Genomic DNA, 71,179 nt, shown 5'->3' on the forward strand with positions numbered 1-71,179 from the left:
CAGGAACCACTTGTTGCCAAGTTGGGGTGGTTTGATAGTACCAAGTGGCTCCTGCAATCTGCCATCAAAAAGTTGGCAAGCGAGTTTTGTTTTCCAGGGAAAAGCGCCGTTGTTTGTGTTTGGGGGCATGTGGCTGGGAGTGGCCAGCTGTCTCCTTAGAATCCACGATACGCAGGATGGGTCCCAGACCAGAGGTGGCACCAGTGCCAAGTCGGGCTGGTTTGATGGTGCAAAGTGACTCCTGCAATCTGCCATCCAGAAGCGGGGTAGCTTACTTTTGTTTGCCAGGGAAACGGGTAGAGCTTTGTGTCTGGGGGCCTATGGCTGGGAGTGACCGGCTGGCTCCTGAAAAGCTACGATAGGCAGGATGGTGACCAGACCCATGGTGGCACCAGTGCCAAGTTGGGCTGGTTTGATAGTACCAAGTGGCTCCTGCAATCTGCCATCAAAAAGTTGGCAGGTGAGTTTTGTTTTCCAGGGAAAAGCGCCGTTGTTTGTGTTTGGGGGCCTGTGGCTGGGAGTGGCCAGCTGGCTCCTTAGAATCCACGATACGCAGGATGGTTCCCAGACCAGAGGTGGCACCAGTGCCATGATGGCCTGGTTTGATAGTACCATGTGGCTCCTGCAATCTGCCATCCAGAAGCGGGGCTGCTTACTTTTGTTTGCCAGGGAAACGGGCCGAGATATTTGTCTGGGGGCCTATGGCTGGGAGTGAGCGGCTGGCTCCTGAAAAGCTACGATAGGCAGGATGGTGACCAGACCCATGGTGGCACCAGTGCCAAGTTGGGCTGGTTTGATAGTACCAAGTGGCTCCTGCAATCTGCCATCAAAAAGTTGTCAGGCGACTTTTGTTTTCCAGGGAAAAGCGCCGTTGTTCTTGTTTAGAGGCCTGTGGCTGGGAGTGGCCGGCTGCCTCCTTTGAACCCAGGATACGCAGGATGGTTCCCAGACCAGAGGTGGCACCAGTGCCAAGTTGGGCTGGTTTGATAGTACCAAGTGGCTCCTGCAATCTGCCATCCAGAAGCGGGTCAGCTTACTTTTGTTTCCCAGGGAAACGGGCCGAGGTTTGTGTCTGGGGGCCTATGGCTGGGAGTGACCGGCTGGCTACTGAAAAGCTACGATAGGCAGGATGGTTACCAGACTCATGGTGGCACCAGTGCCAAGTCGGGCTGGTTTGATAATACTAAATAGCTCCTGAAATCTGCCATTCAGACGCAGGGGCAGCGGATTTTTGTTTGCTGGAGAAAAGTTCCGTGGTTTTTTTTTGGGGGCATATGGCTGGACGTGGCCGGCTGGCTCCTTAAAAAGATCGATACGCAGGATTGTTCCCTGACCCAAGGTGGCATCACTGCCAAGTCGGGCTGTTTTCGTAGTACCAAGTGCGTCCTGCAATTTGCCATCCAGAAGAGGGGCAGTTCAGTTTTGTTTGCCAGAGCAAAGGGCCGTGGTATGTGTTTGGGGGCATATGGCTGAGAGTGGCCGGCTGGCCCCTGAAAATCCACGATAGGCAGGATGGTTCCCAGAGCCAAGGTGGCACCAGTGCCATGTTGGCCTGGTTTGATAGTACCATGTGGCTGCTGTAATCTGCCATCCAGAAGCGGGGCAGCTTACTTTTGTTTGCCAGGGAAACGGGCCGAGATATTTGTCTGGGGGCCTATGGCTGGGAGTGACCGGCTGGCTCCTGAAAAGCTACGATAGGCAGGATGGTGACCAGACCCATGGTGGCACCAGTGCCAAGTTGGGCTGGTTTGATAGCACCAAGTGGCTCCTGCAATCTGCCATCCAAATGTTGGCAGGCGAGTTTTGTTTTCCAGGGAAAAGCGCCGTTGTTTGTGTTTGGGCGCCTGTGGCTCAGAGTGGCCGGCTGGCCCCTGAAAATCCACGATAGGCAGGATGGTTCCCAGACCAGAGGTGTCACCAGTGCCAAGTCGGGCTGGTTTGATAGTACTAAATAGCTCCTGCAATCTGCCATGCAGAAGCGGGGCAGCTTACTTTTGTTTGCCAGGGAAACGGGCCGAGGTTTGTGTCTCAGGGCCTATGGCTGGGAGTGACCGCCTGGCTCCTGAAAAGCTACGATAGGCAGGATGGTGACCAGACCCATGGTGGCACCAGTGCCAAGTTGGGCTGGTTTGATAGTACCAAGTGGCTCCGGCAATCTGCCATCAAAAAGTTGGCAGGCGAGTTTTGTTTTCCAGGGAAAAGCGCCGTTGTTTGTGTTTGGGGGCCTGTGGCTGGGAGTGGCCAGCTGGCTCCTTAGAACCCACGATACGCAGGATGGTTCCCAGACCAGAGGTGGCACCAGTGCCAAGTCGGGCTGGTTTGTTAGTACCAAGTGGTTCCTGCAATCTGCCATCCAGAAGCGGGGCAGCTGAATTTTGTTTGCCAGAGAAAAAGGCTGTTGTTTGTGTTTCGGGGCCTGTGGCTGGCAGTGGACGGCTGGCTCCTGAAAATCCATGATACGCAGGATGGTTCTCAGACCCAAGGTGGCACCAGTGCCAAGTCGGGCTGGTTTGATACTACCAAGTGCGTCCTGCAATCTGCCATCCAGAAGCGGGGCGGCTTAATTTTGTTTGCCAGGGAAACGGGCCGTGGGTTTTGTATGGGGGCCTATGGCTGAGAGTGGCCGGCTGGCTCCTGAAAATCCACGCTAGGCAGCATGGTTCCCAGATGCAAGGTGGCACCAGTGCCAAGTCGGGCTGGTTTGATGGTGCAAAGTGGCTCCTGCAATCTGCCATCCAGAAGCGGGGCAGCTGATTTTTGTTTGCCAGAGAAAAATTCCGTGGATTGTTTTTGGGGGCATATTGCTGGGAGTGGCCGGCTGGCTCCTTAAAATTCTCGATACGCATGATGGTTCCCAGGCCCAAGGTGTCACCACTACCAAGTCGGCCTGCGGTTTTAGTATCAAGTTCATCCTGCAATTTTCCATCCAGAAGGGGGGCAGTTGAGTTTTGTTTGCCAGAGAAACGGGCCGAGGTTTCTGTTTGGGGACATATGGCTGAGAGTGGCCGGGTGGCCCCTGAATATCCACGATACACAGCATGGTTCCCAGATCCAAGGTGGCACCAGTGCCAAGTTGGGCTGGTTTGATAGTCCCAAGTGTCTCCTGCAATCTGCCATCCAGAAGCGGGGCAGCTTACTTTTGTTTGCCAGAGAAATAGGCCTAGGTTTTTGTCTGGGGGCCTGTGGCTAGGAGTGGCCGGCTGGCTCCTTAGAATCCACGATACGCAGGATGTTTCCCAGACCCAAGGTGGCACCAGTGCCAAGTTGGGCTGGTTTGATAGTACCAAGTGGCTCCTGCAAACTCCATCAAAATGTTGGCAGACGTGTTTTGTTTTCCAGGGAACAGCGCCGTTGATTTTGTTTGGGGACCTGTGGCTGGGAGTGGCCGGCTGGCTCCTTAGAATCCACGATACGCAGGATGGTTCCCAGACCCAAGGTGGCACCAGTGCCAAGTCGGGCTGGTTTGATTACACCAAGTGGCTCCTGCAATCTGCCATCCATAAGTGAGGCAGCTAAGTTTTGTTTGCCAGAAAAAAGGGCCGTGGTTTTTGTTGGGGGCCTGTGGCTGGGAGTAGCCGGCTGGCTCCTTAAAATCCACGATAGGCTGGATGGTTCCCAGACCCAATGTGGCACCAGTGCCAAGTCGGGCTGGTTTGATAGTACCAAGTGGCTCCTGCAATCTGCCATCCAGAAGCGGTGCAGTTGAGTTTTGTTTGCCAGAGAAAAGGGCCGTGGGTTGTGTTTGGGGGCATATGGCTGGGAGTGGCCGGCTGTCTCATTAAAAAGATCGATACGCAGGATGGTTCCCAGACCCAAGGTGGCACCAGTGCCAAGTCGGGCTGTTTTTATAGTACCAAGTGCGTCCTGCAATTTGCCATCCAGAAGAGGGGCAGTGGAGTTTTGTTTGACAGAGAATAGCGCCGTTGTTTGTGTTTGGGGGCTTGTGGCTGGGAGTGGCCGACTGGCGCCGTAGAATCTGTGTTACGCAGCATGGTTCCCAGACCAGAGGTGGCACCAGTGCCAAGTTGGGCTGGTTTGATAGTACCAAGTGGCTCCTGCAATCTGCCATCCAGAAGTGGGGCAGCTTACTTTTGTTTGCCAGGGAAACGGGCCGAGGTTTGTGACTGGGGACCTATGGCTGGGAGTGACCGGCTGGCTCCTGAAAAGCTACGATAGGCAGGATGGTGACCAGACCCATGGTGGCACCAGTGCCAAGTTGGGCTGGTTTGATAGTACCAAGTGGCTCCTGCAATCTGCCATCAAAAAGTTGTCAGGCGAGTTTTGTTTTCCAGGGAAAAGCGCCGTTGTTTGTATTTGGGGGCCTGTGGCTGGGAGTGGCCGGCTGGCTCCTTTGAACCCACAATACGCAGGATGGTTCCCAGACCCAAGGTGGCACCAGTGCCAAGTCGGGCTGGTTTGATACTACCAAGTGCGTCCTGCAATCTGCCATCCAGAAGCGGGGCAGCTTAATTTTGTTTGCCAGGGAAACGGGCCGTGGGTTTTGTTTGGGGGCCTATGGCTGAGAGTGGCCGGCTGGCTCCTGAAAATCCACGCTAGGCAGCATGGTTCCCAGATGCAAGGTGGCACCAGTGCCAAGTCGGGCTGGTTTGATGGTGCAAAGTGGCTCCTGCAATCTGCCATCCAGAAGCGGGGCAGCTGATTTTTGTTTGCCAGAGAAAAATTCCGTGGATTGTTTTTGGGGGCATATTGCTGGGAGTGGCCGGCTGGCTCCTTAAAATGCTCGATACGCATGATGGTTCCCAGGTCCAAGGTGTCACCACTACCAAGTCGGCCTGCAGTTTTAGTATCAAGTTCATCCTGCAATTTGCCATCCAGAAGAGGGGCAGTTGAGTTTTGTTTGCCAGAGAAACGGGCCGAGGTTTCTGTTTGGGGACATATGGCTGAGAGTGGCCGGCTGGCCCCTGAATATCCACGATACACAGCATGGTTCCCAGATGCAAGGTGGCACCAGTGCCAAGTTGGGCTGGTTTGATAGTCCCAAGTGTCTCCTGCAATCTGCCATCCAGAAGCGGGGCAGCTTACTTTTGTTTGCCAGAGAAATAGGCCTAGGTTTTTGTCTGGGGGCCTGTGGCTAGGAGTGGCCGGCTGGCTCCTAAGAATCCACGATACGCAGGATGTTTCCCAGACCCAAGGTGGCACCAGTGCCAAGTCGGGCTGGTTTGATAGTACCAAGTGGCTCCTGCAAACTCCATCAAAAAGTTGGCAGGCGTGTTTTGTTTTCCAGGGAACAGCGCCGTTGATTTTGTTTGGGGGCCTGTGGCTGGGAGTGGCCGGCTGGCTCCTTAGAATCCACGATACGCAGGATGGTTCCCAGACCCAAGGTGGCACCAGTGCCAAGTCGGGCTGGTTTGATAGTACCAAGTGGCTCCTGCAATCTGCCATCCAGAAGCGGTGCAGTTGAGTTTTGTTTGCCAGAGAAAAGGACCGTGTGTTGTGTTTGGGGGCATATGGCTGGGAGTGGCCGGCTGTCTCATTAAAAAGATCGATACGCAGGATGGTTCCCAGACCCAAGGTGGCACCAGTGCCAAGTCGGGCTGTTTTTATAGTACCAAGTGCGTCCTGCAATTTGCCATCCAGAAGACGGGCAGTGGAGTTTTGTTTGCCAGAGAATAGCGCCGTTGTTTGTGTTTGGGAGCTTGTGGCTGGGAGTGGCCGACTGGCGCCGTAGAATCTGTGTTACGCAGCATGGTTCCCAGACCAGAGGTGGCACCAGTGCCAAGTTGGGCTGGTTTGATAGTACCAAGTGGCTCCTGCAATCTGCCATCCAGAAGCGGGGCAGCTTACTTTTGTTTGCCAGGGAAACGGGCCGAGGTTTGTGACTGGGGACCTATGGCTGGGAGTGACCGGCTGGCTCCTGAAAAGCTACGATAGGCAGGATGGTGACCAGACCCATGGTGGCACCAGTGCCAAGTTGGGCTGGTTTGATAGTACCAAGTGGCTCCTGCAATCTGCCATCAAAAAGTTGTCAGGCGAGTTTTGTTTTCCAGGGAAAAGCGCCATTGTTTGTATTTGGGGGCCTGTGGCTGGGAGTGGCCGGCTGGCTCCTTTGAACCCACAATACGCAGGATGGTTCCCAGACCCAAGGTGGCACCAGTGCCAAGTCGGGCTGGTTTGATACTACCAAGTGCGTCCTGCAATCTGCCATCCAGAAGCGGGGCAGCTTAATTTTGTTTGCCAGGGAAACGGGCCATGGGTTTTGTTTGGGGGCCTATGGCTGAGAGTGGCCGGCTGGCTCCTGAAAATCCACGCTAGGCAGCATGGTTCCCAGATGCAAGGTGGCACCAGTGCCAAGTCGGGCTGGTTTGATGGTGCAAAGTGGCTCCTGCAATCTGCCATCCAGAAGCGGGGCAGCTGATTTTTGTTTGCCAGAGAAAAATTCCGTGGATTGTTTTTGGGGGCATATTGCTGGGAGTGGCCGGCTGGCTCCTTAAAATGCTCGATACGCATGATGGTTCCCAGGTCCAAGGTGTCACCACTACCAAGTCGGCCTGCAGTTTTAGTATCAAGTTCATCCTGCAATTTGCCATCCAGAAGAGGGGCAGTTGAGTTTTGTTTGCCAGAGAAACGGGCCGAGGTTTCTGTTTGGGGACATATGGCTGAGAGTGGCCGGCTGGCCCCTGAATATCCACGATACACAGCATGGTTCCCAGATCCAAGGTGGCACCAGTGCCAAGTTGGGCTGGTTTGATAGTCCCAAGTGTCTCCTGCAATCTGCCATCCAGAAGCGGGGCAGCTTACTTTTGTTTGCCAGAGAAATAGGCCTAGGTTTTTGTCTGGGGGCCTGTGGCTAGGAGTGGCCGGCTGGCTCCTAAGAATCCACGATACGCAGGATGTTTCCCAGACCCAAGGTGGCACCAGTGCCAAGTCGGGCTGGTTTGATAGTACCAAGTGGCTCCTGCAAACTCCATCAAAAAGTTGGCAGGCGTGTTTTGTTTTCCAGGGAACAGCGCCGTTGATTTTGTTTGGGGGCCTGTGGCTGGGAGTGGCCGGCTGGCTCCTTAGAATCCACGATACGCAGGATGGTTCCCAGACCCAAGGTGGCACCAGTGCCAAGTCGGGCTGGTTTGATTACACCAAGTGCGTCCTGCAATCTGCCATCCAGAAGTGAGGCAGCTAAGTTTTGTTTGCCAGAAAAAAGGGTCGTGGTTTTTGTTGGGGGCCTGTGGCTGGGAGTGGCCGGCTGGCTCCTTAGAATCCACCATACGCAGGATGGTTCCCAGACCCAAGGTGGCACCAGTGCCAAGTCGGGCTGGTTTGATAGTACCAAGTGGCTCCTGCAATCTGCCATCCAGAAGCGGTGCAGTTGAGTTTTGTTTGCCAGAGAAAAGGACCGTGTGTTGTGTTTGGGGGCATATGGCTGGGAGTGGCCGGCTGTCTCATTAAAAAGATCGATACGCAGGATGGTTCCCAGACCCAAGGTGGCACCAGTGCCAAGTCGGGCTGTTTTTATAGTACCAAGTGCGTCCTGCAATTTGCCATCCAGAAGAGGGGCAGTGGAGTTTTGTTTGCCAGAGAATAGCGCCGTTGTTTGTGTTTGGGAGCTTGTGGCTGGGAGTGGCCGACTGGCGCCGTAGAATCTGTGTTACGCAGCATGGTTCCCAGACCAGAGGTGGCACCAGTGCCAAGTTGGGCTGGTTTGATAGTACCAAGTGGCTCCTGCAATCTGCCATCCAGAAGCGGGGCAGCTTACTTTTGTTTGCCAGGGAAACGGGCCGAGGTTTGTGACTGGGGACCTATGGCTGGGAGTGACCGGCTGGCTCCTGAAAAGCTACGATAGGCAGGATGGTGACCAGACCCATGGTGGCACCAGTGCCAAGTTGGGCTGGTTTGATAGTACCAAGTGGCTCCTGCAATCTGCCATCAAAAAGTTGTCAGGCGAGTTTTGTTTTCCAGGGAAAAGCGCCGTTGTTTGTATTTGGGGGCCTGTGGCTGGGAGTGGCCGGCTGGCTCCTTTGAACCCACAATACGCAGGATGGTTCCCAGACCCAAGGTGGCACCAGTGCCAAGTCGGGCTGGTTTGATACTACCAAGTGCGTCCTGCAATCTGCCATCCAGAAGCGGGGCAGCTTAATTTTGTTTGCCAGGGAAACGGGCCATGGGTTTTGTTTGGGGGCCTATGGCTGAGAGTGGCCGGCTGGCTCCTGAAAATCCACGCTAGGCAGCATGGTTCCCAGATGCAAGGTGGCACCAGTGCCAAGTCGGGCTGGTTTGATGGTGCAAAGTGGCTCCTGCAATCTGCCATCCAGAAGCGGGGCAGCTGATTTTTGTTTGCCAGAGAAAAATTCCGTGGATTGTTTTTGGGGGCATATTGCTGGGAGTGGCCGGCTGGCTCCTTAAAATGCTCGATACGCATGATGGTTCCCAGGTCCAAGGTGTCACCACTACCAAGTCGGCCTGCGGTTTTAGTATCAAGTTCATCCTGCAATTTGCCATCCAGAAGAGGGGCAGTTGAGTTTTGTTTGCCAGAGAAACGGGCCGAGGTTTCTGTTTGGGGACATATGGCTGAGAGTGGCCGGCTGGCCCCTGAATATCCACGATACACAGCATGGTTCCCAGATCCAAGGTGGCACCAGTGCCAAGTTGGGCTGGTTTGATAGTACCAAGTGTCTCCTGCAATCTGCCATCCAGAAGCGGGGCAGCTTACTTTTGTTTGCCAGAGAAATAGGCCTAGGTTTTTGTCTGGGGGCCTGTGGCTAGGAGTGGCCGGCTGGCTCCTAAGAATCCACGATACGCAGGATGTTTCCCAGACCCAAGGTGGCACCAGTGCCAAGTCGGGCTGGTTTGATAGTACCAAGTGGCTTCTGTAAACTCCATCAAAAAGTTGGCAGGCGTGTTTTGTTTTCCAGGGAACAGCGCCGTTGATTTTGTTTGGGGGCCTGTGGCTGGGAGTGGCCGGCTGGCTCCTTAGAATCCACGATACGCAGGATGGTTCCCAGACCCAAGGTGGCACCAGTGCCAAGTCGGGCTGGTTTGATTACACCAAGTGGCTCCTGCAATCTGCCATCCAGAAGTGAGGCAGCTAAGTTTTGTTTGCCAGAAAAAAGGGCCGTGGTTTTTGTTGGGGGCCTGTGGCTGGGAGTGGCCGGCTGGCTCCTTAGAATCCACCATACGCAGGATGGTTCCCAGACCCAAGGTGGCACCAGTGCCAAGTCGGGCTGGTTTGATAGTACCAAGTGGCTCCTGCAATCTGCCATCCAGAAGCGGTGCAGTTGAGTTTTGTTTGCCAGAGAAAAGGACCGTGTGTTGTGTTTGGGGGCATATGGCTGGGAGTGGCCGGCTGTCTCATTAAAAAGATCGATACGCAGGATGGTTCCCAGACCCAAGGTGGCACCAGTGCCAAGTCGGGCTGTTTTTATAGTACCAAGTGCGTCCTGCAATTTGCCATCCAGAAGAGGGGCAGTGGAGTTTTGTTTGCCAGAGAATAGCGCCGTTGTTTGTGTTTGGGAGCTTGTGGCTGGGAGTGGCCGACTGGCGCCGTAGAATCTGTGTTACGCAGCATGGTTCCCAGACCAGAGGTGGCACCAGTGCCAAGTTGGGCTGGTTTGATAGTACCAAGTGGCTCCTGCAATCTGCCATCCAGAAGCGGGGCAGCTTACTTTTGTTTGCCAGGGAAACGGGCCGAGGTTTGTGACTGGGGACCTATGGCTGGGAGTGACCGGCTGGCTCCTGAAAAGCTACGATAGGCAGGATGGTGACCAGACCCATGGTGGCACCAGTGCCAAGTTGGGCTGGTTTGATAGTACCAAGTGGCTCCTGCAATCTGCCATCAAAAAGTTGTCAGGCGAGTTTTGTTTTCCAGGGAAAAGCGCCGTTGTTTGTATTTGGGGGCCTGTGGCTGGGAGTGGCCGGCTGGCTCCTTTGAACCCACAATACGCAGGATGGTTCCCAGACCCAAGGTGGCACCAGTGCCAAGTCGGGCTGGTTTGATACTACCAAGTGCGTCCTGCAATCTGCCATCCAGAAGCGGGGCAGCTTAATTTTGTTTGCCAGGGAAACGGGCCATGGGTTTTGTTTGGGGGCCTATGGCTGAGAGTGGCCGGCTGGCTCCTGAAAATCCACGCTAGGCAGCATGGTTCCCAGATGCAAGGTGGCACCAGTGCCAAGTCGGGCTGGTTTGATGGTGCAAAGTGGCTCCTGCAATCTGCCATCCAGAAGCGGGGCAGCTGATTTTTGTTTGCCAGAGAAAAATTCCGTGGATTGTTTTTGGGGGCATATTGCTGGGAGTGGCCGGCTGGCTCCTTAAAATGCTCGATACGCATGATGGTTCCCAGGTCCAAGGTGTCACCACTACCAAGTCGGCCTGCAGTTTTAGTATCAAGTTCATCCTGCAATTTGCCATCCAGAAGAGGGGCAGTTGAGTTTTGTTTGCCAGAGAAACGGGCCGAGGTTTCTGTTTGGGGACATATGGCTGAGAGTGGCCGGCTGGCCCCTGAATATCCACGATACACAGCATGGTTCCCAGATCCAAGGTGGCACCAGTGCCAAGTTGGGCTGGTTTGATAGTCCCAAGTGTCTCCTGCAATCTGCCATCCAGAAGCGGGGCAGCTTACTTTTGTTTGCCAGAGAAATAGGCCTAGGTTTTTGTCTGGGGGCCTGTGGCTAGGAGTGGCCGGCTGGCTCCTAAGAATCCACGATACGCAGGATGTTTCCCAGACCCAAGGTGGCACCAGTGCCAAGTCGGGCTGGTTTGATAGTACCAAGTGGCTCCTGCAAACTCCATCAAAAAGTTGGCAGGCGTGTTTTGTTTTCCAGGGAACAGCGCCGTTGATTTTGTTTGGGGGCCTGTGGCTGGGAGTGGCCGGCTGGCTCCTTAGAATCCACGATACGCAGGATGGTTCCCAGACCCAAGGTGGCACCAGTGCCAAGTCGGGCTGGTTTGATTACACCAAGTGCGTCCTGCAATCTGCCATCCAGAAGTGAGGCAGCTAAGTTTTGTTTGCCAGAAAAAAGGGCCGTGGTTTTTGTTGGGGGCCTGTGGCTGGGAGTGGCCGGCTGGCTCCTTAGAATCCACCATACGCAGGATGGTTCCCAGACCCAAGGTGGCACCAGTGCCAAGTCGGGCTGGTTTGATAGTACCAAGTGGCTCCTGCAATCTGCCATCCAGAAGCGGTGCAGTTGAGTTTTGTTTGCCAGAGAAAAGGACCGTGTGTTGTGTTTGGGGGCATATGGCTGGGAGTGGCCGGCTGTCTCATTAAAAAGATCGATACGCAGGATGGTTCCCAGACCCAAGGTGGCACCAGTGCCAAGTCGGGCTGTTTTTATAGTACCAAGTGCGTCCTGCAATTTGCCATCCAGAAGAGGGGCAGTGGAGTTTTGTTTGCCAGAGAATAGCGCCGTTGTTTGTGTTTGGGAGCTTGTGGCTGGGAGTGGCCGACTGGCGCCGTAGAATCTGTGTTACGCAGCATGGTTCCCAGACCAGAGGTGGCACCAGTGCCAAGTTGGGCTGGTTTGATAGTACCAAGTGGCTCCTGCAATCTGCCATCCAGAAGCGGGGCAGCTTACTTTTGTTTGCCAGGGAAACGGGCCGAGGTTTGTGACTGGGGACCTATGGCTGGGAGTGACCGGCTGGCTCCTGAAAAGCTACGATAGGCAGGATGGTGACCAGACCCATGGTGGCACCAGTGCCAAGTTGGGCTGGTTTGATAGTACCAAGTGGCTCCTGCAATCTGCCATCAAAAAGTTGTCAGGCGAGTTTTGTTTTCCAGGGAAAAGCGCCGTTGTTTGTATTTGGGGGCCTGTGGCTGGGAGTGGCCGGCTGGCTCCTTTGAACCCACAATACGCAGGATGGTTCCCAGACCCAAGGTGGCACCAGTGCCAAGTCGGGCTGGTTTGATACTACCAAGTGCGTCCTGCAATCTGCCATCCAGAAGCGGGGCAGCTTAATTTTGTTTGCCAGGGAAACGGGCCGTGGGTTTTGTTTGGGGGCCTATGGCTGAGAGTGGCCGGCTGGCTCCTGAAAATCCACGCTAGGCAGCATGGTTCCCAGATGCAAGGTGGCACCAGTGCCAAGTCGGGCTGGTTTGATGGTGCAAAGTGGCTCCTGCAATCTGCCATCCAGAAGCGGGGCAGCTGATTTTTGTTTGCCAGAGAAAAATTCCGTGGATTGTTTTTGGGGGCATATTGCTGGGAGTGGCCGGCTGGCTCCTTAAAATGCTCGATACGCATGATGGTTCCCAGGTCCAAGGTGTCACCACTACCAAGTCGGCCTGCAGTTTTAGTATCAAGTTCATCCTGCAATTTGCCATCCAGAAGAGGGGCAGTTGAGTTTTGTTTGCCAGAGAAACGGGCCGAGGTTTCTGTTTGGGGACATATGGCTGAGAGTGGCCGGCTGGCCCCTGAATATCCACGATACACAGCATGGTTCCCAGATCCAAGGTGGCACCAGTGCCAAGTTGGGCTGGTTTGATAGTCCCAAGTGTCTCCTGCAATCTGCCATCCAGAAGCGGGGCAGCTTACTTTTGTTTGCCAGAGAAATAGGCCTAGGTTTTTGTCTGGGGGCCTGTGGCTAGGAGTGGCCGGCTGGCTCCTAAGAATCCACGATACGCAGGATGTTTCCCAGACCCAAGGTGGCACCAGTGCCAAGTCGGGCTGGTTTGATAGTACCAAGTGGCTCCTGCAAACTCCATCAAAAAGTTGGCAGGCGTGTTTTGTTTTCCAGGGAACAGCGCCGTTGATTTTGTTTGGGGGCCTGTGGCTGGGAGTGGCCGGCTGGCTCCTTAGAATCCACGATACGCAGGATGGTTCCCAGACCCAAGGTGGCACCAGTGCCAAGTCGGGCTGGTTTGATAGTACCAAGTGGCTCCTGCAATCTGCCATCCAGAAGCGGTGCAGTTGAGTTTTGTTTGCCAGAGAAAAGGACCGTGTGTTGTGTTTGGGGGCATATGGCTGGGAGTGGCCGGCTGTCTCATTAAAAAGATCGATACGCAGGATGGTTCCCAGACCCAAGGTGGCACCAGTGCCAAGTCGGGCTGTTTTTATAGTACCAAGTGCGTCCTGCAATTTGCCATCCAGAAGACGGGCAGTGGAGTTTTGTTTGCCAGAGAATAGCGCCGTTGTTTGTGTTTGGGAGCTTGTGGCTGGGAGTGGCCGACTGGCGCCGTAGAATCTGTGTTACGCAGCATGGTTCCCAGACCAGAGGTGGCACCAGTGCCAAGTTGGGCTGGTTTGATAGTACCAAGTGGCTCCTGCAATCTGCCATCCAGAAGCGGGGCAGCTTACTTTTGTTTGCCAGGGAAACGGGCCGAGGTTTGTGACTGGGGACCTATGGCTGGGAGTGACCGGCTGGCTCCTGAAAAGCTACGATAGGCAGGATGGTGACCAGACCCATGGTGGCACCAGTGCCAAGTTGGGCTGGTTTGATAGTACCAAGTGGCTCCTGCAATCTGCCATCAAAAAGTTGTCAGGCGAGTTTTGTTTTCCAGGGAAAAGCGCCATTGTTTGTATTTGGGGGCCTGTGGCTGGGAGTGGCCGGCTGGCTCCTTTGAACCCACAATACGCAGGATGGTTCCCAGACCCAAGGTGGCACCAGTGCCAAGTCGGGCTGGTTTGATACTACCAAGTGCGTCCTGCAATCTGCCATCCAGAAGCGGGGCAGCTTAATTTTGTTTGCCAGGGAAACGGGCCATGGGTTTTGTTTGGGGGCCTATGGCTGAGAGTGGCCGGCTGGCTCCTGAAAATCCACGCTAGGCAGCATGGTTCCCAGATGCAAGGTGGCACCAGTGCCAAGTCGGGCTGGTTTGATGGTGCAAAGTGGCTCCTGCAATCTGCCATCCAGAAGCGGGGCAGCTGATTTTTGTTTGCCAGAGAAAAATTCCGTGGATTGTTTTTGGGGGCATATTGCTGGGAGTGGCCGGCTGGCTCCTTAAAATGCTCGATACGCATGATGGTTCCCAGGTCCAAGGTGTCACCACTACCAAGTCGGCCTGCAGTTTTAGTATCAAGTTCATCCTGCAATTTGCCATCCAGAAGAGGGGCAGTTGAGTTTTGTTTGCCAGAGAAACGGGCCGAGGTTTCTGTTTGGGGACATATGGCTGAGAGTGGCCGGCTGGCCCCTGAATATCCACGATACACAGCATGGTTCCCAGATCCAAGGTGGCACCAGTGCCAAGTTGGGCTGGTTTGATAGTCCCAAGTGTCTCCTGCAATCTGCCATCCAGAAGCGGGGCAGCTTACTTTTGTTTGCCAGAGAAATAGGCCTAGGTTTTTGTCTGGGGGCCTGTGGCTAGGAGTGGCCGGCTGGCTCCTAAGAATCCACGATACGCAGGATGTTTCCCAGACCCAAGGTGGCACCAGTGCCAAGTCGGGCTGGTTTGATAGTACCAAGTGGCTCCTGCAAACTCCATCAAAAAGTTGGCAGGCGTGTTTTGTTTTCCAGGGAACAGCGCCGTTGATTTTGTTTGGGGGCCTGTGGCTGGGAGTGGCCGGCTGGCTCCTTAGAATCCACGATACGCAGGATGGTTCCCAGACCCAAGGTGGCACCAGTGCCAAGTCGGGCTGGTTTGATTACACCAAGTGCGTCCTGCAATCTGCCATCCAGAAGTGAGGCAGCTAAGTTTTGTTTGCCAGAAAAAAGGGTCGTGGTTTTTGTTGGGGGCCTGTGGCTGGGAGTGGCCGGCTGGCTCCTTAGAATCCACCATACGCAGGATGGTTCCCAGACCCAAGGTGGCACCAGTGCCAAGTCGGGCTGGTTTGATAGTACCAAGTGGCTCCTGCAATCTGCCATCCAGAAGCGGTGCAGTTGAGTTTTGTTTGCCAGAGAAAAGGACCGTGTGTTGTGTTTGGGGGCATATGGCTGGGAGTGGCCGGCTGTCTCATTAAAAAGATCGATACGCAGGATGGTTCCCAGACCCAAGGTGGCACCAGTGCCAAGTCGGGCTGTTTTTATAGTACCAAGTGCGTCCTGCAATTTGCCATCCAGAAGAGGGGCAGTGGAGTTTTGTTTGCCAGAGAATAGCGCCGTTGTTTGTGTTTGGGAGCTTGTGGCTGGGAGTGGCCGACTGGCGCCGTAGAATCTGTGTTACGCAGCATGGTTCCCAGACCAGAGGTGGCACCAGTGCCAAGTTGGGCTGGTTTGATAGTACCAAGTGGCTCCTGCAATCTGCCATCCAGAAGCGGGGCAGCTTACTTTTGTTTGCCAGGGAAACGGGCCGAGGTTTGTGACTGGGGACCTATGGCTGGGAGTGACCGGCTGGCTCCTGAAAAGCTACGATAGGCAGGATGGTGACCAGACCCATGGTGGCACCAGTGCCAAGTTGGGCTGGTTTGATAGTACCAAGTGGCTCCTGCAATCTGCCATCAAAAAGTTGTCAGGCGAGTTTTGTTTTCCAGGGAAAAGCGCCGTTGTTTGTATTTGGGGGCCTGTGGCTGGGAGTGGCCGGCTGGCTCCTTTGAACCCACAATACGCAGGATGGTTCCCAGACCCAAGGTGGCACCAGTGCCAAGTCGGGCTGGTTTGATACTACCAAGTGCGTCCTGCAATCTGCCATCCAGAAGCGGGGCAGCTTAATTTTGTTTGCCAGGGAAACGGGCCATGGGTTTTGTTTGGGGGCCTATGGCTGAGAGTGGCCGGCTGGCTCCTGAAAATCCACGCTAGGCAGCATGGTTCCCAGATGCAAGGTGGCACCAGTGCCAAGTCGGGCTGGTTTGATGGTGCAAAGTGGCTCCTGCAATCTGCCATCCAGAAGCGGGGCAGCTGATTTTTGTTTGCCAGAGAAAAATTCCGTGGATTGTTTTTGGGGGCATATTGCTGGGAGTGGCCGGCTGGCTCCTTAAAATGCTCGATACGCATGATGGTTCCCAGGTCCAAGGTGTCACCACTACCAAGTCGGCCTGCGGTTTTAGTATCAAGTTCATCCTGCAATTTGCCATCCAGAAGAGGGGCAGTTGAGTTTTGTTTGCCAGAGAAACGGGCCGAGGTTTCTGTTTGGGGACATATGGCTGAGAGTGGCCGGCTGGCCCCTGAATATCCACGATACACAGCATGGTTCCCAGATCCAAGGTGGCACCAGTGCCAAGTTGGGCTGGTTTGATAGTACCAAGTGTCTCCTGCAATCTGCCATCCAGAAGCGGGGCAGCTTACTTTTGTTTGCCAGAGAAATAGGCCTAGGTTTTTGTCTGGGGGCCTGTGGCTAGGAGTGGCCGGCTGGCTCCTAAGAATCCACGATACGCAGGATGTTTCCCAGACCCAAGGTGGCACCAGTGCCAAGTCGGGCTGGTTTGATAGTACCAAGTGGCTTCTGTAAACTCCATCAAAAAGTTGGCAGGCGTGTTTTGTTTTCCAGGGAACAGCGCCGTTGATTTTGTTTGGGGGCCTGTGGCTGGGAGTGGCCGGCTGGCTCCTTAGAATCCACGATACGCAGGATGGTTCCCAGACCCAAGGTGGCACCAGTGCCAAGTCGGGCTGGTTTGATTACACCAAGTGGCTCCTGCAATCTGCCATCCAGAAGTGAGGCAGCTAAGTTTTGTTTGCCAGAAAAAAGGGCCGTGGTTTTTGTTGGGGGCCTGTGGCTGGGAGTGGCCGGCTGGCTCCTTAGAATCCACCATACGCAGGATGGTTCCCAGACCCAAGGTGGCACCAGTGCCAAGTCGGGCTGGTTTGATAGTACCAAGTGGCTCCTGCAATCTGCCATCCAGAAGCGGTGCAGTTGAGTTTTGTTTGCCAGAGAAAAGGACCGTGTGTTGTGTTTGGGGGCATATGGCTGGGAGTGGCCGGCTGTCTCATTAAAAAGATCGATACGCAGGATGGTTCCCAGACCCAAGGTGGCACCAGTGCCAAGTCGGGCTGTTTTTATAGTACCAAGTGCGTCCTGCAATTTGCCATCCAGAAGAGGGGCAGTGGAGTTTTGTTTGCCAGAGAATAGCGCCGTTGTTTGTGTTTGGGAGCTTGTGGCTGGGAGTGGCCGACTGGCGCCGTAGAATCTGTGTTACGCAGCATGGTTCCCAGACCAGAGGTGGCACCAGTGCCAAGTTGGGCTGGTTTGATAGTACCAAGTGGCTCCTGCAATCTGCCATCCAGAAGCGGGGCAGCTTACTTTTGTTTGCCAGGGAAACGGGCCGAGGTTTGTGACTGGGGACCTATGGCTGGGAGTGACCGGCTGGCTCCTGAAAAGCTACGATAGGCAGGATGGTGACCAGACCCATGGTGGCACCAGTGCCAAGTTGGGCTGGTTTGATAGTACCAAGTGGCTCCTGCAATCTGCCATCAAAAAGTTGTCAGGCGAGTTTTGTTTTCCAGGGAAAAGCGCCGTTGTTTGTATTTGGGGGCCTGTGGCTGGGAGTGGCCGGCTGGCTCCTTTGAACCCACAATACGCAGGATGGTTCCCAGACCCAAGGTGGCACCAGTGCCAAGTCGGGCTGGTTTGATACTACCAAGTGCGTCCTGCAATCTGCCATCCAGAAGCGGGGCAGCTTAATTTTGTTTGCCAGGGAAACGGGCCATGGGTTTTGTTTGGGGGCCTATGGCTGAGAGTGGCCGGCTGGCTCCTGAAAATCCACGCTAGGCAGCATGGTTCCCAGATGCAAGGTGGCACCAGTGCCAAGTCGGGCTGGTTTGATGGTGCAAAGTGGCTCCTGCAATCTGCCATCCAGAAGCGGGGCAGCTGATTTTTGTTTGCCAGAGAAAAATTCCGTGGATTGTTTTTGGGGGCATATTGCTGGGAGTGGCCGGCTGGCTCCTTAAAATGCTCGATACGCATGATGGTTCCCAGGTCCAAGGTGTCACCACTACCAAGTCGGCCTGCAGTTTTAGTATCAAGTTCATCCTGCAATTTGCCATCCAGAAGAGGGGCAGTTGAGTTTTGTTTGCCAGAGAAACGGGCCGAGGTTTCTGTTTGGGGACATATGGCTGAGAGTGGCCGGCTGGCCCCTGAATATCCACGATACACAGCATGGTTCCCAGATCCAAGGTGGCACCAGTGCCAAGTTGGGCTGGTTTGATAGTCCCAAGTGTCTCCTGCAATCTGCCATCCAGAAGCGGGGCAGCTTACTTTTGTTTGCCAGAGAAATAGGCCTAGGTTTTTGTCTGGGGGCCTGTGGCTAGGAGTGGCCGGCTGGCTCCTAAGAATCCACGATACGCAGGATGTTTCCCAGACCCAAGGTGGCACCAGTGCCAAGTCGGGCTGGTTTGATAGTACCAAGTGGCTCCTGCAAACTCCATCAAAAAGTTGGCAGGCGTGTTTTGTTTTCCAGGGAACAGCGCCGTTGATTTTGTTTGGGGGCCTGTGGCTGGGAGTGGCCGGCTGGCTCCTTAGAATCCACGATACGCAGGATGGTTCCCAGACCCAAGGTGGCACCAGTGCCAAGTCGGGCTGGTTTGATTACACCAAGTGCGTCCTGCAATCTGCCATCCAGAAGTGAGGCAGCTAAGTTTTGTTTGCCAGAAAAAAGGGCCGTGGTTTTTGTTGGGGGCCTGTGGCTGGGAGTGGCCGGCTGGCTCCTTAGAATCCACCATACGCAGGATGGTTCCCAGACCCAAGGTGGCACCAGTGCCAAGTCGGGCTGGTTTGATAGTACCAAGTGGCTCCTGCAATCTGCCATCCAGAAGCGGTGCAGTTGAGTTTTGTTTGCCAGAGAAAAGGACCGTGTGTTGTGTTTGGGGGCATATGGCTGGGAGTGGCCGGCTGTCTCATTAAAAAGATCGATACGCAGGATGGTTCCCAGACCCAAGGTGGCACCAGTGCCAAGTCGGGCTGTTTTTATAGTACCAAGTGCGTCCTGCAATTTGCCATCCAGAAGAGGGGCAGTGGAGTTTTGTTTGCCAGAGAATAGCGCCGTTGTTTGTGTTTGGGAGCTTGTGGCTGGGAGTGGCCGACTGGCGCCGTAGAATCTGTGTTACGCAGCATGGTTCCCAGACCAGAGGTGGCACCAGTGCCAAGTTGGGCTGGTTTGATAGTACCAAGTGGCTCCTGCAATCTGCCATCCAGAAGCGGGGCAGCTTACTTTTGTTTGCCAGGGAAACGGGCCGAGGTTTGTGACTGGGGACCTATGGCTGGGAGTGACCGGCTGGCTCCTGAAAAGCTACGATAGGCAGGATGGTGACCAGACCCATGGTGGCACCAGTGCCAAGTTGGGCTGGTTTGATAGTACCAAGTGGCTCCTGCAATCTGCCATCAAAAAGTTGTCAGGCGAGTTTTGTTTTCCAGGGAAAAGCGCCGTTGTTTGTATTTGGGGGCCTGTGGCTGGGAGTGGCCGGCTGGCTCCTTTGAACCCACAATACGCAGGATGGTTCCCAGACCCAAGGTGGCACCAGTGCCAAGTCGGGCTGGTTTGATACTACCAAGTGCGTCCTGCAATCTGCCATCCAGAAGCGGGGCAGCTTAATTTTGTTTGCCAGGGAAACGGGCCATGGGTTTTGTTTGGGGGCCTATGGCTGAGAGTGGCCGGCTGGCTCCTGAAAATCCACGCTAGGCAGCATGGTTCCCAGATGCAAGGTGGCACCAGTGCCAAGTCGGGCTGGTTTGATGGTGCAAAGTGGCTCCTGCAATCTGCCATCCAGAAGCGGGGCAGCTGATTTTTGTTTGCCAGAGAAAAATTCCGTGGATTGTTTTTGGGGGCATATTGCTGGGAGTGGCCGGCTGGCTCCTTAAAATGCTCGATACGCATGATGGTTCCCAGGTCCAAGGTGTCACCACTACCAAGTCGGCCTGCGGTTTTAGTATCAAGTTCATCCTGCAATTTGCCATCCAGAAGAGGGGCAGTTGAGTTTTGTTTGCCAGAGAAACGGGCCGAGGTTTCTGTTTGGGGACATATGGCTGAGAGTGGCCGGCTGGCCCCTGAATATCCACGATACACAGCATGGTTCCCAGATCCAAGGTGGCACCAGTGCCAAGTTGGGCTGGTTTGATAGTCCCAAGTGTCTCCTGCAATCTGCCATCCAGAAGCGGGGCAGCTTACTTTTGTTTGCCAGAGAAATAGGCCTAGGTTTTTGTCTGGGGGCCTGTGGCTAGGAGTGGCCGGCTGGCTCCTAAGAATCCACGATACGCAGGATGTTTCCCAGACCCAAGGTGGCACCAGTGCCAAGTCGGGCTGGTTTGATAGTACCAAGTGGCTTCTGTAAACTCCATCAAAAAGTTGGCAGGCGTGTTTTGTTTTCCAGGGAACAGCGCCGTTGATTTTGTTTGGGGGCCTGTGGCTGGGAGTGGCCGGCTGGCTCCTTAGAATCCACGATACGCAGGATGGTTCCCAGACCCAAGGTGGCACCAGTGCCAAGTCGGGCTGGTTTGATTACACCAAGTGGCTCCTGCAATCTGCCATCCAGAAGTGAGGCAGCTAAGTTTTGTTTGCCAGAAAAAAGGGCCGTGGTTTTTGTTGGGGGCCTGTGGCTGGGAGTGGCCGGCTGGCTCCTTAGAATCCACCATACGCAGGATGGTTCCCAGACCCAAGGTGGCACCAGTGCCAAGTCGGGCTGGTTTGATAGTACCAAGTGGCTCCTGCAATCTGCCATCCAGAAGCGGTGCAGTTGAGTTTTGTTTGCCAGAGAAAAGGACCGTGTGTTGTGTTTGGGGGCATATGGCTGGGAGTGGCCGGCTGTCTCATTAAAAAGATCGATACGCAGGATGGTTCCCAGACCCAAGGTGGCACCAGTGCCAAGTCGGGCTGTTTTTATAGTACCAAGTGCGTCCTGCAATTTGCCATCCAGAAGACGGGCAGTGGAGTTTTGTTTGCCAGAGAATAGCGCCGTTGTTTGTGTTTGGGAGCTTGTGGCTGGGAGTGGCCGACTGGCGCCGTAGAATCTGTGTTACGCAGCATGGTTCCCAGACCAGAGGTGGCACCAGTGCCAAGTTGGGCTGGTTTGATAGTACCAAGTGGCTCCTGCAATCTGCCATCCAGAAGCGGGGCAGCTTACTTTTGTTTGCCAGGGAAACGGGCCGAGGTTTGTGACTGGGGACCTATGGCTGGGAGTGACCGGCTGGCTCCTGAAAAGCTACGATAGGCAGGATGGTGACCAGACCCATGGTGGCACCAGTGCCAAGTTGGGCTGGTTTGATAGTACCAAGTGGCTCCTGCAATCTGCCATCAAAAAGTTGTCAGGCGAGTTTTGTTTTCCAGGGAAAAGCGCCGTTGTTTGTATTTGGGGGCCTGTGGCTGGGAGTGGCCGGCTGGCTCCTTTGAACCCACAATACGCAGGATGGTTCCCAGACCCAAGGTGGCACCAGTGCCAAGTCGGGCTGGTTTGATACTACCAAGTGCGTCCTGCAATTTGCCATCCAGAAGCGGGGCAGCTTAATTTTGTTTGCCAGGGAAACGGGCCATGGGTTTTGTTTGGGGGCCTATGGCTGAGAGTGGCCGGCTGGCTCCTGAAAATCCACGCTAGGCAGCATGGTTCCCAGATGCAAGGTGGCACCAGTGCCAAGTCGGGCTGGTTTGATGGTGCAAAGTGGCTCCTGCAATCTGCCATCCAGAAGCGGGGCAGCTGATTTTTGTTTGCCAGAGAAAAATTCCGTGGATTGTTTTTGGGGGCATATTGCTGGGAGTGGCCGGCTGGCTCCTTAAAATGCTCGATACGCATGATGGTTCCCAGGTCCAAGGTGTCACCACTACCAAGTCGGCCTGCGGTTTTAGTATCAAGTTCATCCTGCAATTTGCCATCCAGAAGAGGGGCAGTTGAGTTTTGTTTGCCAGAGAAACGGGCCGAGGTTTCTGTTTGGGGACATATGGCTGAGAGTGGCCGGCTGGCCCCTGAATATCCACGATACACAGCATGGTTCCCAGATCCAAGGTGGCACCAGTGCCAAGTTGGGCTGGTTTGATAGTACCAAGTGTCTCCTGCAATCTGCCATCCAGAAGCGGGGCAGCTTACTTTTGTTTGCCAGAGAAATAGGCCTAGGTTTTTGTCTGGGGGCCTGTGGCTAGGAGTGGCCGGCTGGCTCCTAAGAATCCACGATACGCAGGATGTTTCCCAGACCCAAGGTGGCACCAGTGCCAAGTCGGGCTGGTTTGATAGTACCAAGTGGCTTCTGTAAACTCCATCAAAAAGTTGGCAGGCGTGTTTTGTTTTCCAGGGAACAGCGCCGTTGATTTTGTTTGGGGGCCTGTGGCTGGGAGTGGCCGGCTGGCTCCTTAGAATCCACGATACGCAGGATGGTTCCCAGACCCAAGGTGGCACCAGTGCCAAGTCGGGCTGGTTTGATTACACCAAGTGGCTCCTGCAATCTGCCATCCAGAAGTGAGGCAGCTAAGTTTTGTTTGCCAGAAAAAAGGGCCGTGGTTTTTGTTGGGGGCCTGTGGCTGGGAGTGGCCGGCTGGCTCCTTAGAATCCACCATACGCAGGATGGTTCCCAGACCCAAGGTGGCACCAGTGCCAAGTCGGGCTGGTTTGATAGTACCAAGTGGCTCCTGCAATCTGCCATCCAGAAGCGGTGCAGTTGAGTTTTGTTTGCCAGAGAAAAGGGCCGTGGGTTGTGTTTGGGGGCATATGGCTGGGAGTGGCCAGCTGTCTCATTAAAAAGATCGATACGCAGGATGGTTCCCAGACCCAAGGTGGCACCAGTGCCAAGTCGGGCTGTTTTTATAGTACCAAGTGCGTCCTGCAATCTGCCATCCAGAAGCGGGGCAGCTGATTTTTGTTTGCCAGAGAAAAATTCCGTGGATTGTTTTTGGGGGCATATTGCTGGGAGTGGCCGGCTGGCTCCTTAAAATGCTCGATACGCATGATGGTTCCCAGGTCCAAGGTGTCACCACTACCAAGTCGGCCTGCGGTTTTAGTATCAAGTTCATCCTGCAATTTGCCATCCAGAAGAGGGGCAGTTGAGTTTTGTTTGCCAGAGAAACGGGCCGAGGTTTCTGTTTGGGGACATATGGCTGAGAGTGGCCGGCTGGCCCCTGAATATCCACGATACACAGCATGGTTCCCAGATCCAAGGTGGCACCAGTGCCAAGTTGGGCTGGTTTGATAGTCCCAAGTGTCTCCTGCAATCTGCCATCCAGAAGCGGGGCAGCTTACTTTTGTTTGCCAGAGAAATAGGCCTAGGTTTTTGTCTGGGGGCCTGTGGCTAGGAGTGGCCGGCTGGCTCCTAAGAATCCACGATACGCAGGATGTTTCCCAGACCCAAGGTGGCACCAGTGCCAAGTCGGGCTGGTTTGATAGTACCAAGTGGCTCCTGCAAACTCCATCAAAAAGTTGGCAGGCGTGTTTTGTTTTCCAGGGAACAGCGCCGTTGATTTTGTTTGGGGGCCTGTGGCTGGGAGTGGCCGGCTGGCTCCTTAGAATCCACGATACGCAGGATGGTTCCCAGACCCAAGGTGGCACCAGTGCCAAGTCGGGCTGGTTTGATTACACCAAGTGCGTCCTGCAATCTGCCATCCAGAAGTGAGGCAGCTAAGTTTTGTTTGCCAGAAAAAAGGGCCGTGGTTTTTGTTGGGGGCCTGTGGCTGGGAGTGGCCGGCTGGCTCCTTAGAATCCACCATACGCAGGATGGTTCCCAGACCCAAGGTGGCACCAGTGCCAAGTCGGGCTGGTTTGATAGTCCCAAGTGGCTCCTGCAAACTGCCATCCAGAAGCGGGGCAGCTGAGTTTCGTTTGCCAGGGAAATGGGCCGTTGTTTGTGTTTGGGGGCCTGTGGCTGGGAGTGTTCGGCTGGTTCCTGAATATGTACGATACGCAGGATTGTTCCCAGACCCAAGGTGGCACCAGTGCCAAGTCGGGCTGGTTTGATGGTGCAAAGTGGCTCCTGCAATCTGCCATCCAGACGCGGGGCAGCGGATTTTTGTTTCCATGAGAAATGGTCCGTGGTTTGTTTTTGGGGGTATATGGCTGGGCCTGGCCAGCTGGCTCCTTAAAAAGCTCGATATGCAGGATGGTTCCCTGACACAAGGTGGCACCAGTGCCACGTCGGGCGGTTTTCGTAGTACAAAGTGCGTCCTAAAATTTGCCATCCAGAAGAGGGGCAGTTGAGTTTTGTTTGCCAGAGAAAAGGTCCGTGGTTTGTTTTTGGGGGCATATGGCTGAGAGTGGCTGGCTGGCCCCTGAAAATCCACGATACACAGGATGGTTCCCAGATCCAAGGTGGCACCTGTGCCAAGTCGGGCTGATTTGATAGTACTAAGTAGCTCCTGCAATCTGCCATCCAGAAGCGGGGCAGCTTACTTTTGTTTGCCAGGGAAACGGGCCGAGGTTTGTGTTTGGGGGCCTATGGCTGAGAGTGACCGGCTGGCTCCTGAAAAGCTACAATAGGCAGGATGGTGACCAGACCTATGGTGGCACCAGTGCCAAGTTGGGCTGGTTTGATAGTACCAAGTGGTTCCTGCAATCTGCCATCCAGAAGCAGGGCAGCTGAGTTTTGTTTGCCAGAGAAAAGGGCCTTGGTTTCTGTTTGGGGGCATATGGCTGGGTGTGGCCAGCTGGCTCCTTAAAATGCACGATATGCAACATGGCTCCCAGACCCAAGGTGGCACCAGTGCCAAGTTGGGCTGGTTTGATAGTACCAAGTGGCTCCTGCAATCTTCCATGATCACGTGGAGAAATACTTTCTGGTTTCAGCCTCATGGTCTTTCTTCTCTCCCTCAACTTCTCTATCACCTCTCATCTGGTTCACATGCGCTGTCTTCAAGGTCCACAGGCTACTTTTCACAGAATCTTCTGGCCTGATGAAGTAAGAATGATGAATAGAACAGAGCTGGGATCTATTTTCCAGTTTGGATAAAATGCATTCTGCACACAAATCCAAGGAGAACGGGCTGCCCCGATGCCCAGAAAATCTTTCACTCCTGCTAGTGTTCTACGTCAACCGCAACTTAGTCTGAAAGAAAAGCTTTTTCTCTGAGAGCATCTGAGAGGTTTGCATGAAGCACTGATATCTGACATATGCAATTTTGAATAGGAGAGGAAAAAGAAAATGGCAAGGAGTTTTTAATTTTAGTGGTTTCAATTTTAATTTCCGTGCACTTTTTCAAAACTTGTCAGCTCAAATGCCCATCAACATCTTTTAGTCATCTGTAAGTCAGTATTCATATAAAATGTGCTTCAAATCCAAAGAATTTCAAATTTGCACTCCAAGCTTCTATGCCTAGATTTATGATTTCCTACACATATTAGATGAAAGGAAGGCCTTTTTTACTGTGGGAGTGCTGGAACACTGGAACAGGTTGCCCAGAGAAGTTGTGGGTGTCCCATCCCTGAAAGTATTCAAGGTCACCTTGGACGGGGCTTGGAGCAGCAACAAAGGAGAAGCTTGATGGTAGAGAAACAAAGTCGGACTATAGAAGAAACTCGGATTGAAGTATAGGATCAAGTTTTCTCTCAGCTCTTGGGGTAAATTCAAAGTTGTACAAAATGACATTTATCTGTGCTATTCACTACTGTAACAGAAAGTTTCATGAAAACTGTACAGAAGATAGTAAATTTTAAAAGAGATAAGAATTACAGCATAAAATCCATGGGATAGGTTACAACATGAGACACTCTCTAAGAGAAAATCTCTTTGTTTCAGCACTTCATCGGGGTAAGATTTCATGAAGTGCCAAAGAAGGCGGCAAAATATCATTCGGGACATTATTTACTGGAATTCAGCCTGGCCATTAGTAGGAACTGCCTTTGAACATATCATGTAGATATACCACACACACTTTCCCTTCACTGAAAAATTACTGTTTACAACAAATAAGCAATTGACGATCAAAATTGATTGAAAGCATCTTAAACATGTCAAGTATTTCATTGTAGATGATCTGTGATCCAAATGCTTCTTCCACCTTCGAGAGGGACAGAAGAATTCTTCCATATCATGATGGTTTAAAATTGTATCAACCAATGTTTTCTGCTGAAAAGATATCATCTATTTTTTTCTATTTTTGGAAGAAAATATTCCTAGACATACAACAGGTGAGAACTAAGTAATTTTAAAGAAACAAATGAAATGAAAATATTCTGTAAATAGAATGAAATGAAAAGCTGTGTTTTAAATAGGAGCTAAATATTAAACAGAATTTTTGTACCAGGCATTTGAATTACTGCACCAGCTCTTTTGCCCATCAAGAGAGGCATTTAGCATTTCAGTCTTTTCCAAGGTGTTCATGATCTGCTATGCTGATCTCTGTGTGTGCCTAGGTGTGTGTGGAGGGGGGGGCATATGAAGGGGAGTGTGTATGTTTGCTTTACAATTGTTGTGGCAGATTCATGCCTCAGCTCCACATTTTGTTTTAAAAAGGTCACACCGAGTGGATATGAAGTTTACTATCAACAAGAGATCGATTCCCAAATCATCCATTTGACTCTCCCTTATAAATCATGTGCTTTGTTGCATATTTTATCAAATATACTTTCAAGCCAGATGGAGGAAGGAGGATGTGGGAATCCCTCCACCATCTTGCAACTTTTATGTAAGTAGGTTTTCAAGAAAATCATCATTTCTCTTTTAAATATGTCTGGAACAGGCATGATGGTAGTGTCAACCTGTTGGAGTTTTTGTTGCTGGAAGAAGTTGTACAAAAGGATTGGTTTTTACATTGACCAGTTACTGAATCAAGCGCAGGAATACATTGGAAATTTAGCTGGGGGTTCCTTTTCCCAGCAGACTACTTCTAGAACGAGCTTGTACACTGAAGCTGACTCTTTTGCTCTCTTTTTGTTTCTTTCCTATTTTCTTGGCTTCTTTGCCACTATCTAGACAATTTTGGAACTTTGTTCCCAACTAAAATGGTTTCAATAGTCTGATTGTGATCATACATTTTTACAAGGAATTTTTAAAATCTTTCCTCGAGTCCAGAAAGTCAAGGACTTAGATCTTTTTCTTCCCTTATTAATATTGCCATGAAATTGATAAATAAAGACCAACTCTTTATTTTTGTTTTTAACCCACGTAGATAATTCCCATCCATTAATCCATTTTGTGGACCAATAGCTGCCATTCTGATGGAAGCTGTCACTTCTTAACAATAGGCATTCTGTGACTATGTTGACTGCACTTTGGGTGAAGATCCTAACTGGTCTTAGATATACATAGGGAGAAATTTGCTCAGCCAGTGTCAGTCTTAAGCATGCGTATCAGAAGATCTTTCTAGAGCTGGGAATTTTCCCATGAAAGGGATTCAGTTAGGGAAGAGACACTTGTGCCAGAGTTTTACATTCTTCTTGAACACTGCTTAAGGAACTTAGATGCCATGTCCATTTGGATCTCTGTCTGCACAGAACTTTGTCATGCCAGTGCTTTGAAATGCATCTTGAAGAGAATTCACTAGCACAGAATGAAAGAGAGTGGAAGGGGTTGGTGGGGCTAACCAGGCCCAACCCCCCTGCCTAAACCAGGATACCTAGAGCCTCTTGCCCAGGATTCTATCTGGGTGTACTTTTAATGTCTTCAAAGATCCAGGCTCCACAATCTTTCTGGGCAGTCTGTGCCGTGGTTCAGTCACCCTGACAGTAAAGAAACATTTACTGATGTTCAAAGGCAATCTCCTGTATTTCAGTGTGTGCCCACTGCCTCTTGTCTTTTCCCTCAGCATCACTGAAAAGACACTGATTCCCTCCCCTTTGCACTATTGCTTCCATATGTATGTGTGATGCCATGTAGAGGTATGTCAAAAACCTCCCTGAAGCCCAGGCAGATAATATTCCCTTCATCTACCAGTCAAGTTGATTCATCAGAGGAGTTTAAAGTGATGTTCAGCATGAAATTCCCCTGAAAAATCATGCTAACTACATTATTTGGTCATCTGTCATGTGCCTGGCAAGGATTTCCAGGAAGAGCTGCTTCATCAACTTCCTGGGGATAAAAAAGAGGCTGGCTGGTTTGTACTATGGCGAGTCCTCTTAATTGCCTTTTTTGAAGATGGGTGTCATTTGCTAACATCCACTCTTTAGCTCCTCTTCTCATCTACACCTCGGCAAAAAGCTTTTCCACTATGTCTGGCTAGGAAAAACTGTGCCAGCACAGAAAACATCTCCCATCGTGTTCTAGAAGTTGCACGGATGTCTGCCAAGTGTTTGGCAGGAAGAAAAGAAAAGTTGTCCAAAACAGCTTCCAATCGAATGTTCCTGTGATTGGAAAAGTCAGGAGAGTGCAAAGGTACTGTTTTCTATCAGTTGGCAAGGTGCGCACACAATCCCAGTGTTGTACAGCTTGCTTCTTCACCTTCCCGAAGCTGCCGCTCTCGCCGGCTGCCGGAGCCCAAGAAGCGGCTTCTTCGCGCAAAGACGATTGTGCCGCTCACAGTGCTCTCCTTAGCGCGGCTTCTGCCGAAAGACGCCCGGCAGCGGCTCTTACCTCCGGAGAGCATCCTACCTTCGTCTTTAGCTCCTCTTCTCATCTACACCTCGGCAAAAAGCTTTTCCAATATGTCTGGCTAGGAAAAACTGTGCCAGCACAGAAAACATCTCCCATCGTGTTCTAGAAGTTGCACGGATGTCTGCCAAGTGTTTGGCAGGAAGAAAAGAAAAGTTGTCCAAAACAGCTTCCAATCGAATGTTCCTGTGATTGGAAAAGTCAGGAGAGTGCAAAGGTACTGTTTTCTATCAGTTGGCAAGGTGCGCACACAATCCCAGTGTTGTACAGCTTGCTTCTTCACCTTCCCGAAGCTGCCGCTCTCGCCGGCTGCCGGAGCCCAAGAAGCGGCTTCTTCGCGCAAAGACGATTGTGCCGCTCACAGTGCTCTCCTTAGCGCAGCTTCTGCCGAAAGACGCCCGGCAGCGGCTCTTACCTCCGGAGAGCATCCTACCTTCGTCTTTCGCGTCTTTTGTAGTCTACATCTTAGCAAAACGCTTCTCCACTATGTCTGGCTAGGAAAAACTGTGCCAGCACAGAAAACATCTCCCATCGTGTTCTAGAAGTTGCACGGATGTCTGCCAAGTGTTTGGCAGGAAGAAAAGAAAAGTTGTCCAAAACAGCTTCCAATCGAATGTTCCTGTGATTGGAAAAGTCAGGAGAGTGCAAAGGTACTGTTTTCTATCAGTTGGCAAGGTGCGCACACAATCCCAGTGTTGTACAGCTTGCTTCTTCACCTTCCCGAAGCTGCCGCTCTCGCCGGCTGCCGGAACCGAAGAAGCGGCTTCTTCGCGCAAAGACGATTGTGCCGCTCACAGGGCTCTCCTTAGCGCGGCTTCTGCCGAAAGACGCCCGGCAGCGGCTCTTACCTCCGGAGAGCATCCTACCTTCGTCTTTCGCGTCTTTTGTAGTCTACATCTTAGCAAAACGCTTTTCCACTATGTCTGGCTAGGAAAAACTGTGCCAGCACAGAAAACATCTCCCATCGTGTTCTAGAAGTTGCACGGATGTCTGCCAAGTGTTTGGCAGGAAGAAAAGAAAAGTTGTCCAAAACAGCTTCCAATCAAATGTTCCTGTGATTGGAAAAGTCAGGAGAGTGCAAAGGTACTGTTTTCTATCAGTTGGCAAGGTGCGCACACAATCCCAGTGTTGTACAGCTTGCTTCTTCACCTTCCCGAAGCTGCCGCTCTCGCCGGCTGCCGGAGCCCAAGAAGCGGCTTCTTCGCGCAAAGACGATTGTGCCGCTCACAGTGCTCTCCTTAGCGCGGCTTCTGCCGAAAGACGCCCGGCAGCGGCTCTTACCTCCGGAGAGCATCCTACCTTCGTCTTTCGCGTCTTTTGTAGTCTACACCTCGGCAAAACGCTTTTCCACTATGTCTGGCTAGGAAAAACTGTGCCAGCACAGAAAACATCTCCCATCGTGTTCTAGAAGTTGCACGGATGTCTGCCAAGTGTTTGGCAGGAAGAAAAGAAAAGTTGTCCAAAACAGCTTCCAATCGAATGTTCCTGTGATTGGAAAAGTCAGGAGAGTGCAAAGGTACTGTTTTCTATCAGTTGGCAAGGTGCGCACACAATCCCAGTGTTGTACAGCTTGCTTCTTCACCTTCCCGAAGCTGCCGCTCTCGCCGGCTGCCGGAACCGAAGAAGCGGCTTCTTCGCGCAAAGACGATTGTGCCGCTCACAGGGCTCTCCTTAGCGCGGCTTCTGCCGAAAGACGCCCGGCAGCGGCTCTTACCTCCGGAGAGCATCCTACCTTCGTCTTTCGCGTCTTTTGTAGTCTACATCTTAGCAAAACGCTTTTCCACTATGTCTGGCTAGGAAAAACTGTGCCAGCACAGAAAACATCTCCCATCGTGTTCTAGAAGTTGCACGGATGTCTGCCAAGTGTTTGGCAGGAAGAAAAGAAAAGTTGTCCAAAACAGCTTCCAATCGAATGTTCCTGTGATTGGAAAAGTCAGGAGAGTGCAAAGGTACTGTTTTCTATCAGTTGGCAAGGTGCGCACACAATCCCAGTGTTGTACAGCTTGCTTCTTCACCTTCCCGAAGCTGCCGCTCTCGCCGGCTGCCGGAGCCCAAGAAGCGGCTTCTTCGCGCAAAGACGATTGTGCCGCTCACAGGGCTCTCCTTAGCGCGGCTTCTGCCGAAAGACGCCCGGCAGCGGCTCTTAACTCCGGAGAGCATCCTACCTTCGTCTTTCGCGTCTTATGTAGTCTACATCTTAGCAAAACGCTTTTCCACTATGTCTGGCTAGGAAAAACCGTGCCAGCACAGAAAACATCTCCCATCGTTTTCTAGAAGTTGCAGATATATCTGCCAAGTATTTGGGAGGAAGAAAAGAAAAGTTGTCCAAAACAGCTTCCAATCGAATGTTCCTGTGATTGGAAAAGTCAGGAGAGTGCAAAGGTTCTGTTTTCTATCAGTTGGCAAGGTGCGCACACAATCCCAGTGTTGTACAGCTTGCTTCTTCACCTTCCAGAAGCTGCCACTCTCAGGAGGTAAGAGCCGCTGCCGGGCGTCTTTCGGCAGAAGCCGCGCTAAGGGGAGCACTGTGAGCGGCACAATCGTCTTTGCGCGAAGAAGCCGCTTCTTGGGCTCCGGCAGCCGGCGAGAGCGGCAGCTTCGGGAAGGTGAAGAAGCAAGCTGTACAACACTGGGATTGTGTGCGCACCTTGCCAACTGATAGAAAACAGTACCTTTGCACTCTCCTGACTTTTCCAATCACAGGAACATTCGATTGGAAGCTGTTTTGGACAACTTTTCTTTTCTTCCTGCCAAACACTTGGCAGACATCCGTGCAACTTCTAGAACACGATGGGAGATGTTTTCTGTGCTGGCACAGTTTTTCCTAGCCAGACATAGTGGAAAAGCGTTTTGCCGAGGTGTAGATGAGAAGAGGAGCTAAAGAGGAAGGTAGGATGCTCTCCGGAGGTAAGAGCCGCTGCCGGGCGTCTTTCGGCAGAAGCCGCGCTAAGGAGAGCCCTGTGAGCGGCACAATCGTCTTTGCGCGAAGAAGCCGCTTCTTGGGCTCCGGCAGCCGGCGAGAGCGGCAGCTTCGGGAAGGTGAAGAAGCAAGCTGTACAACACTGGGATTGTGTGCGCACCTTGCCAACTGATAGAAAACAGTACCTTTGCACTCTCCTGACTTTTCCAATCACAGGAACATTCGATTGGAAGCTGTTTTGGACAACTTTTCTTTTCTTCCTGCCAAACACTTGGCAGACATCCGTGCAACTTCTAGAACACGATGGGAGATGTTTTCTGTGCTGGCACAGTTTTTCCTAGCCAGACATAGTGGAAAAGCTTTTTGCCGAGGTGTAGATGAGAAGAGGAGCTAAAGAGTGGATGTTAGCAAATGACACCCATCTTCAAAAAAGGCAATTAAGAGGACTCGCCATAGTACAAACCAGCCAGCCTCTTTTTTATCCCCAGGAAGTTGATGAAGCAGCTCTTCCTGGAAATCCTTGCCAGGCACATGACAGATGACCAAATAATGTAGTTAGCATGATTTTTCAGGGGAATTTCATGCTGAACATCACTTTAAACTCCTCTGATGAATCAACTTGACTGGTAGATGAAGGGAATATTATCTGCCTGGGCTTCAGGGAGGTTTTTGACATACCTCTACATGGCATCACACATACATATGGAAGCAATAGTGCAAAGGGGAGGGAATCAGTGTCTTTTCAGTGATGCTGAGGGAAAAGACAAGAGGCAGTGGGCACACACTGAAATACAGGAGATTGCCTTTGAACATCAGTAAATGTTTCTTTACTGTCAGGGTGACTGAACCACGGCACAGACTGCCCAGAAAGATTGTGGAGCCTGGATCTTTGAAGACATTAAAAGTACACCCAGATAGAATCCTGGGCAAGAGGCTCTAGGTATCCTGGTTTAGGCAGGGGGGTTGGGCCTGGTTAGCCCCACCAACCCCTTCCACTCTCTTTCATTCTGTGCTAGTGAATTCTCTTCAAGATGCATTTCAAAGCGCTGGCATGACAAAGTTCTGTGCAGACAGAGATCCAAATGGACATGGCATCTAAGTTCCTTAAGCAGTGTTCAAGAAGAATGTAAAACTCTGGCACAAGTGTCTCTTCCCTAACTGAATCCCTTTCATGGGAAAATTCCCAGCTCTAGAAAGATCTTCTGATACGCATGCTTAAGACTGACACTGGCTGAGCAAATTTCTCCCTATGTATATCTAAGACCAGTTAGGATCTTCACCCAAAGTGCAGTCAACATAGTCACAGAATGCCTATTGTTAAGAAGTGACAGCTTCCATCAGAATGGCAGCTATTGGTCCACAAAATGGATTAATGGATGGGAATTATCTACGTGGGTTAAAAACAAAAATAAAGAGTTGGTCTTTATTTATCAATTTCATGGCAATATTGATAAGGGAAGAAAAAGATCTAAGTCCTTGACTTTCTGGACTCGAGGAAAGATTTTAAAAATTCCTTGTAAAAATGTATGATCACAATCAGACTATTGAAACCATTTTAGTTGGGAACAAAGTTCCAAAATTGTCTAGATAGTGGCAAAGAAGCCAAGAAAATAGGAAAGAAACAAAAAGAGAGCAAAAGAGTCAGCTTCAGTGTACAAGCTCGTTCTAGAAGTAGTCTGCTGGGAAAAGGAACCCCCAGCTAAATTTCCAATGTATTCCTGCGCTTGATTCAGTAACTGGTCAATGTAAAAACCAATCCTTTTGTACAACTTCTTCCAGCAACAAAAACTCCAACAGGTTGACACTACCATCATGCCTGTTCCAGACATATTTAAAAGAGAAATGATGATTTTCTTGAAAACCTACTTACATAAAAGTTGCAAGATGGTGGAGGGATTCCCACATCCTCCTTCCTCCATCTGGCTTGAAAGTATATTTGATAAAATATGCAACAAAGCACATGATTTATAAGGGAGAGTCAAATGGATGATTTGGGAATCGATCTCTTGTTGATAGTAAACTTCATATCCACTCGGTGTGACCTTTTTAAAACAAAATGTGGAGCTGAGGCATGAATCTGCCACAACAATTGTAAAGCAAACATACACACTCCCCTTCATATGCCCCCCCCTCCACACACACCTAGGCACACACAGAGATCAGCATAGCAGATCATGAACACCTTGGAAAAGACTGAAATGCTAAATGCCTCTCTTGATGGGCAAAAGAGCTGGTGCAGTAATTCAAATGCCTGGTACAAAAATTCTGTTTAATATTTAGCTCCTATTTAAAACACAGCTTTTCATTTCATTCTATTTACAGAATATTTTCATTTCATTTGTTTCTTTAAAATTACTTAGTTCTCACCTGTTGTATGTCTAGGAATATTTTCTTCCAAAAATAGAAAAAAATAGATGATATCTTTTCAGCAGAAAACATTGGTTGATACAATTTTAAACCATCATGATATGGAAGAATTCTTCTGTCCCTCTCGAAGGTGGAAGAAGCATTTGGATCACAGATCATCTACAATGAAATACTTGACATGTTTAAGATGCTTTCAATCAATTTTGATCGTCAATTGCTTATTTGTTGTAAACAGTAATTTTTCAGTGAAGGGAAAGTGTGTGTGGTATATCTACATGATATGTTCAAAGGCAGTTCCTACTAATGGCCAGGCTGAATTCCAGTAAATAATGTCCCGAATGATATTTTGCCGCCTTCTTTGGCACTTCATGAAATCTTACCCCGATGAAGTGCTGAAACAAAGAGATTTTCTCTTAGAGAGTGTCTCATGTTGTAACCTATCCCATGGATTTTATGCTGTAATTCTTATCTCTTTTAAAATTTACTATCTTCTGTACAGTTTTCATGAAACTTTCTGTTACAGTAGTGAATAGCACAGATAAATGTCATTTTGTACAACTTTGAATTTACCCCAAGAGCTGAGAGAAAACTTGATCCTATACTTCAATCCGAGTTTCTTCTATAGTCCGACTTTGTTTCTCTACCATCAAGCTTCTCCTTTGTTGCTGCTCCAAGCCCCGTCCAAGGTGACCTTGAATACTTTCAGGGATGGGACACCCACAACTTCTCTGGGCAACCTGTTCCAGTGTTCCAGCACTCCCACAGTAAAAAAGGCCTTCCTTTCATCTAATATGTGTAGGAAATCATAAATCTAGGCATAGAAGCTTGGAGTGCAAATTTGAAATTCTTTGGATTTGAAGCACATTTTATATGAATACTGACTTACAGATGACTAAAAGATGTTGATGGGCATTTGAGCTGACAAGTTTTGAAAAAGTGCACGGAAATTAAAATTGAAACCACTAAAATTAAAAACTCCTTGCCATTTTCTTTTTCCTCTCCTATTCAAAATTGCATATGTCAGATATCAGTGCTTCATGCAAACCTCTCAGATGCTCTCAGAGAAAAAGCTTTTCTTTCAGACTAAGTTGCGGTTGACGTAGAACACTAGCAGGAGTGAAAGATTTTCTGGGCATCGGGGCAGCCTGTTCTCCTTGGATTTGTGTGCAGAATGCATTTTATCCAAACTGGAAAATAGATCCCAGCTCTGTTCTATTCATCATTCTTACTTCATCAGGCCAGAAGATTCTGTGAAAAGTAGCCTGTGGACCTTGAAGACAGCGCATGTGAACCAGATGAGAGGTGATAGAGAAGTTGAGGGAGAGAAGAAAGACCATGAGGCTGAAACCAGAAAGTATTTCTCCACGTGATCATGGAAGATTGCAGGAGCCACTTGGTACTATCAAACCAGCCCAACTTGGCACTGGTGCCACCTTGGGTCTGGGAGCCATGTTGCATATCGTGCATTTTAAGGAGCCAGCTGGCCACACCCAGCCATATGCCCCCAAACACAAACCAAGGCCCTTTTCTCTGGCAAACAAAACTCAGCTGCCCTGCTTCTGGATGGCAGATTGCAGGAACCACTTGGTACTATCAAACCAGCCCAACTTGGCACTGGTGCCACCATGGGTCTGGTCACCATCCTGCCTATTGTAGCTTTTCAGGAGCCAGCCGGTCACTCTCAGCCATAGGCCCCCAAACACAAACCTCGGCCCGTTTCCCTGGCAAACAAAAGTAAGCTGCCCCGCTTCTGGATGGCAGATTGCAGGAGCTACTTAGTACTATCAAATCAGCCCGACTTGGCACAGGTGCCACCTTGGATCTGGGAACCATCCTGTGTATCGTGGATTTTCAGGGGCCAGCCAGCCACTCTCAGCCATATGCCCCCAAAAACAAACCACGGACCTTTTCTCTGGCAAACAAAACTCAACTGCCCCTCTTCTGGATGGCAAATTTTAGGACGCACTTTGTACTACGAAAACCGCCCGACGTGGCACTGGTGCCACCTTGTGTCAGGGAACCATCCTGCATATCGAGCTTTTTAAGGAGCCAGCCGGCCAGGCCCAGCCATATACCCCCAAAAACAAACCACGGACCATTTCTCATGGAAACAAAAATCCGCTGCCCCGCGTCTGGATGGCAGATTGCAGGAGCCACTTTGCACCATCAAACCAGCCCGACTTGGCACTGGTGCCACCTTGGGTCTGGGAACAATCCTGCGTATCGTACATATTCAGGAACCAGCCGAACACTCCCAGCCACAGGCCCCCAAACACAAACAACGGCCCATTTCCCTGGCAAAAAAAACTCAGCGGCCGCGCTTCTGGATGGCAGTTTGCAGGAGCCACTTGGGACTATCAAACCAGCCCGACTTGGCACTGGTGCCACCTTGGGTCTGGGAACCATCCTGCGTATGGTGGATTCTAAGGAGCCAGCCGGCCACTCCCAGCCACAGGCCCCCAACAAAAACCACGGCCCTTTTTTCTGGCAAACAAAACTTAGCTGCCTCACTTCTGGATGGCAGATTGCAGGAGCCACTTGGTGTAATCAAACCAGCCCGACTTGGCACTGGTGCCACCTCGGGTCTGGGAACCATCCTGCGTATCGTGGATTCTAAGGAGCCAGCCGGCCACTCCCAGCCACAGGCCCCCAAACAAAATCAACGGCGCTGTTCCCTGGAAAACAAAACACGCCTGCCAACTTTTTGATGGAGTTTGCAGGAGCCACTTGGTACTATCAAACCAGCCCAACTTGGCACTGGTGCCACCTTGGGTCTGGGAAACATCCTGCGTATCGTGGATTCTTAGGAGCCAGCCGGCCACTCCTAGCCACAGGCCCCCAAACAAAAACCTAGGCCTATTTCTCTGGCAAACAAAAGTAAGCTGCCCCGCTTCTGGATGGCAGATTGCAGGAGACACTTGGTACTATCAAACCAGCCCAACTTGGCACTGGTGCCACCTTGGATCTGGGAACCATGCTGTGTATCGTGGATATTCAGGGGCCAGCCGGCCACTCTCAGCCATATGTCCCCAAACAGAAACCTCGGCCCTGTTCTCTGGCAAACAAAACTCAACTGCCCCTCTTCTGGATGGCAAATTGCAGGATGAACTTGATACGAAAACCGCAGGCCGACTTGGTAGTGGTGACACCTTGGACCTGGGAACCATCATGCGTATCGAGCATTTTAAGGAGCCAGCCGGCCACTCCCAGCAATATGCCCCCAAAAACAATCCACGGAATTTTTCTCTGGCAAACAAAAATCAGCTGCCCCGCTTCTGGATGGCAGATTGCAGGAGCCACTTTGCACCATCAAACCAGCCCGACTTGGCACTGGTGCCACCTTGCATCTGGGAACCATGCTGCCTAGCGTGGATTTTCAGGAGCCAGCCGGCCACTCTCAGCCATAGGCCCCCAAACAAAACCCACGGCCCGTTTCCCTGGCAAACAAAATTAAGCTGCCCCGCTTCTGGATGGCAGATTGCAGGACGCACTTGGTAGTATCAAACCAGCCCGACTTGGCACTGGTGCCACCTTGGGTCTGGGAACCATCCTGCGTATCGTGGGTTCAAAGGAGCCAGCCGGCCACTCCCAGCCACAGGCCCCCAACAAAAACCACGGCCCTTTTTTCTGGCAAACAAAACTTAGCTGCCTCACTTCTGGATGGCAGATTGCAGGAGCCACTTGGTGTAATCAAACCAGCCCGACTTGGCACTGGTGCCACCTCGGGTCTGGGAACCATCCTGCGTATCGTGGATTCTAAGGAGCCAGCCGGCCACTCCCAGCCACAGGCCCCCAAACAAAATCAACGGCGCTGTTCCCTGGAAAACAAAACACGCCTGCCAACTTTTTGATGGAGTTTGCAGGAGCCACTTGGTACTATCAAACCAGCCCGACTTGGCACTGGTGCCACCTTGGGTCTGGGAAACATCCTGCGTATCGTGGATTCTTAGGAGCCAGCCGGCCACTCCTAGCCACAGGCCCCCAAACAAAAACCTAGGCCTATTTCTCTGGCAAACAAAAGTAAGCTGCCCCGCTTCTGGATGGCAGATTGCAGGAGACACTTGGTACTATCAAACCAGCCCAACTTGGCACTGGTGCCACCTTGGATCTGGGAACCATGCTGTGTATCGTGGATATTCAGGGGCCAGCCGGCCACTCTCAGCCATATGTCCCCAAACAGAAACCTCGGCCCGTTTCTCTGGCAAACAAAACTCAACTGCCCCTCTTCTGGATGGCAAATTGCAGGATGAACTTGATACTAAAACCGCAGGCCGACTTGGTAGTGGTGACACCTTGGACCTGGGAACCATCATGCGTATCGAGCATTTTAAGGAGCCAGCCGGCCACTCCCAGCAATATGCCCCCAAAAACAATCCACGGAATTTTTCTCTGGCAAACAAAAATCAGCTGCCCCGCTTCTGGATGGCAGATTGCAGGAGCCACTTTGCACCATCAAACCAGCCCGACTTGGCACTGGTGCCACCTTGCATCTGGGAACCATGCTGCCTAGCGTGGATTTTCAGGAGCCAGCCGGCCACTCTCAGCCATAGGCCCCCAAACAAAACCCACGGCCCGTTTCCCTGGCAAACAAAATTAAGCTGCCCCGCTTCTGGATGGCAGATTGCAGGACGCACTTGGTAGTATCAAACCAGCCCGACTTGGCACTGGTGCCACCTTGGGTCTGGGAACCATCCTGCGTATGGTGGATTCTAAGGAGCCAGCCGGCCACTCCCAGCCACAGGCCCCCAACAAAAACCACGGCCCTTTTTTCTGGCAAACAAAACTTAGCTGCCTCACTTCTGGATGGCAGATTGAAGGAGCCACTTGGTGTAATCAAACCAGCCCGACTTGGCACTGGTGCCACCTTGGGTCTGGGAACCATCCTGCGTATCGTGGATTCTAAGGAGCCAGCCGGCCACTCCCAGCCACAGGCCCCCAAACAAAATCAACGGCGCTGTTCCCTGGAAAACAAAACACGCCTGCCAACTTTTTGATGGAGTTTGCAGGAGCCACTTGGTACTATCAAACCAGCCCGACTTGGCACTGGTGCCACCTTGGGTCTGGGAAACATCCTGCGTATCGTGGATTCTTAGGAGCCAGCCGGCCACTCCTAGCCACAGGCCCCCAAACAAAAACCTAGGCCTATTTCTCTGGCAAACAAAAGTAAGCTGCCCCGCTTCTGGATGGCAGATTGCAGGAGACACTTGGTACTATCAAACCAGCCCAACTTGGCACTGGTGCCACCTTGGATCTGGGAACCATGCTGTGTATCGTGGATATTCAGGGGCCACCCGGCCACTCTCAGCCATATGTCCCCAAACAGAAACCTCGGCCCTGTTCTCTGGCAAACAAAACTCAACTGCCCCTCTTCTGGATGGCAAATTGCAGGATGAACTTGATACTAAAACCGCAGGCCGACTTGGTAGTGGTGACACCTTGGACCTGGGAACCATCATGCGTATCGAGCATTTTAAGGAGCCAGCCGGCCACTCCCAGCAATATGCCCCCAAAAACAATCCACGGAATTTTTCTCTGGCAAACAAAAATCAGCTGCCCCGCTTCTGGATGGCAGATTGCAGGAGCCACTTTGCACCATCAAACCAGCCCGACTTGGCACTGGTGCCACCTTGCATCTGGGAACCATGCTGCCTAGCGTGGATTTTCAGGAGCCAGCCGGCCACTCTCAGCCATAGGCCCCCAAACAAAACCCACGGCCCGTTTCCCTGGCAAACAAAATTAAGCTGCCCCGCTTCTGGATGGCAGATTGCAGGACGCACTTGGTAGTATCAAACCAGCCCAACTTGGCACTGGTGCCACCTTGGGTCTGGGAACCATCCTGCGTATCGTGGGTTCAAAGGAGCCAGCCGGCCACTCCCAGCCACAGGCCCCCAAATACAAACAACGGCGCTTTTCCCTGGAAAACAAAACTCGCCTGACAACTTTTTGATGGCAGATTGCAGGAGCCACTTGGTACTATCAAACCAGCCCAACTTGGCACTGGTGCCACCATGGGTCTGGTCACCATCCTGCCTATTGTAGCTTTCCAGGAGCCAGCCGGTCACTCCCAGCCATACGTCCCCAGTCACAAACCTCGGCCCGTTTACCTGGCAAACAAAAGTAAGCTGCCCCGCTTCTGGATGGCAGATTGCAGGAGCCACTTGGTACTATCAAACCAGCCCGACTTGGCACTGGTGCCACCTCTGGTCTGGGAACCATGCTGCGTAAGACAGATTCTAAGGCACCAGTCGGCCACTCCCAGTCACAAGCCCCCAAACACAAACAACGGCGCTATTCTCTGGCAAACAAAACTCCACTGCCCCTCTTCTGGATGGCAAATTGCAGGACGCACTTGGTACTATAAAAACAGCCCTACTTGGCACTGGTGCCACCTTGGGTCTGGGAACCATCCTGCGTATCGATCTTTTTAATGAGACAGCCGGCCACTCCCAGCCATATGCCCCCAAACACAACCCACGGCCCTTTTCTCTGGCAAACAAAACTCAACTGCACCGCTTCTGGATGGCAGATTGCAGGAGCCACTTGGTACTATCAAACCAGCCCGACTTGGCACTGGTGCCACCTTGGGTCTGGGAACCATCCAGCCTATCGTGGATTTTAAGGAGCCAGCCGGCTACTCCCAGCCACAGGCCCCCAACAAAAACCACGGCCCTTTTTTCTGGCAAACAAAACTTAGCTGCCTCACTTCTGGATGGCAGATTGCAGGAGCCACTTGGTGTAATCAAACCAGCCCGACTTGGCACTGGTGCCACCTTGGGTCTGGGAACCATCCTGCGTATCGTGGATTCTAAGGAGCCAGCCGGCCACTCCCAGCCACAGGCCCCCAAACAAAATCAACGGCGCTGTTCCCTGGAAAACAAAACACGTCTGCCAACATTTTGATGGAGTTTGCAGGAGCCACTTGGTACTATCAAACCAGCCCGACTTGGCACTATCAAACCAGCCCGACTTGGCACTGGTGCCACCTTGGGTCTGGGAAACATCCTGCGTATCGTGGATTCTTAGGAGCCAGCCGGCCACTCCTAGCCACAGGCCCCCAGACAAAAACCTAGGCCTATTTCTCTGGCAAACAAAAGTAAGCTGCCCCGCTTCTGGATGGCAGATTGCAGGAGACACTTGGTACTATCAAACCAGCCCAACTTGGCACTGGTGCCACCTTGGATCTGGGAACCATGCTGTGTATCGTGGATATTCAGGGGCCAGCCGGCCACTCTCAGCCATATGTCCCCAAACAGAAACCTCGGCCCGTTTCTCTGGCAAACAAAACTCAACTGCCCCTCTTCTGGATGGCAAATTGCAGGATGAACTTGATACTAAAACCGCAGGCCGACTTGGTAGTGGTGACACCTTGGACCTGGGAACCATCATGCGTATCGAGCATTTTAAGGAGCCAGCTGGCCACTCCCAGCAATATGCCCCCAAAAACAATCCACGGAATTTTTCTCTGGCAAACAAAAATCAGCTGCCCCGCTTCTGGATGGCAGATTGCAGGAGCCACTTTGCACCATCAAACCAGCCCGACTTGGCACTGGTGCCAGCTTGCATCTGGGAACCATGCTGCCTAGCGTGGATTTTAAGGAGCCAGCCGGCCACTCTCAGCCATAGGCCCCCATACAAAACCCACGGCCCGATTCCCTGGCAAACAAAATTAAGCTGCCCCGCTTCTGGATGGCAGATTGCAGGACGCACTTGGTAGTATCAAACCAGCCCGACTTGGCACTGGTGCCACCTTGGGTCTGGGAACCATCCTGCGTATTGTGGGTTCAAAGGAGCCAGCCGGCCACTCCCAGCCATAGGTCCCAAGTCACAAACCTCGGCCCGTTTCCCTGGCAAACAAAAGTAAGCTGCCCCACTTCTGGATGGCAGATTGCAGGAGCCACTTGGTACTATCAAACCAGCCCAACTTGGCACTGGTGCCACCTCTGGTCTGGGAACCATGCTGCGTAACACAGATTCTAAGGCGCCAGTCGGCCACTCCCAGCCACAAGCCCCCAAACACAAACAACGGCGCTATTCTCTGGTAAACAAAACTCAACTGCCCCTCTTCTGGATGGCAAATTGCAGGACGCACTTGGTACTATAAAAACAGCCCTACTTGGCACTGGTGCCACCTTGGGTCTGGGAACCATCCTGCGTATCGATATTTTTAATGAGACAGCCGGCCACTCCCAGCCATATGCCCCCAAACACAACCCACGGCCCTTTTCTCTGGCAAACAAAACTCAACTGCACCGCTTCTGGATGGCAGATTGCAGGAGCCACTTGGTACTATCAAACCAGCCCGACTTGGCACTGGTGCCACCTTGGGTCTGGGAAACATCCTGCGTATTGTGGGTTGTCAGGAGCCAGCCGAACACTCTCGGCCACAGACCCCAATCAAAAACAACGGCCCGTTTCACAGGCAAACAAAACTCAGCTGCCCCGCTTCTGGATGGGAGATTGCAGGAGGCACTTGACACTGTGAAACCAGCCCCACTTGGCACTGGTGCCACCTTGGGTCTGGGAACCATGCTGCGTATCATGGATTTTCAGGAGCCAGCCGGCCACTCCCAGCCACAGGCCCCCAAACACAAACCACAGCATTTTTCTCTGGCAAACAAAATTCAGCTGCCCCGCTTCTGGATGGCAGATTGCATGAGCCACTTGGGACTATCACACCAGCACAACATGGCACTGCTGCCACCTTGGATCTGGGAACCATCCTTCCTATCGTGGATTTTCAGGGGCCAGCCGGTCACTCTCAGCCATAGTCCCCAAACACAAACCACGGCCCTTTTCTCTGGAAAACAAAACTCAACTGCCCCTCTTCCTGATGGGAGATTGCAGGAGCCACTGGGTACTATGAATCCAGCCCTACTTGGCACTGGTGCCACCTTGGGTCTGGGAACCATGCTGCGTATCATGGATTTTCAGGAGCCAGCCGTCCACTGCCAGCCACAGGCCCCGAAACACAAACAACAGCCTTTTTCTCTGGCAAACAAAATTCAGCTGCCCCGCTTCTGGATGGCAGATTGCAGGAACCACTTGGTACTATCAAACCAGCCCGACTTGGCACTGGTGCCACCTTGGGTCTGGGAACCATCCTGCGTATCGTGGATTCTAAGGAGCCAGCTGGCCACTCCCAGCCACAGGCCCCAAAACACACACAACGGTGCTTTTCCCTCGAAAACAAAACTCGCCTGCGAAACATTTGATGGCAGATTGCAGGAGCCACTTGGTTTTATCAAATCAGCCCAACTTGGCACTGGTGCCACCATGGGTCTGGTCACCATCCTGCCTATCGTAGCTTTTCAGGTGCCACCCAGTCACCCCCAGCCAGAGGCCCCTAGACAAATATTTCGGCCCGTTTCCCTGGCAAACAAAAGTAAGCTACCCCGCTTCTGGATGGCAGATTGCAGGAGCCACTTTGCACCATCAAACCAGCCCAACTTGGCACTGGTGCCACCTCTGGTCTGGGAACCATCCTGCGTATCGTGGGTTCTAAGGAGCCAGCTAGCCACTCCCAGCCACAGGCCCCCAAACACAAACAACGGCGCTTTTCCCTGGAAAACAAAACTCGACTGCCAACTTTTTGATGGCAGATTGCCGGAGCCACTTGGTACTATCAAACCAGCCCAACTTGGCACTGGTGCCACCATGGGTCTGGTCACCATCCTGCCTATCGTAGCTTTTCAGGAGCCAGCCGGTCACTCGCAAGCCATAGGCCCCCAGACACAAACCTCGGCCCGTTTCCCTGGGAAACAAAAGTAAGCTGCCCGCTTCTGCATGGCAGATTGCAGGAGCTATTTAGTACTATCAAACCACCCCGACTTGGCACTGGTGACACCTCTGTGTGGGAACCATCCTGCTTATTGTGGATTTTCAGGGCCAGCCGGCCACTATCAGCCATATGCCCCCAAAACAAACCACGGCCCTTTTCTCTGGCAAACAAAACTCAACTGCCCCTCTTCTGGATGCAAATTTTAGGACGCACTTTGTACTACGAAAACCGCCCGACGTGGCACTGGTGCCACCTTTTGTCAGGGAACCATCCTGCATATCGAGCTTTTTAAGGAGCCAGCCGGCCACGGCCCAGCCATATACCCCCAAAAACAAACCACGGACCATTTCTCATGGAAACAAAAATCCGCTGCCCCGCGTCTGGATGGCAGATTGCAGGAGCCACTTTGCACCATCAAACCAGCCCGACTTGGCACTGGTGCCACCTTGGGTCTGGGAACAATCCTGCATATCGTGGATTCTAAGGAGCCAGCCGGCCACTCCCAGCCACAGGCCCCCAAACACAAACAACGGCGCTTTTCCCTGGAAAACAAAACTCGCCTGCCAGCTTTTTGATGGCAGATTGCAGGAGCCACTTGGTACTATCAAATCATCCCAACTTGGCACTGGTGCCAGTATGGGTCTGGGAACCATCCTGCCTATTGTAGCATTTCAGGAGCCAGCCGGTCACTCCCAGCCATAGGCCCCCAGACACAAACCTCGGACCGTTTCCCTGGCAAACAAAATTAAGCTGCCCGATTCTGGATGGCAGATTGCAGGAGCCACTTGGTAGTGTCAAACCAGCCCGACTTGGCACTGGTGCCACCTTGGGTCTGGGAACCATCCGGCGTATCGTGGATTCTAAGCAGCCACCCGGCCACTCTGAGCCACAGGCGCCCAAACACAAACAACGGCGCTTTTCCCTGGAAAACAAAATCGCCTGCCAACATTTTGATGGCAGATTGCAGGAGCCACTTGCTACTATCAAATCAGCCCAACTTGGCACTGGTGCCACCATGGGTCTGGTCACCATCCTGCCTATCGTAGCTTTCAGGAGCCAGCCGGTCACTCGTAGCCATAGGCCCAGACACAAAACCCTCGGCCCGTTTCCCTGGAAAACAAAAGTAAGCTGCCCCGATTCTGGATGGCAGATTGCAGGAGCCACTTGTACTATCAAATCAGCCCAACTTGGCACTGGTGCCACCATGGGTCTGGTAAACATCCTGCCTATCGTAGCTTTTCAGGAGCCAGACGGTCACTCCCTGCCATAGGCCCCCAGACACAAACCTCGGCCCGTTTCCCTGGCAAACAAAAGTAAGCTGCCCCGCTTCTGGATGGCAGATTGCAGGAACCACTTGCTACTATCAAACCAGCCCAACTTGGCAACAAGTGGTTCCTGCAATCTGACATCCAGAAGCGGGGCAGCTTACTTTTCTTTGCCAGGGAAACGGACCGTTGTTTGTGTTTGGAGGCGTATGGCTGGGAGTGGGCCGACTGGCTCTTAAAATCCACGATACGCAGGATGGTTCCCAGACCAGAGGTGGCACCAGTGCCAAGACGGGCTAGTTTGATGGTGCAAAGTGGCTCCTGCAAGCTGCCATCCAGAAGCGGGGTAGCTTACTTTTGTTTGCCAGGGAAACGGGCCGAGCTTTTTGTCTGGGGGCCTATGGCTGGGAGTGACCGGCTGGCTCCTGAAAAGCTACGATAGGCAGGATGGTGACCAGACCCATGGTGGCACCAGTGCCAAGTTGCGCTGATTTGATAAAACCAAGTGGCTCCTGCAATCTGCCATCAAAAAGTTGGCAGGAGAGTTTTGTTTTCCAGGGAAAAGCGCCGTTGTTTGTGTTTGGGGGCCTGTGGCTGGGAGTGGCCGGCTGGCTCCTTAGAATCCACGATACGCAGCATGGTATCCAGACCCAAGGTGGCACCAGTGCCAAGTTTTGCTGGTTTGATAGTACCAAGTGGTTCCTGCAATCTGCCATCCAGAAGCAGGGCAGCTTACTTTTGTTTGCCAGGGAAACGGGCCGAGCTTTTTGTCTGGGGGCCTATGGCTGGGAGTGACCGGCTGGCTCCTGAAAAGCTACGATAGGCAGGATGGTGACCAGACCCATGTTGGCACCAGTCCCAAGTTGGGCTGATTTGATAGTACCAAGTGGCTCCTGCAATCTGCCGTCAAAATTTGGCAGGCGAGTTTTGTTTTCCAGGGAAAAGCGCCGTTGTTTGTGTTTGGGGGCCTGTGGCTGGGAGTGGCCGGCTGGCTCCTTAGAATCCACGATACGCAGGATGGTTCCCAGACCCAAGGTGGCACCAGTGCCAAGTCGGGCTGGTATGATGGTGCAAAGTGGCTCCTGCAATCTGCCATCCAGGAGCGGGGCAGATTACTTTTGTTTGCCAGGGAAAAGGGCCGAGCTTTGTGTCTCGGGGCCTATGGCTGGGATGTGACCGGCTGGCTCCTGAAAAGCTACGATAGGCAGGATGGTGACCAGACCCATGGTGGCACCAGTGCCAAGTCGGGCTGGTTTGATAGTACCAAGTGGCTCCTGCAATCTGCCATCAAAATGTCGGCAGGCGAGTTTTGTTTTCCAGGGAAAAGCGCCGTTGTTTGTGTTTGGGGGCCTGTGGCTGGGAGTGGCCGGCTGGCTCCTTAGAATCCACGATACGCAGGATGGTTCCCAGACCCAAGGTGGCACCAGTGCCAAGTCGGGCTAGTATGATGGTGCAAAGTGGCTCCTGCAATCTGCCATCCAGGAGCGGGGCAGATTACTTTTGTTTGCCAGGGAAAAGGGCCGAGCTTTGTGTCTCGGGGCCTATGGCTGGGAGTGACCGGCTGGCTCCTGAAAAGCTACGATAGGCAGGATGGTGACCAGACCCATGGTGGCACCAGTGCCAAGTTGGGCTGGTTTGATAGTACCAAGTGGCTCCTGCAATCTGCCATCAAAATGTCGGCAGGCGAGTTTTGTTTTCCAGGGAAAAGCGCCGTTGTTTGTGTTTGGGGGCCTGTGGCTGGGAGTGGCCAGCTGGCTCCTTAGAATCCACGATACGCAGGATGGTTCCCAGACCTGAGGTGGCACCAGTGCCAAGTCGGGCTGGTTTGATAGTACCAAGTGCGTCCTGCAATCTGCCATCCAGAAGCGGGGGCAGCTTACTTTTGTTTGCCAGGGAAACGGGCCGAGCTTTTTGTCTGGGGGCCTATGGCTGGGAGTGAGCGGCTGGCTCCTAAAAAGCTACGATAGGCAGAATGGTGAGCAGACCCATGGTGGCACAAGTGCCAAGTTGGCTGGTTTGATAGCACCAAGTGGCTCCTGCAATCTGCCATCAAAAAGTTGGCAGGCGAGTTTTGTTTTCCAGGGAAAAGCGCCGTTGTTTGTGTTTGGGTGCCTATGTCTGGGAGTGGCCGGCTGGCTCCTTAGAATCCACCATACGCAGGATGGTTCCCAGACCAGAGGTGGCACCAGTGCCAAGTCGGGCTGGTTTGATAGTACCGAGTGCGTCCTACAATCTGCCATCAGAAGCGGGGCAGCTTACTTTTGTTTGCCAGAGAAATAGGCCTAGGTTTTTGTCTGGGGACCTGTGGCTAGGAGTGGCCGCCTGGCTCCTTAGAATCCACGATACGCAGGATGTTTCCCAGACCCAAGGTGGCACCAGTGCCAAGTTGGGCTGGTTTGATAGTACCAAGTGGCTCCTGCAAACTCCATCAAAATGTTGGCAGACGTGTTTTGTTTTCCAGGGAACAGCGCCGTTGATTTTGTTTGGGGACCTGTGGCTGGGAGTGGCCGGCTGGCTCCTTAGAATCCACGATACGCAGGATGGTTCCCAGACCCAAGGTGGCACCAGTGCCAAGTCGGGCTGGTTTGATTACACCAAGTGGCTCCTGCAATCTGCCATCCAGAAGTGAGGCAGCTAAGTTTTGTTTGCCAGAAAAAAGGGCCGTGGTTTTTGTTGGGGGCCTGTGGCTGGGAGTAGCCGGCTGGCTCCTTAAAATCCACGATAGGCTGGATGGTTCCCAGACCCAAGGTGGCACCAGTGCCAAGTCGGGCTGGTTTGATAGTACCAAGTGGCTCCTGCAATCTGCCATCCAGAAGCGGTGCAGTTGAGTTTTGTTTGCCAGAGAAAAGGGCCGTGGGTTGTGTTTGGGGGCATATGGCTGGGAGTGGCCGGCTGTCTCATTAAAAAGATCGATACGCAGGATGGTTCCCAGACCCAAGGTGGCACCAGTGCCAAGTCGGGCTGTTTTTATAGTACCAAGTGCGTCCTGCAATTTGCCATCCAGAAGAGGGGCAGTGGAGTTTTGTTTGACAGAGAATAGCGCCGTTGTTTGTGTTTGGGGGCTTGTGGCTGGGAGTGGCCGACTGGCGCCGTAGAATCTGTGTTACGCAGCATGGTTCCCAGACCAGAGGTGGCACCAGTGCCAAGTTGGGCTGGTTTGATAGTACCAAGTGGCTCCTGCAATCTGCCATCCAGAAGTGGGGCAGCTTACTTTTGTTTGCCAGGGAAACGGGCCGAGGTTTGTGACTGGGGACCTATGGCTGGGAGTGACCGGCTGGCTCCTGAAAAGCTACGATAGGCAGGATGGTGACCAGACCCATGGTGGCACCAGTGCCAAGTTGGGCTGGTTTGATAGTACCAAGTGGCTCCGGCAATCTGCCATCAAAAAGTTGTCAGGCGAGTTTTGTTTTCCAGGGAAAAGCGCCGTTGTTTGTATTTGGGGGCCTGTGGCTGGGAGTGGCCGGCTGGCTCCTTTGAACCCACAATACGCAGGATGGTTCCCAGACCCAAGGTGGCACCAGTGCCAAGTCGGGCTGGTTTGATACTACCAAGTGCGTCCTGCAATCTGCCATCCAGAAGCGGGGCAGCTTAATTTTGTTTGCCAGGGAAACGGGCCGTGGGTTTTGTTTGGGGGCCTATGGCTGAGAGTGGCCGGCTGGCTCCTGAAAATCCACGCTAGGCAGCATGGTTCCCAGATGCAAGGTGGCACCAGTGCCAAGTCGGGCTGGTTTGATGGTGCAAAGTGGCTCCTGCAATCTGCCATCCAGAAGCGGGGCAGCTGATTTTTGTTTGCCAGAGAAAAATTCCGTGGATTGTTTTTGGGGGCATATTGCTGGGAGTGGCCGGCTGGCTCCTTAAAATGCTCGATACGCATGATGGTTCCCAGGTCCAAGGTGTCACCACTACCAAGTCGGCCTGCGGTTTTAGTATCAAGTTCATCCTGCAATTTGCCATCCAGAAGAGGGGCAGTTGAGTTTTGTTTGCCAGAGAAACGGGCCGAGGTTTCTGTTTGGGGACATATGGCTGAGAGTGGCCGGCTGGCCCCTGAATATCCACGATACACAGCATGGTTCCCAGATCCAAGGTGGCACCAGTGCCAAGTTGGGCTGGTTTGATAGTCCCAAGTGTCTCCTGCAATCTGCCATCCAGAAGCGGGGCAGCTTACTTTTGTTTGCCAGAGAAATAGGCCTAGGTTTTTGTCTGGGGGCCTGTGGCTAGGAGTGGCCGGCTGGCTCCTAAGAATCCACGATACGCAGGATGTTTCCCAGACCCAAGGTGGCACCAGTGCCAAGTCGGGCTGGTTTGATAGTACCAAGTGGCTCCTGCAAACTCCATCAAAAAGTTGGCAGGCGTGTTTTGTTTTCCAGGGAACAGCGCCGTTGATTTTGTTTGGGGGCCTGTGGCTGGGAGTGGCCGGCTGGCTCCTTAGAATCCACGATACGCAGGATGGTTCCCAGACCCAAGGTGGCACCAGTGCCAAGTCGGGCTGGTTTGATTACACCAAGTGGCTCCTGCAATCTGCCATCCAGAAGTGAGGCAGCTAAGTTTTGTTTGCCAGAAAAAAGGGCCGTGGTTTTTGTTGGGGGCCTGTGGCTGGGAGTGGCCGGCTGGCTCCTTAGAATCCACCATACGCAGGATGGTTCCCAGACCCAAGGTGGCACCAGTGCCAAGTCGGGCTGGTTTGATAGTCCCAAGTGGCTCCTGCAAACTGCCATCCAGAAGCGGGGCAGCTGAGTTTTGTTTGCCAGAAAAAAGGGCCGTTGTTTGTGTTTGGGGGCCTGTGGCTGGGAGTGTTCGGCTGGTTCCTGAATATGTACGATACGCAGGATGGTTCCCAGACCCAAGGTGGCACCAGTGCCAAGTCGGGCTGGTTTGATGGTGCAAAGTGGCTCCTGCAATCTGCCATCCAGACGCGGGGCAGCGGATTTTTGTTTCCATGAGAAATGGTCCGTGGTTTGTTTTTGGGGGTATATGGCTGGGCCTGGCCGGCTGGCTCCTTAAAAAGCTCGATATGCAGGATGGTTCCCTGACACAAGGTGGCACCAGTGCCACGTCGGGCGGTTTTCGTAGTACAATGTGCGTCCTAAAATTTGCCATCCAGAAGAGGGGCAGTTGAGTTTTGTTTGCCAGAGAAAAGGTCCGTGGTTTGTTTTTGGGGGCATATGGCTGAGAGTGGCTGGCTGGCCCCTGAAAATCCACGATACACAGGATGGTTCCCAGATCCAAGGTGGCACCTGTGCCAAGTCGGGCTGATTTGATAGTACTAAGTAGCTCCTGCAATCTGCCATCCAGAAGCGGGACAGCTTACTTTTGTTTGCCAGGGAAACGGGCCGAGGTTTGTGTTTGGGGGCCTATGGCTGAGAGTGACCGGCTGGCTCCTGAAAAGCTACAATAGGCAGGATGGTGACCAGACCCATGGTGGCACCAGTGCCAAGTTGGGCTGGTTTGATAGTACCAAGTGGTTCCTGCAATCTGCCATCCAGAAGCAGGGCAGCTGAGTTTTGTTTGCCAGAGAAAAGGGCCTTGGTTTTTGTTTGGGGGCATATGGCTGGGTGTGGCCAGCTGGCTCCTTAAAATGCACGATATGCAACATGGCTCCCAGACCCAAGGTGGCACCAGTGCCAAGTTGGGCTGGTTTGATAGTACCAAGTGGCTCCTGCAATCTTCCATGATCACGTGGAGAAATACTTTCTGGTTTCAGCCTCATGCTCTTTCTTCTCTCCCTCAACTTCTCTATCACCTCTCATCTGGTTCACATGCGCTGTCTTCAAGGTCCACAGGCTACTTTTCACAGAATCTTCTGGCCTGATGAAGTAAGAATGATGAATAGAACAGAGCTGGGATCTATTTTCCAGTTTGGATAAAATGCATTCTGCACACAAATCCAAGGAGAACGGGCTGCCCCGATGCCCAGAAAATCTTTCACTCCTGCTAGTGTTCTACGTCAACCGCAACTTAGTCTGAAAGAAAAGCTTTTTCTCTGAGAGCATCTGAGAGGTTTGCATGAAGCACTGATATCTGACATATGCAATTTTGAATAGGAGAGGAAAAAGAAAATGGCAAGGAGTTTTTAATTTTAGTGGTTTCAATTTTAATTTCCGTGCACTTTTTCAAAACTTGTCAGCTCAAATGCCCATCAACATCTTTTAGTCATCTGTAAGTCAGTATTCATATAAAATGTGCTTCAAATCCAAAGAATTTCAAATTTGCACTCCAAGCTTCTATGCCTAGATTTATGATTTCCTACACATATTAGATGAAAGGAAGGCCTTTTTTACTGTGGGAGTGCTGGAACACTGGAACAGGTTGCCCAGAGAAGTTGTGGGTGTCCCATCCCTGAAAGTATTCAAGGTCACCTTGGACGGGGCTTGGAGCAGCAACAAAGGAGAAGCTTGATGGTAGAGAAACAAAGTCGGACTATAGAAGAAACTCGGATTGAAGTATAGGATCAAGTTTTCTCTCAGCTCTTGGGGTAAATTCAAAGTTGTACAAAATGACATTTATCTGTGCTATTCACTACTGTAACAGAAAGTTTCATGAAAACTGTACAGAAGATAGTAAATTTTAAAAGAGATAAGAATTACAGCATAAAATCCATGGGATAGGTTACAACATGAGACACTCTCTAAGAGAAAATCTCTTTGTTTCAGCACTTCATCGGGGTAAGATTTCATGAAGTGCCAAAGAAGGCGGCAAAATATCATTCGGGACATTATTTACTGGAATTCAGCCTGGCCATTAGTAGGAACTGCCTTTGAACATATCATGTAGATATACCACACACACTTTCCCTTCACTGAAAAATTACTGTTTACAACAAATAAGCAATTGACGATCAAAATTGATTGAAAGCATCTTAAACATGTCAAGTATTTCATTGTAGATGATCTGTGATCCAAATGCTTCTTCCACCTTCGAGAGGGACAGAAGAATTCTTCCATATCATGATGGTTTAAAATTGTATCAACCAATGTTTTCTGCTGAAAAGATATCATCTATTTTTTTCTATTTTTGGAAGAAAATATTCCTAGACATACAACAGGTGAGAACTAAGTAATTTTAAAGAAACAAATGAAATGAAAATATTCTGTAAATAGAATGAAATGAAAAGCTGTGTTTTAAATAGGAGCTAAATATTAAACAGAATTTTTGTACCAGGCATTTGAATTACTGCACCAGCTCTTTTGCCCATCAAGAGAGGCATTTAGCATTTCAGTCTTTTCCAAGGTGTTCATGATCTGCTATGCTGATCTCTGTGTGTGCCTAGGTGTGTGTGGAGGGGGGGGGGCATATGAAGGGGAGTGTGTATGTTTGCTTTACAATTGTTGTGGCAGATTCATGCCTCAGCTCCACATTTTGTTTTAAAAAGGTCACACCGAGTGGATATGAAGTTTACTATCAACAAGAGATCGATTCCCAAATCATCCATTTGACTCTCCCTTATAAATCATGTGCTTTGTTGCATATTTTATCAAATATACTTTCAAGCCAGATGGAGGAAGGAGGATGTGGGAATCCCTCCACCATCTTGCAACTTTTATGTAAGTAGGTTTTCAAGAAAATCATCATTTCTCTTTTAAATATGTCTGGAACAGGCATAATGGTAGTGTCAACCTGTTGGAGTTTTTGTTGCTGGAAGAAGTTGTACAAAAGGATTGGTTTTTACATTGACCAGTTACTGAATCAAGCGCAGGAATACATTGGAAATTTAGCTGGGGGTTCCTTTTCCCAGCAGACTACTTCTAGAACGAGCTTGTACACTGAAGCTGACTCTTTTGCTCTCTTTTTGTTTCTTTCCTATTTTCTTGGCTTCTTTGCCACTATCTAGACAATTTTGGAACTTTGTTCCCAACTAAAATGGTTTCAATAGTCTGATTGTGATCATACATTTTTACAAGGAATTTTTAAAATCTTTCCTCGAGTCCAGAAAGTCAAGGACTTAGATCTTTTTCTTCCCTTATCAATATTGCCATGAAATTGATAAATAAAGACCAACTCTTTATTTTTGTTTTTAACCCACGTAGATAATTCCCATCCATTAATCCATTTTGTGGACCAATAGCTGCCATTCTGATGGAAGCTGTCACTTCTTAACAATAGGCATTCTGTGACTATGTTGACTGCACTTTGGGTGAAGATCCTAACTGGTCTTAGATATACATAGGGAGAAATTTGCTCAGCCAGTGTCAGTCTTAAGCATGCGTATCAGAAGATCTTTCTAGAGCTGGGAATTTTCCCATGAAAGGGATTCAGTTAGGGAAGAGACACTTGTGCCAGAGTTTTACATTCTTCTTGAACACTGCTTAAGGAACTTAGATGCCATGTCCATTTGGATCTCTGTCTGCACAGAACTTTGTCATGCCAGTGCTTTGAAATGCATCTTGAAGAGAATTCACTAGCACAGAATGAAAGAGAGTGGAAGGGGTTGGTGGGGCTAACCAGGCCCAACCCCCCTGCCTAAACCAGGATACCTAGAGCCTCTTGCCCAGGATTCTATCTGGGTGTACTTTTAATGTCTTCAAAGATCCAGGCTCCACAATCTTTCTGGGCAGTCTGTGCCGTGGTTCAGTCACCCTGACAGTAAAGAAACATTTACTGATGTTCAAAGGCAATCTCCTGTATTTCAGTGTGTGCCCACTGCCTCTTGTCTTTTCCCTCAGCATCACTGAAAAGACACTGATTCCCTCCCCTTTGCACTATTGCTTCCATATGTATGTGTGATGCCATGTAGAGGTATGTCAAAAACCTCCCTGAAGCCCAGGCAGATAATATTCCCTTCATCTACCAGTCAAGTTGATTCATCAGAGGAGTTTAAAGTGATGTTCAGCATGAAATTCCCCTGAAAAATCATGCTAACTACATTATTTGGTCATCTGTCATGTGCCTGGCAAGGATTTCCAGGAAGAGCTGCTTCATCAACTTCCTGGGGATAAAAAAGAGGCTGGCTGGTTTGTACTATGGCGAGTCCTCTTAATTGCCTTTTTTGAAGATGGGTGTCATTTGCTAACATCCACTCTTTAGCTCCTCTTCTCATCTACACCTCGGCAAAAAGCTTTTCCACTATGTCTGGCTAGGAAAAACTGTGCCAGCACAGAAAACATCTCCCATCGTGTTCTAGAAGTTGCACGGATGTCTGCCAAGTGTTTGGCAGGAAGAAAAGAAAAGTTGTCCAAAACAGCTTCCAATCGAATGTTCCTGTGATTGGAAAAGTCAGGAGAGTGCAAAGGTACTGTTTTCTATCAGTTGGCAAGGTGCGCACACAATCCCAGTGTTGTACAGCTTGCTTCTTCACCTTCCCGAAGCTGCCGCTCTCGCCGGCTGCCGGAGCCCAAGAAGCGGCTTCTTCGCGCAAAGACGATTGTGCCGCTCACAGGGCTCTCCTTAGCGCGGCTTCTGCCGAAAGACGCCCGGCAGCGGCTCTTACCTCCGGAGAGCATCCTACCTTCGTCTTTCGCGTCTTTTGTAGTCTACATCTTAGCAAAACGCTTCTCCACTATGTCTGGCTAGGAAAAACTGTGCCAGCACAGAAAACATCTCCCATCGTGTTCTAGAAGTTGCACGGATGTCTGCCAAGTGTTTGGCAGGAAGAAAAGAAAAGTTGTCCAAAACAGCTTCCAATCGAATGTTCCTGTGATTGGAAAAGTCAGGAGAGTGCAAAGGTACTGTTTTCTATCAGTTGGCAAGGTGCGCACACAATCCCAGTGTTGTACAGCTTGCTTCTTCACCTTCCCGAAGCTGCCGCTCTCGCCGGCTGCCGGAGCCCAAGAAGCGGCTTCTTCGCGCAAAGACGATTGTGCCGCTCACAGGGCTCTCCTTAGCGCGGCTTCTGCCGAAAGACGCCCGGCAGCGGCTCTTACCTCCGGAGAGCATCCTACCTTCGTCTTTCGCGTCTTTTGTAGTCTACATCTTAGCAAAACGCTTCTCCACTATGTCTGGCTAGGAAAAACTGTGCCAGCACAGAAAACATCTCCCATCGTGTTCTAGAAGTTGCACGGATGTCTGCCAAGTGTTTGGCAGGAAGAAAAGAAAAGTTGTCCAAAACAGCTTCCAATCGAATGTTCCTGTGATTGGAAAAGTCAGGAGAGTGCAAAGGTACTGTTTTCTATCAGTTGGCAAGGTGCGCACACAATCCCAGTGTTGTACAGCTTGCTTCTTCACCTTCCCGAAGCTGCCGCTCTCGCCGGCTCCCGGAACCGAAGAAGCGGCTTCTTCGCGCAAAGACGATTGTGCCGCTCACAGTGCTCTCCTTAGCGCGGCTTCTGCCGAAAGACGCCCGGCAGCGGCTCTTACCTCCGGAGAGCATCCTACCTTCGTCTTTCGCGTCTTTTGTAGTCTACATCTTAGCAAAACGCTTCTCCACTATGTCTGGCTAGGAAAAACTGTGCCAGCACAGAAAACATCTCCCATCGTGTTCTAGAAGTTGCACGGATGTCTGCCAAGTGTTTGGCAGGAAGAAAAGAAAAGTTGTCCAAAACAGCTTCCAATCGAATGTTCCTGTGATTGGAAAAGTCAGGAGAGTGCAAAGGTACTGTTTTCTATCAGTTGGCAAGGTGCGCACACAATCCCAGTGTTGTACAGCTTGCTTCTTCACCTTCCCGAAGCTGCCGCTCTCGCCGGCTCCCGGAACCGAAGAAGCGGCTTCTTCGCGCAAAGACGATTGTGCCGCTCACAGTGCTCTCCTTAGCGCGGCTTCTGCCGAAAGACGCCCGGCAGCGGCTCTTACCTCCGGAGAGCATCCTACCTTCGTCTTTCGCGTCTTTTGTAGTCTACATCTTAGCAAAACGCTTTTCCACTATGTCTGGCTAGGAAAAACTGTGCCAGCACAGAAAACATCTCCCATCGTGTTCTAGAAGTTGCACGGATGTCTGCCAAGTGTTTGGCAGGAAGAAAAGAAAAGTTGTCCAAAACAGCTTCCAATCGAATGTTCCTGTGATTGGAAAAGTCAGGAGAGTGCAAAGGTACTGTTTTCTATCAGTTGGCAAGGTGCGCACACAATCCCAGTGTTGTACAGCTTGCTTCTTCACCTTCCCGAAGCTGCCGCTCTCGCCGGCTGCCGGAGCCCAAGAAGCGGCTTCTTCGCGCAAAGACGATTGTGCCGCTCACAGTGCTCTCCTTAGCGCGGCTTCTGCCGAAAGACGCCGGGAGCGGCTCTTACCTCCGGAGAGCATCCTACCTTCGTCTTTCGCGTCTTTTGTAGTCTACATCTTAGCAAAACGCTTTTCCACTATGTCTGGCTAGGAAAAACTGTGCCAGCACAGAAACATCTCCCATCGTGTTCTAGAAGTTGCACGGATGTCTGCCAAGTGTTTGGCAGGAAGAAAAGAAAAGTTGTCCAAACAGCTTCCAATCGAATGTTCCTGTGATTGGAAAAGTCAGGAGAGTGCAAAGGTACTGTTTTCTATCAGTTGGCAAGGGTGCGCACACAATCCCAGTGTTGTACAGCTTGCTTCTTCACCTTCCCGAAGCTGCCGCTCTCGCCGGCTGCCGGAGCCAAGAAGCGGCTTCTTCGCGCAAAGACGATTGTGCCGCTCACAGTGCTCTCCTTAGCGCGGCTTCTGCTGAAAGACGCCCGGCAACGGCTCTTACCTCCGGAGAGCATCCTACCTTCGTCTTTCGCGTTTATGTAGTCTACACCTCGGCAAAAAAGCTTTTCCACTATGTCTGGCTAGGAAAAACTGTGCCAGCACAGAAAACATCTCCCATCGTGTTCTAGAAGTTGCACGGATGTCTGCCAAGTTGTTTGGCAGGAAGAAAAGAAAAGTTGTCCAAAACAGCTTCCAATCGAATGTTCCTGTGATTGGAAAAGTCAGGAGAGTGCAAAGGTACTGTTTTCTATCAGTTGGCAAGGTGCGCACACAATCCCAGTGTTGTACAGCTTGCTTCTTCACCTTCCCGAAGCTGCAGCTCTCGCCGGCTGCCGGAGCCCAAGAAGCGGCTTCTTCGCGCAAAGACGATTGTGCCGCTCACAGTGCTCTCCTTAGCGCGGCTTCTGCCGAAAGACGCCCGGCAGCGGCTCTTACCTCCGGAGAGCATCCTACCTTCGTCTTTCGCGTCTTTTGTAGTCTACATCTTAGCAAAACGCTTCTCCACTATGTCTGGCTAGGAAAAACTGTGCCAGCACAGAAAACATCTCCCATCGTGTTCTAGAAGTTGCACGGATGGCTTGCCAAGTGTTTGGCAGGAGAAAGAAAAGTTGTCCAAAACAGCTTCCAATCGAATTTCCTGTGATTGGAAAAAGTCAGGAGAGTGCAAAGGTACTGTTTTTCTATCAGTTGGCAAGGTGCGCACACAATCCCAGTGTTGTACAGCTTGCTTCTCTTCACCTTCCCGAAGCTGCCGCTCTCGCCGGCTGCCGGAGGCCCAAGAAGCGGCTTCTTCGCGCAAAGACGATTGTGCCGCTCACCAGGGCTCTCCTTAGCCGCGGCTTCTGCCGAAAGACGCCCGGCAGCGGCTCTTACCTCCGGAGAGCATCCTACCTTCGTCTTTCGCGTCTTTTGTAGTCTACATCTTAGCAAAACGCTTCTCCACTATGTCTGGCTAGGAAAAACTGTGCCAGCACAGAAAACATCTCCCATCGTGTTCTAGAAGTTGCACGGATGTCTGCCAAGTGTTTGGCAGGAAGAAAAGAAAAGTTGTCCAAAACAGCTTCCAATCGAATGTTCCTGTGATTGGAAAAGTCAGGAGAGTGCAAAGGTACTGTTTTCTATCAGTTGGCAAGGTGCGCACCTACAATCCCAGTGTGTACAGCTTGCTTCTTCACCTTCCCGAGCTGCCGCTCTCGCCCGGCTGCCGGAGCCCAAGAAGCGGCTTCTTCGCGCAAAGACGATTGTGCCGCTCACAGTGCTCTCCTTAGCGCGGCTTCTGCCGAAAGACGCCCGGCAGCGGCTCTTACCTCCGGAGAGCATCCTACCTTCGTCTTTCGCGTCTTTTGTAGTCTACATCTTAGCAAAAACGCTTTTCCACTATGTCTGGCTAGGAAAAACTGTGCCAGCACAGAAAACATCCCCATCGTGTTCTAGAAGTTGCACGGATGTCTGCCAAGTGTTTGGCAGGAAGAAAAGAAAAGTTGTCCAAAACAGCTTCCAATCGAATGTTCCTGTGATTGGAAAAGTCAGGAGAGTGCAAAAGGTACTGTTTTCTATCAGTTGGCAAGGTGCGCACACAATCCCAGTGTTGTACAGCTTGCTTCTTCACCTTCCCGAAGCTGCCGCTCTCGCCGGCTGCCGGAGCCCAAGAAGCGGCTTCTTCGCGCAAAGACGATTGTGCCGCTCACAGTGCTCTCCTTAGCGCAGCTTCTGCCGAAAGACGCCCGGCAGCGGCTCTTACCTCCGGAGAGCATCCTACCTTCGTCTTTCGCGTCTTTGTAGTCTACATCTTAGCAAAACGCTTCTCCACTATGTCTGGCTAGGAAAAACTGTGCCAGCACAGAAAACATCTCCCATCGTGTTCTAGAAGTTGCACGGATGTCTGCCAAGTGTTTGGCAGGAAGAAAAGAAAAGTTGTCCAAAACAGCTTCCAATCGAATGTTCCTGTGATTGGAAAAGTCAGGAGAGTGCAAAGGTACTGTTTTCTATCAGTTGGCAAGGTGCGCACACAATCCCAGTGTTGTACAGCTTGCTTCTTCACCTTCCCGAAGCTGCCGCTCTCGCCGGCTGCCGGAGCCCAAGAAGCGGCTTCTTCGCGCAAAGACGATTGTGCCGCTCACAGTGCTCTCCTTAGCGCGCTTCTGCCGAAAGACGCCCGGCAGCGGGCTCTTACCTCCGGAGAGCATCCTACCTTCGTCTTTCTCGTCTTTTGTAGTCTACATCTTAGCAAAACGCTTTTCCACTATGTCTGGCTAGGAAAAACTGTGCCAGCACAGAAAACATCTCCCATCGTGTTCTAGAAGTTGCACGGATGTCTGCCAAGTGTTTGGCAGGAAGAAAAGAAAAGTTGTCCAAACAGCTTCCAATCGAATGTTCCTGTGATTGGAAAAGTCAGGAGAGTGCAAAGGTACTGTTTTCTATCAGTTGGCAAGGTGCGCACACAATCCAGTGTTGTACAGCTTGCTTCTTCACCTTCCCGAAGCTGCCGCTCTCGCCGGCTGCCGGAGCCCAAGAAGCGGCTTCTTCGCGCAAAGACGATTGTGCCGCTCACAGTGCTCCCCTTAGCGCGGCTTCTGCCGAAAGACGCCCGGCAGCGGCTCTTACCTCCTGAGAGTGGCAGCTTCGGGAAGGTGAAGAAGCAAGCTGTACAACACTGGGATTGTGTGCGCACCTTGCCAACTGATAGAAAACAGTACCTTTGCACTCTCCTGACTCTTCCAATCACAGGAACATTCGATTGGAAGCTGTTTTGGACAACTTTTCTTTTCTTCCTCCCAAACACTTGGCAGACATATCTGCAACTTCTAGAAAACGATGGGAGATGTTTTCTGGGCTGGCACGGTTTTTCCTAGCCAGACATAGTGGAAAAGCGTTTTGCTAAGATGTAGACTACAAAAGACGCGAAAGACGAAGGTAGGATGCTCTCCGGAGGTAAGAGCCGCTGCCGGGCGTCTTTCGGCAGAAGCCGCGCTAAGGAGAGCCCTGTGAGCGGCACAATCGTCTTTGCGCGAAGAAGCCGCTTCTTCGGTTCCGGGAGCCGGCGAGAGCGGCAGCTTCGGGAAGGTGAAGAAGCAAGCTGTACAACACTGGGATTGTGTGCGCACCTTGCCAACTGATAGAAAACAGTACCTTTGCACTCTCTGACTTTTCCAATCAAGGAACATTCGATTGGAAGCTGTTTTGGACAACTTTTCTTTTCTTCCTGCCAAACTCTTGGCAGACATCCGTGCAACTTCTAGAACACGATGGGAGATGTTTTCTGTGCTGGCACAGTTTTTCCTAGCCAGACATAGTGGAAAAGCGTTTGCTAAGATGTAGACTACAAAAGACGCGAAAGACGAAGGTAGGATGCTCTCCGGAGGTAAGAGCCGCTGCCGGGCGTCTTTCGGCAGAAGCCGCGCTAAGGAGAGCACTGTGAGCGGCACAATCGTCTTTGCGCGAAGAAGCCGCTTCTTGGGCTCCGGCAGCCGGCGAGAGCGGCAGCTTCGGGAAGGTGAAGAAGCAAGCTGTACAACACTGGGATTGTGTGCGCACCTTGCCAACTGATAGAAAACAGTACCTTTGCACTCTCCTGACTTTTCCAATCACAGGAACATTCGATTGGAAGCTGTTTTGAACAACTTTTCTTTTCTTCCTGCCAAACACTTGGCAGACATCCGTGCAACTTCTAGAACACGATGGGAGATGTTTTCTGTGCTGGCACAGTTTTTCCTAGCCAGACATAGTGGAAAAGCGTTTTGCCGAGGTGTAGACTACAAAAGACGCGAAAGACGAAGGTAGGATGCTCTCCGGAGGTAAGAGCCGCTGCCGGGCGTCTTTCGGCAGAAGCCGCGCTAAGGAGAGCCCTGTGAGCGGCACAATCGTCTTTGCGCGAAGAAGCCGCTTCTTCGGTTCCGGCAGCCGGCGAGAGCGGCAGCTTCGGGAAGGTGAAGAAGCAAGCTGTACAACACTGGGATTGTGTGCGCACCTTGCCAACTGATAGAAAACAGTACCTTTGCACTCTCCTGACTTTTCCAATCACAGGAACATTCGATTGGAAGCTGTTTTGGACAACTTTTCTTTTCTTCCTGCCAAACACTTGGCAGACATCCGTGCAACTTCTAGAACACGATGGGAGATGTTTTCTGTGCTGGCACAGTTTTTCCTAGCCAGACATAGTGGAAAAGCTTTTTGCCGAGGTGTAGACTACATAAGACGCGAAAGAGGAAGGTAGGATGCTCTCCGGAGGTAAGAGCCGCTGCCGGGCGTCTTTCGGCAGAAGCCGCGCTAAGGAGAGCACTGTGAGCGGCACAATCGTCTTTGCGCGAAGAAGCCGCTTCTTGGGCTCCGGCAGCCGGCGAGAGCGGCAGCTTCGGGAAGGTGAAGAAGCAAGCTGTACAACACTGGGATTGTGTGCGCACCTTGCCAACTGATAGAAAACAGTACCTTTGCACTCTCCTGACTTTTCCAATCACAGGAACATTCGATTGGAAGCTGTTTTGGACAACTTTTCTTTTCTTCCTGCCAAACACTTGGCAGACATCCGTGCAACTTCTAGAACACGATGGGAGATGTTTTCTGTGCTGGCACAGTTTTTCCTAGCCAGACATAGTGGAGAAGCGTTTTGCTAAGATGTAGACTACAAAAGACGCGAAAGACGAAGGTAGGATGCTCTCCGGAGGTAAGAGCCGCTGCCGGGCGTCTTTCGGCAGAAGCTGCGCTAAGGAGAGCACTGTGAGCGGCACAATCGTCTTTGCGCGAAGAAGCCGCTTCTTGGGCTCCGGCAGCCGGCGAGAGCGGCAGCTTCGGGAAGGTGAAGAAGCAAGCTGTACAACACTGGGATTGTGTGCGCACCTTGCCAACTGATAGAAAACAGTACCTTTGCACTCTCCTGACTTTTCCAATCACAGGAACATTCGATTGGAAGCTGTTTTGGACAACTTTTCTTTTCTTCCTGCCAAACACTTGGCAGACATCCGTGCAACTTCTAGAACACGATGGGAGATGTTTTCTGTGCTGGCACAGTTTTTCCTAGCCAGACATAGTGGAAAAGCGTTTTGCTAAGATGTAGACTACAAAAGACGCGAAAGACGAAGGTAGGATGCTCTCCGAAGGTAAGAGCCGCTGCCGGGCGTCTTTCGGCAGAAGCCGCGCTAAGGAGAGCACTGTGAGCGGCACAATCGTCTTTGCGCGAAGAAGCCGCTTCTTGGGCTCCGGCAGCCGGCGAGAGCGGCAGCTTCGGGAAGGTGAAGAAGCAAGCTGTACAACACTGGGATTGTGTGCGCACCTTGCCAACTGATAGAAAACAGTACCTTTGCACTCTCCTGACTTTTCCAATCACAGGAACATTCGATTGGAAGCTGTTTTGGACAACTTTTCTTTTCTTCCTGCCAAACACTTGGCAGACATCCGTGCAACTTCTAGAACACGATGGGAGATGTTTTCTGTGCTGGCACAGTTTTTCCTAGCCAGACATAGTGGAGAAGCGTTTTGCTAAGATGTAGACTACAAAAGACGCGAAAGACGAAGGTAGGATGCTCTCCGGAGGTAAGAGCCGCTGCCGGGCGTCTTTCGGCAGAAGCCGCGCTAAGGAGAGCCCTGTGAGCGGCACAATCGTCTTTGCGCGAAGAAGCCGCTTCTTCGGTTCCGGGAGCCGGCGAGAGCGGCAGCTTCGGGAAGGTGAAGAAGCAAGCTGTACAACACTGGGATTGTGTGCGCACCTTGCCAACTGATAGAAAACAGTACCTTTGCACTCTCCTGACTTTTCCAATCACAGGAACATTCGATTGGAAGCTGTTTTGGACAACTTTTCTTTTCTTCCTGCCAAACACTTGGCAGACATCCGTGCAACTTCTAGAACACGATGGGAGATGTTTTCTGTGCTGGCACAGTTTTTCCTAGCCAGACATAGTGGAAAAGCTTTTTGCCGAGGTGTAGATGAGAAGAGGAGCTAAAGAGTGGATGTTAGCAAATGACACCCATCTTCAAAAAAGGCAATTAAGAGGACTCGCCATAGTACAAACCAGCCAGCCTCTTTTTTATCCCCAGGAAGTTGATGAAGCAGCTCTTCCTGGAAATCCTTGCCAGGCACATGACAGATGACCAAATAATGTAGTTAGCATGATTTTTCAGGGGAATTTCATGCTGAACATCACTTTAAACTCCTCTGATGAATCAACTTGACTGGTAGATGAAGGGAATATTATCTGCCTGGGCTTCAGGGAGGTTTTTGACATACCTCTACATGGCATCACACATACATATGGAAGCAATAGTGCAAAGGGGAGGGAATCAGTGTCTTTTCAGTGATGCTGAGGGAAAAGACAAGAGGCAGTGGGCACACACTGAAATACAGGAGATTGCCTTTGAACATCAGTAAATGTTTCTTTACTGTCAGGGTGACTGAACCACGGCACAGACTGCCCAGAAAGATTGTGGAGCCTGGATCTTTGAAGACATTAAAAGTACACCCAGATAGAATCCTGGGCAAGAGGCTCTAGGTATCCTGGTTTAGGCAGGGGGGTTGGGCCTGGTTAGCCCCACCAACCCCTTCCACTCTCTTTCATTCTGTGCTAGTGAATTCTCTTCAAGATGCATTTCAAAGCGCTGGCATGACAAAGTTCTGTGCAGACAGAGATCCAAATGGACATGGCATCTAAGTTCCTTAAGCAGTGTTCAAGAAGAATGTAAAACTCTGGCACAAGTGTCTCTTCCCTAACTGAATCCCTTTCATGGGAAAATTCCCAGCTCTAGAAAGATCTTCTGATACGCATGCTTAAGACTGACACTGGCTGAGCAAATTTCTCCCTATGTATATCTAAGACCAGTTAGGATCTTCACCCAAAGTGCAGTCAACATAGTCACAGAATGCCTATTGTTAAGAAGTGACAGCTTCCATCAGAATGGCAGCTATTGGTCCACAAAATGGATTAATGGATGGGAATTATCTACGTGGGTTAAAAACAAAAATAAAGAGTTGGTCTTTATTTATCAATTTCATGGCAATATTGATAAGGGAAGAAAAAGATCTAAGTCCTTGACTTTCTGGACTCGAGGAAAGATTTTAAAAATTCCTTGTAAAAATGTATGATCACAATCAGACTATTGAAACCATTTTAGTTGGGAACAAAGTTCCAAAATTGTCTAGATAGTGGCAAAGAAGCCAAGAAAATAGGAAAGAAACAAAAAGAGAGCAAAAGAGTCAGCTTCAGTGTACAAGCTCGTTCTAGAAGTAGTCTGCTGGGAAAAGGAACCCCCAGCTAAATTTCCAATGTATTCCTGCGCTTGATTCAGTAACTGGTCAATGTAAAAACCAATCCTTTTGTACAACTTCTTCCAGCAACAAAAACTCCAACAGGTTGACACTACCATCATGCCTGTTCCAGACATATTTAAAAGAGAAATGATGATTTTCTTGAAAACCTACTTACATAAAAGTTGCAAGATGGTGGAGGGATTCCCACATCCTCCTTCCTCCATCTGGCTTGAAAGTATATTTGATAAAATATGCAACAAAGCACATGATTTATAAGGGAGAGTCAAATGGATGATTTGGGAATCGATCTCTTGTTGATAGTAAACTTCATATCCACTCGGTGTGACCTTTTTAAAACAAAATGTGGAGCTGAGGCATGAATCTGCCACAACAATTGTAAAGCAAACATACACACTCCCCTTCATATGCCCCCCCCTCCACACACACCTAGGCACACACAGAGATCAGCATAGCAGATCATGAACACCTTGGAAAAGACTGAAATGCTAAATGCCTCTCTTGATGGGCAAAAGAGCTGGTGCAGTAATTCAAATGCCTGGTACAAAAATTCTGTTTAATATTTAGCTCCTATTTAAAACACAGCTTTTCATTTCATTCTATTTACAGAATATTTTCATTTCATTTGTTTCTTTAAAATTACTTAGTTCTCACCTGTTGTATGTCTAGGAATATTTTCTTCCAAAAATAGAAAAAAATAGATGATATCTTTTCAGCAGAAAACATTGGTTGATACAATTTTAAACCATCATGATATGGAAGAATTCTTCTGTCCCTCTCGAAGGTGGAAGAAGCATTTGGATCACAGATCATCTACAATGAAATACTTGACATGTTTAAGATGCTTTCAATCAATTTTGATCGTCAATTGCTTATTTGTTGTAAACAGTAATTTTTCAGTGAAGGGAAAGCGTGTGTGGTATATCTACATGATATGTTCAAAGGCAGTTCCTACTAATGGCCAGGCTGAATTCCAGTAAATAATGTCCCGAATGATATTTTGCCGCCTTCTTTGGCACTTCATGAAATCTTACCCCGATGAAGTGCTGAAACAAAGAGATTTTCTCTTAGAGAGTGTCTCATGTTGTAACCTATCCCATGGATTTTATGCTGTAATTCTTATCTCTTTTAAAATTTACTATCTTCTGTACAGTTTTCATGAAACTTTCTGTTACAGTAGTGAATAGCACAGATAAATGTCATTTTGTACAACTTTGAATTTACCCCAAGAGCTGAGAGAAAACTTGATCCTATACTTCAATCCGAGTTTCTTCTATAGTCCGACTTTGTTTCTCTACCATCAAGCTTCTCCTTTGTTGCTGCTCCAAGCCCCGTCCAAGGTGACCTTGAATACTTTCAGGGATGGGACACCCACAACTTCTCTGGGCAACCTGTTCCAGTGTTCCAGCACTCCCACAGTAAAAAAGGCCTTCCTTTCATCTAATATGTGTAGGAAATCATAAATCTAGGCATAGAAGCTTGGAGTGCAAATTTGAAATTCTTTGGATTTGAAGCACATTTTATATGAATACTGACTTACAGATGACTAAAAGATGTTGATGGGCATTTGAGCTGACAAGTTTTGAAAAAGTGCACGGAAATTAAAATTGAAACCACTAAAATTAAAAACTCCTTGCCATTTTCTTTTTCCTCTCCTATTCAAAATTGCATATGTCAGATATCAGTGCTTCATGCAAACCTCTCAGATGCTCTCAGAGAAAAAGCTTTTCTTTCAGACTAAGTTGCGGTTGACGTAGAACACTAGCAGGAGTGAAAGATTTTCTGGGCATCGGGGCAGCCTGTTCTCCTTGGATTTGTGTGCAGAATGCATTTTATCCAAACTGGAAAATAGATCCCAGCTCTGTTCTATTCATCATTCTTACTTCATCAGGCCAGAAGATTCTGTGAAAAGTAGCCTGTGGACCTTGAAGACAGCGCATGTGAACCAGATGAGAGGTGATAGAGAAGTTGAGGGAGAGAAGAAAGAGCATGAGGCTGAAACCAGAAAGTATTTCTCCACGTGATCATGGAAGATTGCAGGAGCCACTTGGTACTATCAAACCAGCCCAACTTGGCACTGGTGCCACCTTGGGTCTGGGAGCCATGTTGCATATCGTGCATTTTAAGGAGCCAGCTGGCCACACCCAGCCATATGCCCCCAAACACAAACCAAGGCCCTTTTCTCTGGCAAACAAAACTCAGCTGCCCTGCTTCTGGATGGCAGATTGCAGGAACCACTTGGTACTATCAAACCAGCCCAACTTGGCACTGGTGCCACCATGGGTCTGGTCACCATCCTGCCTATTGTAGCTTTTCAGGAGCCAGCCGGTCACTCTCAGCCATAGGCCCCCAAACACAAACCTCGGCCCGTTTCCCTGGCAAACAAAAGTAAGCTGCCCCGCTTCTGGATGGCAGATTGCAGGAGCTACTTAGTACTATCAAATCAGCCCGACTTGGCACAGGTGCCACCTTGGATCTGGGAACCATCCTGTGTATCGTGGATTTTCAGGGGCCAGCCAGCCACTCTCAGCCATATGCCCCCAAAAACAAACCACGGACCTTTTCTCTGGCAAACAAAACTCAACTGCCCCTCTTCTGGATGGCAAATTTTAGGACGCACTTTGTACTACGAAAACCGCCCGACGTGGCACTGGTGCCACCTTGTGTCAGGGAACCATCCTGCATATCGAGCTTTTTAAGGAGCCAGCCGGCCAGGCCCAGCCATATACCCCCAAAAACAAACCACGGACCATTTCTCATGGAAACAAAAATCCGCTGCCCCGCGTCTGGATGGCAGATTGCAGGAGCCACTTTACACCATCAAACCAGCCCGACTTGGCACTGGTGCCACCTTGGGTCTGGGAACCATCCTGCGTATCGTACATATTCAGGAACCAGCCGAACACTCCCAGCCACAGGCCCCCAAACACAAACAACGGCCCATTTCCCTGGCAAACAAAACTCAGCTGCCCTGCTTCTGGATGGCAGTTTGCAGGAGCCACTTGGGACTATCAAACCAGCCCGACTTGGCACTGGTGCCACTATGGGTCTGGGAACCATCCTGCGTATGGTGGATTCTAAGGAGCCAGCCGGCCACTCCCAGCCACAGGCCCCCAACAAAAACCACGGCCCTTTTTTCTGGCAAACAAAACTTAGCTGCCTCACTTCTGGATGGCAGATTGCAGGAGCCACTTGGTGTAATCAAACCAGCCCGACTTGGCACTGGTGCCACCTTGGGTCTGGGAACCATCCTGCGTATCGTGGATTCTAAGGAGCCAGCCGGCCACTCCCAGCCACAGGCCCCCAAACAAAATCAACGGCGCTGTTCCCTGGAAAACAAAACACGCCTGCCAACTTTTTGATGGAGTTTGCAGGAGCCACTTGGTACTATCAAACCAGCCCGACTTGGCACTGGTGCCACCTTGGGTCTGGGAAACATCCTGCGTATCGTGGATTCTTAGGAGCCAGCCGGCCACTCCTAGCCACAGGCCCCCAGACAAAAACCTAGGCCTATTTCTCTGGCAAACAAAAGTAAGCTGCCCCGCTTCTGGATGGCAGATTGCAGGAGACACTTGGGACTATCAAACCAGCCCAACTTGGCACTGGTGCCACCTTGGATCTGGGAACCATGCTGTGTATCGTGGATATTCAGGGGCCAGCCCGCCACTCTCAGCCATATGTCCCCAAACAGAAACCTCGGCCCGTTTCTCTGGCAAACAAAACTCAACTGCCCCTCTTCTGGATGGCAAATTGCAGGATGAACTTGATACTAAAACCGCAGGCCGACTTGGTAGTGGTGACACCTTGGACCTGGGAACCATCATGCGTATCGAGCATTTTAAGGAGCCAGCCGGCCACTCCCAGCAATATGCCCCCAAAAACAATCCACGGAATTTTTCTCTGGCAAACAAAAATCAGCTGCCCCGCTTCTGGATGGCAGATTGCAGGAGCCACTTTGCACCATCAAACCAGCCCGACTTGGCACTGGTGCCACCTTGCATCTGGGAACCATGCTGCCTAGCGTGGATTTTCAGGAGCCAGGCGGCCACTCTCAGCCATAGGCCCCCAAACAAAACCCACGGCCCGTTTCCCTGGCAAACAAAATTAAGCTGCCCCGCTTCTGGATGGCAGATTGCAGGACGCACTTGGTAGTATCAAACCAGCCCGACTTGACACTGGTGCCACCTCTGGTCTGGGAACCATCCTGCGTATCCTGGGTTCAAAGGAGCCAGCCGGCCACTCCCAGCCACAGGCCCCCAAATACAAACAACGGCGCTTTTCCCTGGAAAACAAAACTCGCCTGCCAACTTTTTGATGGCAGATTGCAGGAGCCACTTGGTACTATCAAACCAGCCCAACTTGGCACTGGTGCCACCATGGGTCTGGTCACCATCCTGCCTATCGTAGCTTTTCAGGAGCCAGCCGGTCACTCCCAGCCATAGGTCCCCAGTCACAAACCTCGGCCCGTTTCCCTGGCAAACAAAAGTAAGCTGCCCCGCTTCTGGATGGCAGATTGCAGGAGCCACTTGGTACTATCAAACCAGCCCAACTTGGCACTGGTGCCACCTCTGGTCTGGGAACCATGCTGCGTAACACAGATTCTAAGGCGCCAGTCGGCCACTCCCAGCCACAAGCCCCCAAACACAAACAACGGCGCTATTCTCTGGCAAACAAAACTCCACTGCCCCTCTTCTGGATGGCAAATTGCAGGACGCACTTGGTACTATAAAAACAGCCCGACTTGGCACTGGTGCCACCTTGGGTCTGGGAACCATCCTGCGTATCGATCTTTTTAATGAGACAGCCGGCCACTCCCAGCCATATGCCCCCAAACACAACCCACGGCCCTTTTCTCTGGCAAACAAAACTCAACTGCACCGCTTCTGGATGGCAGATTGCAGGAGCCACTTGGTACTATCAAACCAGCCCAACTTGGCACTGGTGCCACCATGGGTCTGGTCACCATCCTGCCTATCGTAGCTTTTCAGGAGCCAGCCGGTCACTCCCAGCCATAGGCCCCCAGACACAAACCTCGGCCCGTTTCCCTGGCAAACAAAAGTAAGCTACCCCGCTTCTGGATGGCAGATTGCAGGAGCCACTTTGCACCATCAAACTAGCCCGACTTGGCACTGGTGCCACCTCAGCTCTGGGAACCATCCTGCGTATCGTTCATTGTAAGGAGCCAGCCGGCCACTCCAGCCACAGGCCCCCAGACACAAACAACGGCGCTTTTCCCTGGAAAACAAAACTCGCCTGCCAACTTTTTGATGGCAGATTGCAGGAGCCACTTGGTACTATCAAATCAGCCCAACTTGGGACTGGTGCCACCATGGGTCTGGTCACCATCCTGCCTATCGTAGCTTTTCAGGAGCCAGCAGGTCACTCGCAGCCATAGGCCCCCAGACACAAAACTCGGCCCGTTTCCCTGGCAAACAAAAGTAAGCTACCCCGCTTCTGGATGGCAGATTGCAGGAGCCACTTTGCACCACCAAACTAGCCCGACTTGGCACTGGTGCCACCTCTGGTCTGGGAACTATCCTGCGTATCGTGGATTCTAAGGAGCCAGCCGGTCACTCCCACCCACAGGCCCCCAAACACAAACAACTGCACTTTTCCCTGGAAAACAAAACTCGCCTGCCAACTTTTTGATGGCAGATTGCAGGAGCCACTTGGTACTATCAAACCAGCCCAACTTGGCACTGGTGCCACCATGGGTCTGGTCACCATCCTGCCTATCGTAGCTTTTCAGGAGCCAGCCGGTCACTCCCAACCATAGGCCCCCAGAGAAAAACCTCGGCCCGTTTCCCTGGCAAACAAAAGTAAGTTATCCCGCTTCTGGATGGCAGATTGCAGGAGCCACTTTTCACCATCAAACCAGCCCGACTTGGCACTGGTGCCACCTCTGGTCTGGGAACCATCCTGCGTATCATGGATTCTAAGGAGCCAGCCGGCCACTCCCAGCCAGAGGCCCCCAAACACAAACAACGGCGCTTTTCCCTGGATAACAAACTCGCCTGCCAACTTTTTGATGGCAGATTGCAGGAGCCACTTGGTACTATCAAACCAGCCCAACTTGGCACTGGTGCCACCATGGGTCTGGTCACCATCCTGCCTATCGTAGCTTTTCAGAAGCCAGCCGGTCACTCCCAGCCATAGGCCCTGAGACACAAACCTCGGCCCGTTTCCCTGGCAAACAAAAGTAAGCTGCCCCGCTTCTGGATGGTAGATTGCAGGACGCACTTGGTACTATCAAACCAGCCCAACTTGGCACTGGTGCCACCTCTGGTCTGGGAACCATCCTGCGTATCGTGGATTCTAAGGAGCCAGCCGGCCATTCCCAGCCACAGGCCCCCAAACACAAACAACGGCGCTTTTCCCTGGAAAACAAAACTCGCCTGACAACTTTTTGATGGCAGATTGCAGGAGCCACTTGGTACTATCAAATCAGCCCAACTTGGCACTGGTGCCACCATGGGTCTGGTCACCATCCTGCCTATCGTAGCTTTTCAGGAGCCAGCCGGTCACTCCCAGCCATAGGCCCCCAAACACAAACCTCGGCCCGTTTCCCTGGCAAACAAAAGTAAGCTGCCCCGCTTCTGGATGGCATATTGCAGGAACCACTTTGCACCATCAAACTAGCCCGACTTGGCACTGGTGCCACCTCTGGTCTGGGAACCATGCTGTGTATCGTGGATTCTAAGGAGCCATCCGTCCACTCCCAGCCACAGGCCCCCAAACACAAACAACGGCGCTTTTCCCTGGAAAACAAAACTCGCCTGCCAACTTTTTGATGGCAGATTGCAGGAGCCACTTGGTACTATCAAACCAGCCCAACTTGGCACTGGTGCCACCATGGGTCTGGTCACCATCCTGCCTATCGTAGCTTTTCAGGAGCCAGCCGGTCACTCCCAGCCATAGGTCCCCAGTCACAAACCTCGGCCCGTTTCCCTGGCAAACAAAAGTAAGCTGCCCCGCTTCTGGATGGCAGATTGCAGGAGCCACTTGGTACTATCAAACCAGCCCAACTTGGCACTGGTGCCACCTCTGGTCTGGGAACCATGCTGCGTAACACAGATTCTAAGGCGCCAGTCGGCCACTCCCAGCCACAAGCCCCCAAACACAAACAACGGCGCTATTCTCTGGCAAACAAAACTCCACTGCCCCTCTTCTGGATGGCAAATTGCAGGACGCACTTGGTACTATAAAAACAGCCCGACTTGGCACTGGTGCCACCTTGGGTCTGGGAACCATCCTGCGTATCGATCTTTTTAATGAGACAGCCGGCCACTCCCAGCCATATGCCCCCAAACACAACCCACGGCCCTTTTCTCTGGCAAACAAAACTCAACTGCACCGCTTCTGGATGGCAGATTGCAGGAGCCACTTGGTACTATCAAACCAGCCCGACTTGGCACTGGTGCCACCTTGGGTCTGGGAACCATCCTGCGTATGGTGGATTCTAAGGAGCCAGCCGGCCACTCCCAGCCACAGGCCCCCAACAAAAACCACGGCCCTTTTTTCTGGCAAACAAAACTTAGCTGCCTCACTTCTGGATGGCAGATTGCAGGAGCCACTTGGTGTAATCAAACCAGCCCGACTTGGCACTGGTGCCACCTTGGGTCTGGGAACCATCCTGCGTATCGTGGATTCTAAGGAGCCAGCCGGCCACTCCCAGCCACAGGCCCCCAAACAAAATCAACGGCGCTGTTCCCTGGAAAACAAAACACGCCTGCCAACTTTTTGATGGAGTTTGCAGGAGCCACTTGGTACTATCAAA

The sequence above is a fragment of the Melospiza melodia genome, chromosome 2, assembly GCF_035770615.1.
Source record: "Melospiza melodia melodia isolate bMelMel2 chromosome 2, bMelMel2.pri, whole genome shotgun sequence".
In the NCBI taxonomy this organism is placed as follows: Eukaryota; Metazoa; Chordata; class Aves; order Passeriformes; family Passerellidae; genus Melospiza; species Melospiza melodia.